At 32.7% G+C, this 72,089-nt stretch overlaps 6 protein-coding genes across 6 annotated transcripts; 4 read left to right on the plus strand and 2 right to left on the minus strand.

The window, feature by feature from the left end:
- The first annotated feature begins 865 nt into the window (after nucleotides 1–865).
- On the plus strand, nucleotides 866–2,599 carry LOC100788505 (protein NDR1). The gene has a single exon (XM_003526141.5). It carries the CDS (start codon nucleotides 1,720–1,722, stop codon nucleotides 2,401–2,403), a length of 684 nt encoding a protein of 227 aa, XP_003526189.2. The 5' UTR covers nucleotides 866–1,719; the 3' UTR covers nucleotides 2,404–2,599.
- Nucleotides 2,600–11,545: 8,946 nt separating this feature from the next.
- On the minus strand, nucleotides 11,546–18,710 carry LOC100789562 (putative multidrug resistance protein). Its single transcript, XM_003526142.4, has 7 exons — nucleotides 17,967–18,710; nucleotides 17,224–17,278; nucleotides 16,897–17,084; nucleotides 16,032–16,489; nucleotides 15,388–15,928; nucleotides 12,803–14,754; nucleotides 11,546–12,029 (listed from the first exon to the last, which is right to left on the minus strand). The coding sequence occupies exons 1-7, from the start codon at nucleotides 18,144–18,146 to the stop codon at nucleotides 11,657–11,659; spliced, it is 3,747 nt and encodes a 1,248-aa protein (XP_003526190.2). The 5' UTR covers nucleotides 18,147–18,710; the 3' UTR covers nucleotides 11,546–11,656.
- A 2,284-nt stretch (nucleotides 18,711–20,994) lies between these two features.
- Nucleotides 20,995–25,035, minus strand: LOC100499843 (uncharacterized). Its single transcript, NM_001249856.2, is given in 5 exon segments — nucleotides 20,995–21,266; nucleotides 21,830–22,012; nucleotides 24,017–24,116; nucleotides 24,605–24,702; nucleotides 24,944–25,035. Coding segments are annotated over 5 exon segments (561 nt in total). The 5' UTR covers nucleotides 25,001–25,035; the 3' UTR covers nucleotides 20,995–21,143.
- Nucleotides 25,036–28,596: 3,561 nt separating this feature from the next.
- On the plus strand, nucleotides 28,597–31,224 carry LOC100791863 (protein translation factor SUI1 homolog 1). Its single transcript, XM_003527271.5, has 5 exons — nucleotides 28,597–28,805; nucleotides 29,506–29,592; nucleotides 29,882–30,087; nucleotides 30,166–30,219; nucleotides 30,985–31,224. Exons 2-5 carry the CDS (start codon nucleotides 29,556–29,558, stop codon nucleotides 31,027–31,029), a joined length of 342 nt encoding a protein of 113 aa, XP_003527319.1. The 5' UTR covers nucleotides 28,597–28,805; nucleotides 29,506–29,555; the 3' UTR covers nucleotides 31,030–31,224.
- A 4,939-nt stretch (nucleotides 31,225–36,163) lies between these two features.
- LOC100499833 (protein translation factor SUI1 homolog 1) lies at nucleotides 36,164–38,624 on the plus strand. The gene is made up of 5 exons (NM_001249704.2): nucleotides 36,164–36,323; nucleotides 37,004–37,090; nucleotides 37,368–37,573; nucleotides 37,652–37,705; nucleotides 38,306–38,624. The coding sequence occupies exons 2-5, from the start codon at nucleotides 37,054–37,056 to the stop codon at nucleotides 38,348–38,350; spliced, it is 342 nt and encodes a 113-aa protein (NP_001236633.1). The 5' UTR covers nucleotides 36,164–36,323; nucleotides 37,004–37,053; the 3' UTR covers nucleotides 38,351–38,624.
- Nucleotides 38,625–47,656: 9,032 nt separating this feature from the next.
- Nucleotides 47,657–52,059, plus strand: SC-04 (thiamin biosynthetic enzyme). Its single transcript, NM_001249883.2, has 3 exons — nucleotides 47,657–48,103; nucleotides 50,067–50,555; nucleotides 51,629–52,059. The coding sequence occupies exons 1-3, from the start codon at nucleotides 47,711–47,713 to the stop codon at nucleotides 51,782–51,784; spliced, it is 1,038 nt and encodes a 345-aa protein (NP_001236812.1). The 5' UTR covers nucleotides 47,657–47,710; the 3' UTR covers nucleotides 51,785–52,059.
- Nucleotides 52,060–72,089: the final 20,030 nt, after the last annotated feature.

Here is a 72,089-nt window from a genome sequence, read left to right on the forward strand (position 1 = left end):
TCAAGTTTTGATTTTAAAAAATCACACATTTTAAATTTAATGATAATAAATAGATAAAAAATTTGCAAGAACTAAAAAAAAACTTTAAATATTATAGGAGAACGTAAATTATATTTTAACAAAAAAAAATGATTAACAACCCATTGTGATTATACATAGCATATATTATTTATAACATCAATAAAAAAAAACAATTGTGGTCATAACCATCTGTTTATATGTTATTGAGAAAAATGTCATAGTTCAAGTATAGAAAAAAATTATTTATTTTTTATTTTATTTAGTCACATCAATACCAAAATTAAAGGTCATCAATTGTTTAAAACATATAAAAATTTAATAGTAGGGAATAAAATCAAAAGAAAACAAATTTAAGTGACCATAATCATTATACCTCTATTTTCCAAGAACCAAATTTGCTTTTTTTTTTACGAAAATGGTGTACATTTTTCCAATAAATTATTAAAATAGATAAAAAATTTTAAAAAAATCACAAAAAATGAATAAATCGTCTTTTAAGTGACCACAATTTCATTATTTCTGAAATCCTGACGGCTAAGAATTCACACAAATTCATTATTTGTAAATTGCTACAACTTGCTTCTTAACTAAAAAAAAACAAATCGCTCATTTTGTGGTGATTAAAGAAGCAATTTGAGGCACTTCTAACCACCACAATTTCTTTAAAAAATATATAAAAAAGCTGCCAAATGAAAGTCGTCTTTTGAAACAAATTTTTTATATCTAAAATCATCTTTCAAAAAATGACTTACCTATTTTGATAATTTATATAAAAAATACACCATTTTGATTATTAAAAAAAAAGCCATCCAAATCATATTTAAGTTTTTTTTAATTAGAAGGATCAAGTAGTTTAGACTTTAGACGATAATTGAGTGAGATAGAGTCTATGTGGTGTGCTCACCTCCATCTTCTCCCTCTCCCCCAACAACACCAAACGATTCATTATGCTACACAGCCTATGATGTCTTATCGTTGCCTTTGTGGATTTAGATCTCAAGCATTGTATACCTGTTAAGAATTGAATTTCAGTGGATCAACTACTGTCGCTGGATAGTGTTTAATGTCTCTCAACAAAACCCACTTAAAATTTTCAGAAAACGAACCGTCACAAAAATATAACATGCACTCACAACCATCATCACTTATCAATTAACACATCATTTAACAGCAAGGACCAAATCATTAACAGGCAAAAAAAATAGGGACTAAGATTGACAATTTTTTTTAAGAATTAAAAGTAAAAACTCAAAAAAATTAGGGATAAAGACATAATTATATAGCCTAAATAAATTTACTATACCAATAAATTTTTGCAGGAGAGAATCCAATCTCACAAAAGATTAACCAAATGATTATTTAAAATGTTATATTACCCAGTAACACGAAAAAAGAAAAAGAAAGTAACTAATTAAGCAGTAAGTAGGAAGAAAGAACATGGAAGCTCCAAAACCCCTTTCACGTTGTCTCCCACATTCACATTCAAAGAGAAAAAGACAGCAAAAGAAAGAGAGAGAAAAAAAAAAACGAAGAAACAAAGAGAAAGCAACGAATTTCAAATAACACACAGAAACACTCCAACACAGATTCCATATACCATGCCATCTATCTCAATATCTCACACCCATTCCCAAAAAAACCAACCCTCTCTTTCTAGTTTCTGCTGCTTCTTCTTCTTCTTCTTCACCAGTCACGTGCATGCATGCATGCATGGCACAAGAACGCAACACCAACTGCTGCAGGTGCTGTTTCGGCACCCTCCTCTCCCTTGGCCTCACCGCGGCCTTCCTCTGGCTCACCCTCCGCACCTCTCCCCCCAAATGCACCCTCCAATCCCTCTACCTCCCTTCCTTCACCTCCCCCCACCACAAAAACGACACCCTCTTCTTCAACCTCTCCCTCCAAAACGACAACAAGGACAAATCCATCAAATATGGTGCTGTCCTTTTCACCTTCGCGATCTTCCTCGATAATACCACCACGCGGCCTCTCGCGAACGCGACCCTGGAGCCCTTCTACCAGGGCCGCAGCAAGACCACGCGCAAGTGGGGCTCCGCAAGAGTCCCACGCGACGGCAGAGCGATAGCGAATCGCTCTGCCGACGCCACGGTGAGGAATAACGGGAAGGTGTTCGTGCGCGTGGAGTTTAGGACTAGGGTGAGGTATAAGATATGGACGCTGTTTTATGTTAAACGGCAGCGTTTGGTTGGTGGGGCGAATGTGGAGGTGAATGCTAGCTCCGGGGAGAAGGTCGAGCCTAAGGGGATTAGGCTTGGGGAAATGCCGCCTAGGCTCGGGTCCCAAGCTGCCAAGGCTCGGAGTTGCTATGTGGCGTTTCTCGGAGTTTTGGTTACTGGATTGTTTCTCACTGCGTTTACTTGAATTGATGACTATTCATTATTGAGTATTTTTTTACTATTATTGTTGTTGTTGGTTTTTTTTTGGGTTAAATTGGTTTTTGGTAGTATTTGGATGGATGTGTTCATTGTTTTGTTCTGTATTTGTTGAGTTCCCAAATAGGAGATGTATAACACGCGTAACAGGTCAATTTTCGATCGATCAGTGAGATGATGAAAATTTCAGCTTATGTTGTTTTGAAGAAAAGTTTTATTTTTTACTAGGGTTAAAAAAATTAAGAAATCATTAATTATCAATCTTTCAATTAATAAAAAAAGTAATAGTGCATAAAACATCGAAATAATAAAAAGAGAGAGGTAGGAGGCACAAGAAGAAATTATAAATAATTTTAATAAAAAAAATATTTTTCTTAATCTATATACAGCAACTTTAAATGAAAAAGAGACATATGAAGTTATAATAAAAACTAAATCATCAACTTTAACAAACTGGGCAATGAATGATAACAGAAAAGAAGAAAAAAAACCCATCAACTTTTGATTCTTTTGGAAAGGATAATATACATCTCATGGGCGACAAATTTTCAAAAACGATGCAAATTATTATCCAAAAGTAAGGAAAATGTTATTATCACGGTTTGATATAGCTAGGATACAGAAGATCTCTGATCACAATCCTTTGCGATGATCTTGCTCGTGGGCTCGTGGTTGACTAAGTTGGAATGTACTTACAAAAGATAGCGAGATGATTAAGTGAATTAAAGAATGCAAGTGTGAGAGAAAATTAAGAAGTGTCCCAAACCTAGCTAGGGACCTAATGACCCTTAGAAGTTAATGCATATGTTTCATGCATATTTAGGAAAGAAAACTCTAAGACAAGATAAGAAGAATGGGAGTGTAAGATTTTATGTTTTTATTGACCTTTTCAAATTATGCTCCAAAATTACATGCATAACTAAGAGAAGAATAATAATAGTATAGTTTTCACAATGGTAGCGTATCAAAAGTAGGGATGACAATCGTATTCATACACTACGAATATCTCTACAAAAATACCTGTAAATAGGTAAAATAATTAGTTACTCAGTGGGGATGAGTTTGGAGCCGAGTATTAGCTCGTAATTTTTAATGGGAATAAGTGTAAGTATACCATACCCCAAATATAATTATTTAATTAAAATGTTATATATATTTTGTTAATTATTAATTTTATTACTAAAAATAAAACATAGTATTGATTATTGAAGTTTAAGAATTAATTCTATTAGTTTATAGTTAGATTTAATCAAGTTTAAAAATTAAAACATTGATACTTAAGAATGATTATATTTCTAATATCAGTACATGGATACTAGTATTTTCCTTGGTAGTTTTGAGTACCCCTTGCATACTATCTTTTGAGAAATCATTACTTGTAGTGGTTTGTTTAAGAACTTAGTTGGTCCATATGATAACTTTAACTGATAAGAACTCACATTAATAACTTCAATGCTGTGACCAATTAATTTCTTATAACTTTAAAAGATTTTGTCGTAAACCATGTGAAGAAAATGTCTGGGATGATATGAACCTTAACTCAGTTCCATTTGTAGAATGGAACTGTTATATGCCGAGGTTCATACTGCGCTGACCCCAAATCCTTTCAAAACCTGCTGTGGCAGTGCATTATAAGTTTCCGGAGTTGAGAAATTTTGCTTTCACTGTAACCTCAATTTTAAACTTTGTTTGATTTTTGGCTCTGCGCGCTATTTAGGAAGCCAGAACATCTTCAGTCGGACATTACACACACAGTATCTTATTCAATTTCACTACCCCAGTATTCTATGTACATGCTGACACTGTCCTTTTCACCTTCACCCTCACCATCACTTGTAGTCATGTTAACTTCAAGTCTGCAAATATATTCTCTGTTGTGGTACTTACCAAGGACAATGCAGAAAATGAAGGCCAAGAGGGGTGGAAAATGGAGCAGCAGAAGAGAGATCAATAATTATACAATCTTTTGTTGTCTTATACTGCAACCACTCTGGAACACTGCTTCCTCGATACCAGTAAACAACTTGATAAGAACGATACTTATAATAATAATCATCATTATTATGAAGATAGATCAACAATAGTTAGTTAGCTAAGCTCTAGCCTTATAACAGAAATCTGTTGTAAACCTATTAGTTGTGTGATACCCATATTTGTAACTAGAATTGGTGTATATAAGACTCAGCTGATGTAATTTTTATAGGACATATTCTTTAGATTCATTGTGATCAAATAAGAAACTCTGAGTGCAAGTGAGGAGAGGCTATTGTAAACTTCCCTAAAAGTCTTGCTGTCGTATGCTATGCAGTTGTGATCAAGTAATGAAGAAAGAATCGGCTACAGTGTGGATGCAGGGGTCTCAAATTTCCCTGAACCACGATAATTTTCTTGTTGTTTTGCTCTTTCTTTAGCACCTTTGTTCTTAGCATTCTTGCTGTGTGTGCCTGCATATCACTATATCTGCAGTTATATCATCGCAGCATTCTAACAATTGGTATCAAGAGTCAGGTTCTTGGAGGGATCTTGCGATGGGGACAAGGTTTGATGTGGAGAAGTTCACAGGGGATAATGATTTCAGCCTGTGGAGGATCAAGATGCAAGCTCTTCTTGTTCATCAAGGGCTTGATGATACACTACAAGGAGCCTCTAAGCTTCCATCTACACTGTCAGACAAAGAGAAGAAAGATTTGTTCAGTAAAGCTCATAGCACAATCATTCTTTCTCTTGGTGATGAGGTTCTTCGAGAGGTAGCTGAGGAGAAATCTGCAACAGAGATTTGGCTGAAACTTGAGAGCCTGTATATGACCAAATCCTTAACTAACAAGTTGTACCTGAAGAAAAGACTACATCAGCTGAAGATGGAAGAAGGTTCTTCTATCAAAGAACATGTTTCTTTGTCCACAAAGGCAGTTCTTGATTTGAAAAGTGTAGATGTGAGGATAGACGAGGAAGATCAAGCAGTAATGCTACTATGTTCTCTTCCATCATCCTTTGAAAATTTGGTGGACACTATGCTTTTTGGGAGAGATACACTCACCTTGGAGGAGGTTAAAGCTACTCTGAATTCTCGAGAACTAAAGAAAAAGATAACTGAAAATAAAGGTGAAGGTGGAGATCCCAAGGCATTGATGGCTAGAGGAAGATCAGAAAAGAGGGATTCAAAGAGCAAGAACAAGAGGAGGTCCAAATCCAGGAACAAGAAGGCATGCTACTATTGCAAGAAAGAGGGTCATTTCAAAAAAGAATGCCCTTAATGGAAGAAGAAGAAAAATGGTAAATACAATGATGAATCTGATATAGCAGTGGTGGCTGATGGATATGAAAGTACTGAAGTGCTCTCCATCTCAACTGAAAAGCATAGTGAGGAATGGATTCTAGACTCGGGTTGCTCATTCCATATGACACCCAATCTGGAATGGTTCAGCTCCTATAAGGAGATAGATGGAGGGAAGGTTCTCATGGGAAACAATATGGCATGTAATGTCATTGGCATTGGAACTGTTAAATTGAAGATGCAAGATGGATCTGTAAAGCTGCTCCCTGATGTGAGGCATGTTCCTGAACTTAAAAGGAACCTGCTCTCTTTGGGAATGCTAGATCAATTTGGATGTTCATTCAAAGGAGAAGGTGGAACTTTAAAGGTATTCAAAGGTTCATTACAAGTAATGAAGGATACAAGGCAAAATGGCCTTTACAAACTGCAAGGCAACACTATCTTGAACTCAGCTGGCCTAGTTTCTATCTCTGAACCAAATGCTTCCAAGCTTTGGCAGTATAGATTAGGTCATGTGAGTGAGAAAGGGCTAGAAGAACTACATAAACAAGGATTGATCGGTAATGGGAATTATCAAAAGTTAAGTTTTTGTGAACATTGTGTATATGGAAAACAAAAGAGAGTTAGTTTCCATGATGCAACTCACACAACTCAGGGTATCCTAGATTATGTACACTCTGATGTTTAGGGGCCAGCCAGGGTACCTTCATTAGGAGGAGCAAAATATTTCATAACTTTCATTGATGATTGGTCTAGGAAAGTCTGGACTTATCTGTTGAAACATAAAAATCAGGCTTTCAAGTGTTTCAAACAATGGAAATTGCTTGTTGAGAATCAAACTGGTAGACATGTGAAACTGCTCAGAACTGATAATGGCCTTGAATACTTAAGTGAGGAATTCAATGAATTTTGCAAAGACAATGGAATAAGAAGGCACAAAATTGTCAGATTGACCCCTCAACAAAATGGCCTTTGCTGAAAGGATGAACAGGACCATTTTGGAGAGGGTGAGATTTATGTTGTCCAAAAAATTGGCAAAGAGTTTTTGGGGGGAGGCTGTGAATACAACATGTTATCTAATAAACAGATGTGCTTCAAGTGCAATTGAATTCAAAACACCAGAGGAAAGATGGACAGGAAAAGCTCCGAGCTATGAAAACTTAAGAATTCTTGGATGCACTGTATATGTTCATTCTAATGAAGGCAAACTTGAACTTAGAGCTAAGAAGGGAATCTTCTTAGGTTATCCGGAAGGAGTGAAGGGATATAAAGTGTGGTTATTAGATCCTGCAGGTCCCAAATCAATTATCAAAAGGGATGTCTTTTTAGAGAAGAAGACATGATAGCAGATTATCAACAGAAGTCTGATTCAGTTCAAAAGGGTGTTCAAGCTGAGCAAAACAGACACTCTGATCAAGGAATTAGGTTGGAGGTGGAGAAGCTTGCACAAACATCAGGTCCAGTAGAGGACAGAAATGAAGCATCTCATGATGAACCTATGATTTCATCAATTCCTGAACCTGCTGATACTTCATATAACCTGGTCAGAGATAGACAAAGAAGGCAAATTAAAGCTCCTGTAAGATTGGGTTATGTTGATCTTGTAGCTTATGCTTTGAGTATAGAAATTGATTATCAAGGCTCAGAACCAATTTCTTACAAAGATGCAATTTCCAGAACCGATAGTGATCAGTGGAGATCAGTAATGCAAGATGAGTTTGACTCTTTAATGAAGAATGATACTTGGAAACTTGTTGAAAAGCCAACAAAGCAGAAAGTTGTAGGGTGTAAATGGATTTTGAAAAGGAAACCAAAAGAAACAGGAATGGATAGCTACAGATACAAAGCAAGGCTTGTGGCTAGGGGTTTCACACAAAGAGAAGGAATTGACTATAATGAGATTTTTTCTCCAGTTATGAAGCATACAAGCATCAGAATCATCTTGGCACTAGTTGCAGTTCACAACCTTGAATTGGAGCAAATGGATGTAAAAACAACATTTTTACATAGGAATCTAGAAGAAACAATCTATATGAGTCAACCTAAAGGATATGAGGTAAAAGGGAAAGAGGAGATGGTATGTTTGCTGAAGAAATCTCTGTATGGACTGAAACAGTCCCCAAGGCAGTGGTACAAAAGATTTGACTCTTTTGTAGTGTCAAATGGTTTCAGCAAAAGTTCCTATGATAGTTAAGATTAAGAGCAAGAGTTAGATATACCTGACTTGGTCACAAATCCAGCAGCAATAGAAATATGGCTCTTGGAAGTAGTGTCTACCTTGGTATTTGGAGTAGTTTTGCCTTTTGGATGCCAATCCGGATAGTCATGGAGTTTAAAACATGTCTCCACAACGTGATTATCCCCATTGCAGTGGGTACACTTGCGGATTCCTTTATTAGAATACTTTTTAATAGCAAAGGCAGTCCCCATAGTAGACTCACTATCAAGCATAGCCTCTTGGCGGTTTGGCTCGGCACAAACAATTACATAAACTAATTGATTTTTATCAAAAGGAACCATCAGAAATATTCAAAGAAATAAAGAAGCACCGATTCCTATATTGGAGAGGATGTCGGTGTTCGACTCTGATACCATATAGAAAGGTTTAAAGAATAAGTCTGATGTATTTTATTCATAGAATAATGTTGTATATATATATATATATATATATATATATATATATATATATATATATATATATATATATATATATATATATACAAGGATCCTATAATTCTTCATCTATTAAAGGAATGACAGCTGTACAAATTATCTCGATTGTAATAATGCCTAAATTACAGCTAACATAATATTTAATTGCTTAATATTAGCTAATAGAATATTTGGCATATCTTAACCGTGATAATATGCATATAAGTTATATAACTGAACGTTTATAGGGAAAAAAGAGCTTACATAAATTTTGATGACTCAATTCCGGATAAATCAGCAGATTTATTCAAAGCATGTCTCCAGGTTTGCACCCTGGTCTTATATTTTCTTTCATGCTAAGCAAATGCATTTTTGTAACTCCCTGATTGATGTCTTACATCTGTGGGTTCTACATGGTAAAAAACTGGGATTACAATCTGCCCATGTTTCTCTTTGCATTCAAGTAAAGTCACAAGCTCTTCTAAACACCAACGCGAAAAAGCATAGCCTTCTGAGAATATGATCAAGGAAATGAATGATCCTTCAATTGCTCCAACAAGTGATGGCCATATTTCATCTCCCCTCTAGAGTTTATCATCCATAAAGGCAATTATTTTCTTCCTTTAAAAAGTGTCAACCAAATGTCTAACAAATCCGTCACGGATATCCTCGCCCCTGAAGCTAACAAAAGCATCATACTTTACTTGAGGAGTGTTGTTGTCTAACTTGGGTTTTAGCCCAACACCCTTTAGTTTTTGAAATAACCGAGAGACAAATTCAAGTGAGGAAGGAGGAGGAAGTCATATGACAAATACAATACCAGCTTCTTCAAGATTAGCAAGCTTCCAAATTAAGCCTTCATCTTCATCAAATTAAGCCTTAGTTCTTCTTTTCTTTGCCCAAAAATGAATAATTGACAGAGATCAGAGTAAAGCTGTCATTGACTTCGAACAGTATGTAGCGAAGTCAGGGTTTGAGTCAACTCTTGCTCATGCAAGTTGGAATGTCATCCTGCCTGTCACATGCTATTTAAGAAGCAATTTCATTGAAAGTATCCCAAATATTATATAGCTAAGTGATGCTTTTGGGTGTTAGTTTTCAAAGTCAACTCTTGCTTTTGTATGTTGGAGAGTAATCCTGCTAGACCTGCAGATTAAGAATCAATTTTATTGAAAATTTCAATTTGAAAGTACCCCCAAAGTCAACTCTTCTAGGTTCACATAAGAGTTGCAGGATCAAAATTCTTATAATAACCTGCAGGTTCACATGAAGGTTTACTCATTAATTTTTTCTATTGAAGATTTTAGTGTAAACACATTTACAAAGAATTCAACATATTTTTTTTATCAAGTAATAGTATTAATTTCTATAACATCACTTTTCAACACTAGCTAGAAACTATTTTCAACAAAGTCAATAAACCTGCAATCACTAGTTTTAGAGCCAGTTTTCTTTTCTTAGGTTTAGGTAATAAAACTTTAGCAAAATTAAAGAGCTACCCACACTTCAATATTTTTTCAAATTAGGAAATCATTTTCCCCAAAGTTCTAAAGGATTTTTATTAATTTTCCTATGCATAATTATATTTTATATATGACAAGAAGAAATTAAAGTACTGTTTTCCTCCATAAATTAGAAGGAGATCCAGCAGTTTGCATAGCATTCATTATTCACCTTAATGATATAATTTTTCCTTTTAACTAATAATGAAGAGGTGTTAACCCATGACTTATTTCATATTATTCACAAAAGAAACTAAGATCACTAAGGTTTGATTTGTTCCAAGTCTTTAATTATCTTGTTTGATTTGTTCTCTACTTTAGTTTGTAATTTTTAAATTTGTCTTTTGCTTGATCTTTTGTTCTTAGTAAATATATATGAGAATCTTGAATAATAATAATCTATAGAAGTCATATAAAATTCTTTACCTCCTCTAGTCATTGTAGATTTTGAGACTGAGTTACCTAAAGTATATTATGTCTAAGATATCAGTTTTGCGAAATTCTGGAGGTTTACATCACGTTTATGCGTGCTTTTACATATCGGGCATTTTTTATTATTGGTTAATTTGTAAATTATGCAGAATTCCTAACTCTCATTTGTTTATTTAGGAAAAGTTAACATGTCCTAGTGGCACTGAGATTTGAACCTAGGTCCTCATGTATACTAACCCAAACCCCAACACTAGGCCAATCCTAGTGGTTCTAACATGTCCTAATCTACCATGCAATAGATCAACAAAATCAAACAAGTAGAAGATGATACAATTTCGTTCATGATTTCAGAAGTGACACGTCCTATTTTATTTTTCAACACCTTTTCTTCAATCAACAATTAATTCAACTTGACCATGTAAGAACATTTGTAATTTTTTTGGTGTTTGAACTTGAAATTTTTCAACAAAACAATAACATGAAGAGCAACTTAGTAACAACAATATCATAAAGTGAGTGCTTTTGGTTTGCTCAACGAGGGACTTTGTAGTTTTTCAATTTAAACACTTGTTGTAACGCTTCATTTGTGTGCAAAACTGAGCATCTAATATAACTGACATATATCAGATGAGTTTTTACTCCCTTTCGTATTTGTGAGGTTGTTTTTTCTAATTACACCCTTTACGCATCATCTTACGGTCTTATTGCTTCACCTGATCAGTCTTATTGATTGGTCTGTTCAGTCTTATAGCTATTTTGTGTTCACACCTGTTTCATATACAATTTCTTAACATGGTATCCAGAGCTTCATTGATCTCTAAGGGTCCATGAAGGAGAGAAAATCAGAGGTTGTGAGGGAGAGAAAACCCATAAAACAGAGTGAGAATGCTAATTTATGTTTTTCTTGTAGTGCATTGTCACAGTCTGCCTCTTAGTTATAACATATTATATGATAGATTGTAATACATGGTCTGTTTGAGTTTAAATGGCTTCCCTAACATTTTTTTTCCTGAATTTATTTATATATATATATAAATTGTCTTTACTGTAGTTAAATAAATTTATATGATATATAATACAGATAAAATGTTATAATATAATATGAAATACCTAGCGCTACTTAGGAAACAATGCAAACTTGGGGGAAAAGGAAAGCAAAAGTTTACTAGTTTGTAATAAGATCATTGATTTTTTTCTCCAAAAAAAGAAAAACAGTTCTAACTTTTCTTTTCACATCACGTTCAAGCATGCAAACATGGAATACACTTAAATCTCATAAGGGGCAACCCCGATTCTAGGTAACATGTACGTTATTGTCTCAAAAAGGCAAAAGAGAAAAAGAAAAAAAAAATTCTACCATATATTACAACTACTAATCAAGTTTACCTAGGGGAGCTACCACCTTGAAGTTTAACAAGAGAATAGTATGCACCCTCATGTCCAAGCGAAATCAATTCGTTATGTGAACCTTGTTCTACAACCTTCCCATTCTTAATAACAGCAATGTAGTTGGATTTCTGTATTGTAGAGAGCCTGTGTGCCACTACAATGCATGTTCTTCCAACCATTATCTTCTCTAGTGCTTCTTGGACCAAGATCTCTGACACACTATCAAGTGCACTAGTAGCCTCATCCAGAAGCAGTATTGCAGGATTCTTCAGTATGGCCCTTGCTAAGGCTATTCTTTGTTTCTGACCTCCAGATAGCTGAACTCCTCTTTCTCCACAGTATGTCTCATACCCATCATTCATTCCACTGCCATGACAAACATCGCCAAGACAGAAAAAGATGTCAGTGCAAAGAGGAAGAAGGTTTCAAGGTTCAGCTAGATTCGGTTTAACTTGGGAAAAATAATTTGCTAACACAAAAAGAGAGTTTAGTTAATGTCAATGATTTGACTTTGTTTTGATTTTCTCTTCTCCTTAAAGAGATAAGTGTCAGGCCAAAACACAATGTCAGATAATCTCAAAAAAATAAAAGTAACCTTTATAAATCAATTCGAAGAGCTTATTTATAGCTATTGGGACTTATTTTATGACATAAGCACTTGAGTAAGTATTTGAGAAAGTTTATGATATGTTCATAAGCTGTTTTTAGTTTATTTTCATGAGCTCTAGGATAGCTTATGAAAATAATTACAACTTATATGAAGACAATTTTACCCTATTTCTTCTTGGAGTATAGAAACAAATTATACATGAGTGCTTACATGATAAACACTTGTTGCTTAATTAAGTTATTTACTCAAATGCACCCTAAATAGAGCTTCCTCAAAAGCTAATTGGAGAAGTTTTTACTTTCAAGGAGAAGAGAAATAAAAAATAAAAAGACTCTAGCTGCCTGTTCATGTCAATTATGCTAGGCTTATGCTCAGTGTTGATTGTAATTCTTGTTTGTTTCCTTAGTGTTGAGTTTAGGCAAATGAAAGATATTTTAGCATCAGAACAAAGAATTATTTTTAAAAAAAAAAGTGATTGTGAGAGTTTTTGGTTTAAAAAAAAATATTTTGCATTGCAGTTCTCTCGTACCTTATGAATTCGTGAGCATTAGCCAGAGATGCAGCCCTTCTTATCTCAGATTCAGTAGTGTTTTCTTTCCCATAGGCAATGTTTTCTCGAATGGTGCCAGCAAAAAGTGTTGGCTCCTGACTCACTAATGCAATTTGTGACCTCAGCATTCTCAAGTTATAGAACTTGATGTCTTGTTCATCTATGCACACCGTTCCCTTTGCAGGATCATAAAACCTTTCAATAAGACCAATGACAGTTGATTTACCACAACCACTGTGCCCGACTAGAGCCACTGTTCTCCCAGGTTCAACTTTAAGATTCAGCCCCTTGAAAATCATTTGATCAGGTCTAGATGGATATGCAAAGAATACATTCTTAAGCTCAACTCTGCCCCTTATTTTCCTCTTCTTCTCGCCTCCCCAGGAGGTCTCGGGATCAATCTCAGTTTTCCTGTCAAGGATTGTGAAAACTGATCCAACTGCACTGCTTCCTTTGGACAAGTCAGAAGTCATGCTTCCAGCATCTGCAATAATGTATGCAGTGAAGAGTAATATTAAAAATGCTTGGAAGAGGTGCTTTGGTTCTATTTGATCATCTATCAAGAGCCTCCCACCATACCAGTAAGCCAATGCTGTCGATGAAGTGTTAAAAAACTGGGAGCTGAAAAGACCAAAGCCTGAAATCCATGACTGCCTAATACTCTCCTTTTTAGGCCCCACCATTGTGGATTTGAAAAGTGCCAACATTCTTTTCTGAGAGCTGAAGGCAGTTATGGTTCTGTGGTTTATAACAGCTTCACTTGCAAGTTGACTTCCCTCCCTTTGCGCTTTACGAGCTTTCTCGGCCATACTCTTCATTAAGACACTTCTTGAGTAAAAGCTTCCAATGACTAATGGTTGCACTGCAATCATCACAAGGGAAAGCTTCCATGTGAGCACAAGTCCTAGAGTGTAGGCAAAGATAGACCCAAAAATTGCTTGGGCCAACAAAGACATCCGATCGCCAACAAGGGAACGAACCAAGTTGGCTTCTGAGGACAATCTTGCACAAATGGATGCACTTGTGTTATCTTCGTGATCAAACCACCCTATCTCAAAAGTCATCAACTTCTCTAGTATCTTCTCTCTTATTCTTTTGGTCAATCTTTCTCCCATGACTGCAAAGTTATAGTGTTGGAGAATACTAGTGAAGAAGTTGAAAACACCAATTCCTAAGAAAACGAGGGCCAGGGTTTTAGCTTTAGACTTCATCTCAGAGCTATCAGTTTCAAAATAAACCGAAATAAGTGTTCCTACACAGTATGCATTCACAGGTTGTACTGCTCCTGATCCTATTGCTCCTAAGATTCCTAGCATTGCTCTTCCCCACTCAGGTGCATTCATTTTCAGCAAACGCCACTGCGAAGGAGCTGGATGATTTGGTCTTTTCAAGTTATCTTCAAAACTATCATCATCAGGGTCATATTGGATAGAGTAGGAGTAAGGTGTTCCCATGGAAAATCCCTGACTAAAGGGATACAACATGGGAGTTCCTACAGTGCTTGATCTGAAACTTACAGTTGGACTTTGAGGAATGCTCGTTCTGTGGGAGCTCTTTCCCTCTGTTAGAAGATTGGAAGGTTTGGATTCATCATTCTGAGTTGTTATTTGCTGCAACTCTACCATGTGAGCATACTCACCATCAGTCAATTCCATGAGTTCATTATGTGTACCTAATTCAACGACTCTCCCTGCTTGAAGGACTGCAATCAAGTTAGCCGTTCGAATTGTAGACAAACGGTGAGCAATGATGATTGTTGTCCTTCCTTTTGAAGCTTGATCAATTGCTGCCTGTACCACTCTTTCAGACTGAGCATCCAGTGCACTGGTAGCTTCATCAAGCAAGAGAACCTTTGGATCCCTTAGTAAGGCTCTTGCTATGGCAATGCGTTGCTTCTGCCCACCAGACAGTTGGAATCCAAACTGTCCAACCTAGGAAAACCATAATGGTTTGCAATAACAAGGCTTTAATCAATCAAACATCTTAAATAACAAAAATTTGATTAAAAGTTTGTTTTCTACATCTCAAATGGTTTCTTGTTTTAGTCCTTACATGAAAAAATTATATTTTGGTCCTTACATGAAAAAAAATGCATGTAAAATGGTACTCGCTGTTTATTGAAGGTATGATTGTGTAAGATTTTTCTGAGTTGTCCAATAAGATAGCATGGGGATACATAGGATTAGATGTCATTCAACTTTGCAAAATCTAACACTAATAACTTTGTTAAACAGTTAGAATCAATTCATAAACATTTTTCATGTAAGGACCAAATTGTAAAATTTTCTGATGTAGTGGTCAAAATAAAAAAATGGTATAAAGTTTTGTTTAATACAATATTCAAGATCAAACTATTTTGGCGTGCTCAAGTGAAAAAGTATTAGTTGGAAACCTTTAGATATGATTATGAAATTTCAAAAGAAGCACACCCAAAGTAACTGAAAATTTTAACTCAAACACAAACAAATTTAGAGATTTTTTTCTGTTTCCTTCTTTTCTCTTTCACGTATAGGGTTAGATTGTTTTCATACTATGTCTGAGCAAACAAGTTGAGATCAACTTACTTGAGTTTCATATCCATCTGGCAACTTGACTATGAAATCATGTGCATTAGCTGCTTTAGCCGCACTAATCACACTTTCCATTGAGGCTCCTTCTTTTCCAAACAATATATTCTCTTTTATGGAAGTGGCAAAGAGAACAGGCTCTTGATTTACTAGGCCAATTTGAGATCTCAACCACTTGAGCTGAAGCCTATTAGTCTTGTGACCATCCAAGAGTATTACTCCCTCAACAGGGTCATAAAACCTTTCAAACAGTTGTATGACAGTGGATTTACCTGAACCACTCCCTCCCACAAGGCCTACACTCTTGCCTGCTGGGACAGTGAGATTGAATCCCTGCAAGACTGGTGTGTCTGGCCTAGATGGGTAACAGAAGTAGACGTCTTGAAATTCAATTTCTCCCCTCACATATGATAAGGCCTTTCCTTTCTTATCTTCAGAATCTATAGTCGGCACTCGATCAATCATTTCGAAAAGGCGAGTGACAGCAGCAGTTGCCTCTGTGATGGCAGTTAAATTTGGAAGGGCACTTAAAATGCTCCTGAAATTCATGAATTTAATCATATTAGTATTAGTATGTCATATTAAAAATGTCAACTATATGACATAAAAAATAGAATATAAATTATGAGAAAATCACTTACAAGCCTCCCATGAGGACATTGAAGCCGGCTACAAATACATGGCCTCCTTTTTCTCCTTTATTAGTGATCAGAAAAGTTCCAACCCAAGCCTGAAATCCCCAACTTATATAAATAACTCCCATACTTCCCAACATTAACCCTTTTGCAAAACCTTGCTTTATTCCAAATTCCATAGTTTTCTGAAGTGCACTGCTAAATCTGGTTAGTGTTTGATTCTCCCCAACATATGAATAAACAGTTCTTATTGAAGATATTGCCTGTTCTGCTATCCCACCAGCAATCCCATAAGACTCGATCATTTTCATTACAAGATCCAACATGATCTTCCCAAATACAAGTGCCGGAACAATGAACATGACAGACAGTGGTATGGCAGCCAGTGTAAGTCTCCATGAAAGTACAAATGCCAAGATGTGGCAGAATAGGAATGTTGACATGTAAGCTACGCAGTCAGGTATCTACATTCAGAAAAAAAAAAGTATAAATTAATAAAGCATAGATATAAAAGAGTTCTATTTTTATCAGATTTTCAAACCCATCTATTATTAAAAATGCTACCAAATTAATTAGATTAGAAATTCATGTGAATGTCAAACTCTTTGGTTTCCTTGTGAAAATTGGCACTAAGTGAAGTTACCCGACAAATACATAAGTTGCACCCTAAGAATTGAGGCAGACGAAATGGGACCTTCCAACATCCCCCGCCCCCCTCTCCCTCCACAAAGGCCTGCTAGAGCAAGCGAGCCTACTAGAATAGGCTCTGATACCATGTTAAATTTCATCTTAGAGTCTACTTAATGAAAATATATATGTCTATATTTGCATTCCAAGAAAGTTTAAAGGGGAGATATAACTTCAGAAAAACCTTCTCACACAAGACAACTTGGATTGTATTTGCATCTGAGGAAATGAGGGAGACAACTTGGTAGGTTGTTGAAGAACCAGCAGTCTGAGTGTCAAAGAAGCCAACTTCTTGTCTTAGGACTGATTTTAGGTATTCCATTCTCATTCTGGAAGCCTGTCTCTCTGCAGTTCTTGTCCAACACATTCCTTCTGTAATAGTCAGAATCAATAAGTATAAAGCATGAAAAGTAGTTAGATTTACTTTTTCAATTGCTAGTCATGCTATTTACATAACTTCAAAGTTGATGTGAATTCTGTAAGTAACTAAGCTACCAAGTGTGCAGCTTACCAATAAAAGCTGAAAGTCCAACTCCAAGTGCAGCACAAAAAAGCCTCAAAGCATACTGAAAAAAGGCAAGAGAAATGGTAATTTCAAAAACTGTTGAGCAATCATGTCCCAAAAATCAAATTGTGTAAAGACCTTGCTTAATTAAGTGGTCTCCTTCCATAGATGCATAAATCATTTTGTACGAGCATACTCCACTTGCACTATCAGTGTCTTTAAATAAAGTTTCATAACTACTTAGTATATGTTCGTTTCGTGGTGGAAAGTATTAGAATTGACTTTGCCTCTTGTCAAATGTGGTTTTAATAAGAATACAAATATTTGGTCATTGTTAGGTAAAATTGATTCTGTCTTCAAACCTTGCTTTGCTAGAAGTTATAAAAAGTTGCATTTACTTTAGGTTTAAAAGTTTACACCAAGTTTTACAGCAAACCTAAAATTGAATGACAAATAGTTGTTTCATTGTTAACATGGAAAACTGAATCAATTTTACTAAATGCATCACCAAACCAAACATACTGATAAATCACTTCACTTCAAAATCAATTTTAACTAAGAAAAATCAATTTCATTCAAAATCAAATTTGCAAATGTTAACTCAAGCTCACACCTAAATCAAATAACTGTCAAAAGTTGGCAAAAGCAGTTTCAAGCAAATTTGTGTACTAAACAGGATGATGTATTTATGCCTCACGAATTGCATGTGTAGTCTATAGCAGAAGACTTTAATTATTGAGTAAGCTCACCTTGTTCACATCATGCCTTGTCAAATGACTATTCTTGTCACCATAGGCATTGATCACATCACTAAGAATGTACATCATGAGAGGGGTTTGTAGTCCATCTCCAAGGCTTCCCAAGGTCCCAAAGAACATCAACAACTTGTCCATTCCATCTGCATAACGAAACATACTATTGTTTCCCATTTCCCCTTGCACCCTCCCTATGGAGAGCTTAATTTATTTTTTCTCAAGATTCAATAAGCTTTATCAGCAATCTCATTGAAAACATATAGAAAGACTAATATATACACATTATATAATCTCTTAGCTATGCAAAATCAGCAGCCAACAAAATGGCTCTTACTATTGTCTTTTTTACAACCAAAGCCGGAATTGACACAACATGTAAGTGTGGAATTGGCCGGGCTAATACATTATTCAAACTTTTTTTTTGACAGCAATACATTATTCAATCTTAAAAAACATTATGCAACTTGATATGCGATGTTTGTTAGTTGTTGTGGCTCCACCTAGTTAATTACCCCGGCACATAGTTCCATAAGGGTCACTGTTAACGTGTCTTCTTGCAGTTTTAGATACTTGCAAAGAATCATTCCCATTACAATCGTGGATATATGATGTGTTACCAGTTGGACCTAGTCAAGTATATTGTTGCCAACTTAATAAGGCAATGATTCGATATTTCTAAGGCAGGTTTATTGGAATTGTGTTCCTGCCTTTCCATTGTTATGTAGGGCCAGTCTCACATGAGGGGTCCAAAATTTCCATTTTATTGTCTTTGATATCAATCAGGATGTACTTGCCTTCAATGGTGTCATTCCATCCAAAACACTACAAAGAAATTATCAAATATATATATATATATATATATATATATATATATATATATATAAAATGCATTGTGTAAAGATATTTTATAGTATTATTTAATCATGTATTAAGATAAGATTATTAAATTTTATAATAACTATTTTAAAAATCATATTAGCCATTAGGTTGGCTTAACTGACACGTTTGGGTAGCATGCTCAAAAATCCTAGGTTCTAATCTTCTTGTCTCTAATGTCATATATAAAATGATTTTTAGTTTGATGATAATATAATTTTTTTTTTACACTGATCAGTATATGAAAATGAAACTAATATACATATAAACGCTTAGTTTAAACAATGATGAAACTGCACACTTCATTCTAAGCAGCTACCACAATCTCTACTTTTTTGCCATTTGTAATTAGGGAATGTACTTAGTAATAAAATATGCTGCCGGCCTTACTCAGCTAGAGGTGCTTGAGTCAATTTTTGTTGCATATCATATTCTCTGTTTTTCTCACTCGCATTTTTATATTAGACAGTTTCGGATTCAGTACACAAGGAGAATTTGCAATAGGAGATTCCCATAGCATCATTTTTAACCATTTAATATTTGTAAACTTTCTAAATTTGCTTAGAGACGAAGTCCTTTGAGCTACTTAGAAGGATTTAATTTGGTGCCTTGTATTTTTTATTGTGGTGTGGAAAGTGTTCTTTTGTTTTGAGGGTACAACGTCAACGGTTGAGTAGTAGTAGTAGGTATGCTTGAGGGAATCGATTCTGATTCCTCTTTATACTGTCAAATGGTAGTAGTTATTCACCTGGTAAAAAAAGATAGTAGCTAATAAAAATATTCAAACAGTAGCTAATTTCATTCGTTTGCAGAGAAATAAAGCAAAAAAAAAAAAAAAGATGGGATTCACACTTTTACATTATATTTTAATTCAAAATTTTCATGTCAATGCACTTCCATTCCATTTGTTTCTACTTTACAGAACAGATATGTTCATTGCAGAGTTTGAACTTTGAAGAGTTCCTTTTTCTTTCTAAAATATTTTACCTGTTCATTTGCTTTCAGCAGTGATATCCTTGAAGATTTTCGTTAGCCAAACAAGTACTATCAGATACAGTTTTTTCTTTTTTTCCATTCTTCATAAAACTTTTACGAGTATTCTTTCAACCTTAAAAATGTCGCCGGAAGTTTGAAAAGATTTCTTTATGACATTCCTAAAAATTTCAACAAATATGCTTAGCAAAAAATATAAATAGTTTAATTAAGCTTACAGAATAATACAAAATGCAGTTTTGTGTTTCCTTAATCTAGATTGTTTATCTAACGTAATCTTAATGCTTGTTAAAAACATCTAATTTATTTATTTCAATAATTCTTATGCTTCTTTCTCTTCATGGGGATGATAAATAATGGCCTTGTTTGCCACAAAAATCCCACATTCCCTTATGATGGCTAGTTAAAATAGAAGCTGTTACGTTCATTTCTCTTTACACCCTTGTTGGGAAATGGGATAATAGGAAAATGAAAATTAAAAAAAAATCTTTAATGCATAAATTTATTTCCTCCCCTCACATTGTTTTCCACAGGAACCATTAAAAAAGAGTAACGACACACCCGTACTTATATATAATTTTTGTTTTCTAAATGACTCCAAAAATCTCCAATTATTAAAAAAAACTCCAATTATTTACATACCTCTCACATTTTGAGATAGGAAACAACAAACTAGGTAAGAGATGAGACTGCGAGAAGAACAAATTTCAATCATGTAAAAAAAATAACTCTCACTTCTCACCCTCACTAGATATGTCCCTTGTATGACCAAAATTAACTCCTCTCACTAGATATGTCACTTGCAAGACATCATTATCATTTAGAAAAGCAAAATCAGTACATGACAAATGGCATCTCTGAGACACCAAAAGAAGAAAAAAAATAGAAGCCGGAAGCTTAAATAAGTGATTTTAAATCCTAGGAACATTACATTTCAAATGGAGCAGGGCATTCAAATATCCAGTGACTAATGATAATACACGGATTCCAAACTTAAATCCGTTTGAATTATGAAATTTGTTTGCTAATTAGTACTATCTAATAGCTAAAACATCCGTATCAAGCCCATGATAACATATAATGAGGAAGATAATAAGAGAAACTGAAAATCTATAGGGCAATCTGAAATCATAATAGATCGTAGCTCGCGTCAAAGCCAATATGATAATGATTTAACTAAAGATTTTCTGTTGTATTTAGTGCTTTATCAAAATACACACAGGACAAGTCAGAAGATGATAATCTAATTCTGCAGAAATGAAGTAATAAAAACCTCGAGCATATATCACTACAAAAACAAATTCACTCATCATCCTTGTATGGATACTCTTCAGGAACATGCTTGAGAAGTTTTACCTGCAACTCAAACACATCATCACCACGAAGTACATCACGAAGCCAAGTTACCTCAGTTTTCATTGACACCTGTACATGGATGAATGCAAATCATGTTAAAAGAAAAAGAACAAAGCTTATGGTGTAGGAAAAAAAAACATTAACGCTTCACCATGTTACCCAGTTCCCGAGAACATTACATGTCATGCCTCATTTTCCTCCAGGACAATTTACTATCACTAAGTTCTTTAGCAATTTAATTAGGTTGAGTTCAGTGACATGGTTTTGATCAAGCTAAACTTGCCCATAATGTGGAAATTTTCAAGCTAAACAATGACTTTCTTTTTCTCTACAAAAGGGAAGGTGTAAAAATTGCATTCATAAAGTACTAAATAATTTATATAGAACAGAAATAACAACTCAAAGCAAAAATTGATATAAAAAAATGCCCTTCCATGTACAGCTAATGCTATACACAAAAAAACATAAGAGCAATCTATTTCACGTTAGAGAAAATACTGCTATTATATTTTCCCAGTTTCCCAAGTGTTAAAAGCGAAAAAAAAAATTAAAAAAAAATATTACTGATATTTGATAACTGAAATTGAAGAAAATTGAAGCAATTGATGTAACAAATAGGAACAGAAACTTACCATATCTAAGGCTCCTCTGATGACTCCACTTAAGATGTTGCAATAGTACAAACCTTGGCAGTTGTCAGGAAGCTCAACAAAATCTACCAATGGATTATCCTCCAAAACAATACTACAACATGTTCCATCAGCATCCCAATTGGTCACAGATGCAGTAACACCAAGGAACATTTTAAAACCAACCTGTAAAAAGAAAAATTAGAGTTGACTAAATAAAAACTTACCTTCTCCCTTAAATACACTTGACTAGTAATATAATTTAAACAAACAAAAAATGATGATCACACAACCAAGAATCAATGCTTAATGTTGTAAACATCATACCAATCAAAATGTCACCCAACTGTTTCATACTGAAATTAAACATCAATAGCCCAAACAAATCATAACATGTGACAAAAGCCAGGGAAGTACAATAGAACAGATTGCAAAGGAACTCCATGTATGGTATCCTTCTATAACACTCAGCCAATATGAGTTAATATTGACTAGATAGTTGGAGATGACTAGCCTAGGTTGATAAGAGATTTGATTAGAAAAATAGACAATCAATATTCTTAAAGCAAGTTTGGGCACCAATTGTTTTTTTTAAGTGATTGATTGTTTTCTTCCAAAAGCTTTTTGTTGGAAGTTGCAGAGAGTGAAAGTGATTGTTTTCCCAAAATAAGCTAATCTGGAAACCCAACCCACTTAATGAAACTATGAAAGCACAGGAGTGGTCAGTTTGACACACTATATTAGTATATACACAAAGAAAGGAACATGTCATTATATCAAATGTTCCAAGTCATAACTCTTCAATGGTAGCACTTATAATAATTCTAGGTCCTTACTCTATCTTCATATTCAGGTTAAAACACACTTCAAAAACGACACTACTACTCCACACACACACCCTCCTCCCAAAAAGAAGGTAACAAATGTGTTGTGCAGACTCGAGTGCAAATCTGTTAGGAAACCACAAAGGAAATAGAGAAAAGAAATGAATGATTTTATTTCTTCACCAAATATGAACAGAACAAGGAGGAAATCCCTCTTCCAAGCATTTCCCCTTCATACAGGGCTTCCCTGAACATTTGTTCAATTCCCAAATGCTAACAATTCAGAATATGCCCCTTGACCCCCCTCTTCTACCTTTTTCCTCCTATTTAAGCTAATTTCTAACCCGTAACACTTTAACTGCTCAAACATCAATGTTCCAACCAACTACTCAGGCTGTATGAATACCATCACATTGAAGTTCAAGTCAAGGTTGAAGCCCTTTCATCTTATTTAAGGTCATTCCTATGCCCTAATATTTCAATCTCATAAACGTACTATTTTAACTAATTACTCAGGCCAAACCAAAATCCTATAAACTGTAACCAAGACATCCAACTACAAACTCGTGTATATAACAGTTAAATAATAATATGGAGCAGGTGTGGCTCACCTGCATGCATTCTAGAATATTTAAATCACATTTAAAATGAAAATGAATATTCATTTCAATAAAATAATAAATCCATTAACATACTTCATAGGAGGGCAAACCCTGGCACAGCGGTAAAGTTGTGCCTTGGTGACTAGTTGATCATGGGTTCAATTCTGGAAACAGCCTCTTTGCATATGCAAGGGTAAGGCTATGTTCAATTACCCTCCCCCATACCTCCTCTTAGAGAGGAGACTCCAGGCAATGGGTTAAGCTAGTTTTTTTAAAACATACTTCATAGAAATACAGTTCATAAAGATGTAATATATGAAAAATTTTAATTAAAAAATTAAAAGCATGGGAGATAATGAAATAATAAAAAGAATTACCTTTTTAATGAGGAAAAATAAAACAAATTTGTGGAACTTGTCCACTTAAGCTTTAGCTTCATTTAAAGAGCATCAGTTAAGGAATCAAAAGTGGAAAAAAAACTCAGAAAAGTGTAATATTTAATATTAGGAATGCACTCTCACCATGATTTCTGATAACATTTTATTTATTGATTTTTTAATCAGCATTCTTAGAGCACTCATCAACAAGATCCTTTTTTTAAATACTATCCACAAAATTAAATTTCAAGTTACTTTCAGTAAGTTGCACATTAAATAACAAAGATCAAATGAACAAGCAGAGATGCATAATTTCTGCAGTAAAAAAAGGATTAATTTTGACATTTTATCTATAGCAAGTAAAGACACCAATAGACAATACAATACCTTTGCAATTACATCAGTAGTCTCTCTGAAATCGTTGCATCTTGAGACATTAGACTTAGCTAAAAACTCATCAATCAATCGGATTCCAATATTGTAACCCCTGAAAAAACCGATCAAACACCAAAAATTCACATCTGTAAATATAAGTAATCTAAATATGAATAGGGTAATTATATTCCTAAACCCAATTCCTCTTTCATCTCCTTTTTGACCCCATTTTTCTTCTGGTTTGATCACATCTTTTACATTCAATCTTCTTCATTTTTCCATTTCTATTCTCTCTTCCCTACGAGAAACTACGACATGGTCCAAGACCACCACGGCCACGTGTCCATGGTTCCGGCTAGTTTCTCAATTTACAAGAAAGGATTAATAAAACTCAAGTGTCACATGAAGATTGTTTGGGACTATGGTAGACCGTATAATAATTTCTCCTTCCCTAAACCTATCCACCCCAAACATTCACCTTAATTCATAATAATACACACTGAACCACGGAATCACAAAAATCAATTTTCTTTTTACATAAAAAGATTAAACTAACAACATTTATCAAATTCGAAAGAATAGAGATATTCAAAATTGTACATTTGATCAAGCTGCTCGTTAACCTCCTCAACCTCTTCCAGATCCGTGAGCAATTGACGCACAATTGCGCCATACGTCAAAGTAAACAGCTCCGCATTCTGCACAATCCAAAACCAGTTATCATATGAATTCACTCACGATTCCATTAACTTCAGAAAGAAAAAACAAAATTGACGCATTTTTCGTGTAAAGAGTAAAATAAAATCGAGGAATCGACGGTTTGGAGTGGAAATCATTGTGGGTGTAAAATCAGGGGGAGATGGGAATTTAAAATGTTTTATTTCTCGAAAACCAAACAAGGCATAACGAGGGTTTAGCTTTTGGGTATGGGTTGCTTACGACGCGTTCGACGTTGGCGAATATGGCATCGCCGGATCGAGGAGCGACGGGAGGCATCGTCGGAGTTCAATCTCTGGTTTGCTGCGATCTGCGTAGAGTGAAGCAAAAGATGCGACTTTGGATCAATGCCCACTGGCCCAGTGGGCTGACACTTTAACCATCATTTCCATTTGTTTTCTTATTGTAGGATTTAATTTAAGAATAAAATATGTTTTTTCTTTATAAAAATAAGGATATTTATTTTCACTATTAGAATTGTTAATGGCACTACTAACTTACTAAGCCTTACTAAATTATCATTTTACTCTTTTAGAATTTTCCAGCATCCTCAATCTTTCTCCCTTTCTCTCTCATATTTCCATCACTTCTCTCTTCCTCTTTTACGACACCCCACACCAATTCCTTTTCATTCCTAATTCCTCTTCTTTTTTTTGAGAAAAATGTGAATTATATTAAACTCAAAATGATACAACAATAAACGGGACATACCCCGCAACTAGAGAAAATAAAAAATCTCTCTAATACAAGAAGACCTATATCAAGATACTAAAACAAATACAACAGGTGCGCTTGTCTATACAAAAGAAACTTAATCTTGCTAATAACCTCTACTACATAAAATTGATAATCTTCAAAAATCAGTTTGTTCCTAGATAGTCAAATGCAGTAGATTGTAATTGCTATAGTCAGGCAACGAAATTTTCCTTAAACACCTGATGTGGATCTGCCCCTAATTAAAGAGTCAGTAATGCGCAGCAAAGAAGTGAAATGCCTGCGAAAAGGAGCCAAATCACGAATGTGAGCCCAAACTTGGAGAGATTTCCTACAAGAAAAGAACAAACGAGTATTTGACTCAGCCTCATTTGAACATAAAGGGCAGAGGGAACCCTTGTTCAAAAAAGCAGTTTTGTCAAGAGTAAGTAGACGGTTCCTTTTAGCAAGTCATAGAATGAAAGACATCTTAGGGGGGATTGCTGGGTTCCATATAACAAAACACCAACTAAGAGTAGGATTGACACCTCTAATGTATTCATAGACTTTGCCAACAAGCAATTGTTCATTGGTGCTCCAAGATTGAATCCTCTTTTTGGCCTCTTCCGTACTTAGTTCTTTGGAGATAATAAAGTCCTTTATTTGAATGATTTTTTTTATCAAAACTGAATCTGATGAAGAAGTATTGTAATTTCACACATCGCTCCCTCTGAAATAGTAATGATGAACCCACCGAACCCATAGAGAATTTTTCTTACAATGAAAGTCCCACAGGATACGGGAAAGAAGCGCAAGGTTCTAGTCCTTGAGATTAAAAAGGCCTAAACCCCCTTCTTTTTTCGGAGAACAAACGACTGACCAAGCAACCAAGGGCTTGTTTTTGCCAATATCCGCTTTGCCCCACAAAAAATTATGGCACGAAGCATTGATCCGGTCCAGAACAGATTAAGGCAAAGGAAAAATCCCCATCCAAAAATTCAAAATTCCTTGAATAACTGCTCTGATCAACTCTAGCTTACCTGTATAAGATAAAGACTTCCTGCTCCATCCCTGAATCAGGCCAGTAATCTTGGAAAGCAAGGGAGCATAGTGACATACATTTAATCTAGATGATAAAAGGGGAACACCCAAGTATCTAAAAGGGAAGCCGCCCAAGCTAAATCCAGTAAGCTGCTGAATATGAGAAAGCTCATGAGGCCTAATACTGATTGAGTATATGGCAGATTTATCAGAGCTGATGGAAAGCCCTGAAACCCTATAGAAGTGTTGAAGCTTGGCAAACATAGTTGACACGGAAGGGATATCTCCTCTAGATAGAAGCATAATATCATCTGCAAAAGTCAAATGAGATAGCTGAATACATGCACAATTGGGATGAAATTTAAAATTGGCATCATCCTTAAGACTGCTCATATCTCTGGAAAAGTACTCCAAACAAAGCACAAACAGATAAGGGAAGAGAGGATCCCCTTGTCTAAGACCCCGCTACCCCTTGAAGTGGCCATAAATGGATCCATTGACTGTGACACTAAAGGAAAAAGGGTCAACAAAAATACACCAATGAAAACATATTTTTGTGGTGTAAGTATATAATAGAATCATGTTTTTTGTTTTGTTAAATGATAGCGAAAAAGTTATCGACGGAAACAAAATTTTATTTCATAAATATACAAACATGTACAAGGAGTGAAATGAAAATGAGTAACAAAAACATGATTTCTTTTCATAAAAATAAAAAATATAATGGAATTCTGTTTTTGTTGACTATATGAGGGGATGAAAAAAAATAACGAAAACACAATTTCATTGAATACTAATACAACAAAATCACGTTTTCATTGTTATCTATCTTTTTCACTCCCAAAATAGGTAACAGAAACACAAATCCATTGTGTTTCGATCCAAGGGATAGTTTTAGACTACAACGTAAAAACACCCACATAAATAGTGTTAATAGCGATTCTGATAATGATAATAAAAATTGTGATAGTACCAATAACAACACCCTCCTAATTTCACTTGGACCAATGACATGCTAGTAAACAATATGAAGGATTTGTTATTTGAACATTAGAAATTTGTTACTTTAGCATATAATATATTATTATGAAGGATTTAAGAAGTCAACAATTACAAGAATAATAACGAAAAAGATGAAACTTCATAATAAAAATTATAAAAAAATTGTTACCTCATATTTAGGTATTGCCATTTTCTCTCTCTATATATATTTACATATATTTTCTTAGACTACATAGTCTAGCCAACATTTAATTGAATATTTGAATATTATCTTATATATTTCTTGTGAATAATTAAACTAAAATCATTTGAAATCTTTTAGTTATATCAAGAGTTAAGAAAAAATCATTCAAATATTTATTTTTATAAATAAAGTAAGTGATAAGTTATCTTTTTTATTATGATAATTATTATTATTATTATATTTGAATTTATTTAATTTTTTTAACAAATCTATTAAATTTCATTGAATTTATTTTAATATATATATATATGTATATTATATGATAATAATATTTTTTATTTTTTATAAAAATTGTAATAGTAATAAAATTTACATTTGAGTCATTTAACAAAGAGTCTTGAAAGATCTTTTCGGTATAAAATATATTTTTAATTTATTTATTTTTTTAATTCCATTTTTATCCAATTTTTCATTATCATATTTTTTCTAATTTGAAAATACTACACTTATAATTTTCAAGTGTATTCCTAGATTAGAAGAACTAAAATAGGATAGAAAAAAATTGGAGGTAGAAAAAAAAAACATGTTACTTTGTTGTTGTGATAGGAGATATTGAAGTCTTCTATTTTGTACCAACTAATTATTTGTTGTTGTTATCTTATCTCTTTCTCTAGAAAGGAAAATTCTTCTATTGCTTGTATTTGGATTCATGTTTTAGAATTAATTTTAAATTTATGATTGATTTTAGATAAATTTTTAGATGTTTTATTGTTTCACACAGAAGAAAATTTGAAAATTAATTATGGATACTAAATTGATTCTAAAGAAATAATTTTAGATAAATTTTATATTGAATCAACAATTTTATATTAAATTTTAATTTTATAATAAAAATAATCAAATATTAATTATTATATTACGCATTATAAACGGCGGTCTAAATACACCTTATAGTCGTGTCATCCACTCACTGATTCCCAGATCATAACACGTGACACACGTGCAGGTGCACCTTGCCATTTCTTTATTAAATATCTGTTCTTCCAACCATAACCACACCTCACCGAGTCGCAGCGATCGAAGTTTCACATCAGCCTTATCCAGTTTAGGGTTTCGGTTCCTTACCCTACCTTTGACGTATCGAAACCTTAAATTTGGGATTAGGTAATTTCCGAATCATCTATTTTCAGATTTGATTTCCCTTCCGCGCTAATTTTAGGGTTCGACTTTCGCTTTATCACCCACGATCTAAGCTTGACTCTATTTTCTTTTCTATTTTTCTTTTTTATTTTCGTTACCATACAATATTTTTGGGGTTCGATCTATTCTTGATCAGATCTTTCAGCTATAAATCATGTATTTGTTATTAGTGAAAAGTATTTTTTTTTCTTTTTCTAATTCAACGTTTCCTTTTAATTTTAGTGTACGGTGATTCTTGAGGTATGGGATTGTTTTTTCTGTGATAACCTTTTGACGGTGTGGTTGCTAGATTGTCACTATGAACTATATCAATTTTAAGTTAAAACCTATAATCTAGGAAAGCATTCTGTTTTGTTGTGCTGCTGAGATCTTTTGAATTTTTCTAACATTAGTATTTTAAATTGTGAAAAATTTTAAACTAATTGTGGGTTTATTTAATTGTGTTCATTTTAAATCATTTAATTGGATTATTTTTTGTGTTTTTGATTCGAAACGAAGGTAATAAGTAAGCATTTTTTTATTCATGGGATGGTCATTGCTGATATATTTTTCTAATAAGATTATTTTGATGCGATGATTAATGACACTGTTTTTGCTTTTGTTATTTCATAAAGCGTGCTATCATAGTAATTCAATTTAGCTAACATGTTGAGTGTAATTTCAGGTCTGAGCAATCTGGTTGGTAGAACCTTTGGTCTTAGAGAGTCAAGTTTTATGTCTGGATTAGACGATCAAATTCCTACTGCCTTCGGTATGTTGTGATCTTTCTCTAGCGAATAAATATCAGTTGATTATGTGTAAGATTCACATAGTGTGTTTTTTCTTTATATGTTTTCCTCTCTTAGTTATATTGTGGTATCTGTACTTGCAGAATAGGGTACCTATTGATGAATTTCACAATTTCTATGTCAAGTTGCTCTAACTTTTATGTCTTACTCTAGTAATTTGTAGTATATCTTATAGGTACTTAGTTACTGTGATTATACCAGTTAGGTTTAGTGATTTATGTAATGTGTTTGCTGTATGTCCTCAATTTGTAGATCCTTTTGCTGATGCAAATGCTGATGACTCGGGTGCTGGGTCAAAGGAGTATGTGCATATTCGCGTTCAGCAGCGAAATGGTAGGAAAAGCCTGACAACCGTTCAGGGATTGAAAAAAGAATTCAGCTATAACAAGATACTTAAAGACGTTAAGAAAGAGTTCTGTTGCAATGGAACAGTTGTTCAGGACCCAGAACTAGGACAGGTCTGTGTTGTTGACATCCTCCTGTCAAACAATGATCTATCCCTTGCTGCTTAAAGTAACACTTGTTTGTGGTTGTAGGTTATTCAACTTCAAGGTGATCAGAGGAAGAATGTTTCTACTTTCCTAGTACAGGTAACTATAACCTCATCTTTGTGTTATATAGTGTGTTGTCCCGATTAATTTCTCCATTTTAATTTTCATATTTTTTTTGTTGTCTCTTCTGTCTTTGCTGTTTTTCATAATTGTGTTTCTAGGCTTATTTTTGGAATGGCTCATTTTAGAGAATAAGCTTCTTGATTGTGCCTTTTGCTTTATTATATTGTTTTGGCAATGATATTGATATAGTAATAGCATAGGCAATTGGATATCCTTTTGAAGAATACTTCACACGTAAATTGGATGTTGCAATGTTAGTTGTAGAGTTTTTTGACAAATATTTTGCCAGTTAAAATCCAAAGACCATATCCAATGTTTTGGAAATATATATGGTGAATGTGCACCTATCCCCTATTTACTATGCTAATTTAACTTAAAGTTTTTTGGTCTTGTAAGAAAACAAATGCAAAGAGAAAAATGAAAAGGAAGCATAACTAGATTTTAATGGTGTAAATCATGGTTGTATTGTAGCTGAGTGGACTTTATTTAGCACAAATCATAGTTGGGTCTTATGACAATGTTTTACAATCTTACAATTGAATTGATATTGTATCTGTTACCTGTATAATGCTGATCATACTTGTTCAATCACATTCTGACAAGTACACCTTGATTCATACCTCCAGCTATATGAAAAAAATTCTGGAATTGTTTTTGAACAATTTTCTTTTAAATATTTGGATACCAGGAATACTCTATCTAATTATATTGTTGGATGTTTTCACTTGTGAATGTGAACAGGCTGGTATCGTGAAGAAGGATCATATCAAGATTCATGGTTTCTGAGCGATTGGAGTCTCAAGTGGCAAGCCTTATCTGCCTGACTATGTGTTAGGCATAATAGATAGATAATCGGAGTTGTGTATGTGATTGTGGTATTTCTGATCTGTTCTTATGTTTTACTATGTGATGTGGGATTATGGATTTCAGAACATTGCGTGTTATTTGCTTTGAAGACAAATATGAAAACAGTTCAATGGACCTCCTATTCGATCTTATTTCATTTAGAATTTAATAATAATTAAAAAAAAACTGTAACTTTTAAGGCTCGAGCTCTTGTAAGTTGTCGCTTCAAAATACCCCTTTTGAAAGAGATTCAAACGAACTATAAGATTATTGCTAATTTCAGGGCACAAATTCGATTTTCATTTTACACTCACGTCATTATTAGGTATTTGAGCATTTGAAAATTTCTTTAGAAGGTGGCTTTAGAGATCTTTTGCATCAAGTTTATTGTTATTTCCCAGCATTAAAATAAGGAACTTGGAAATATTACGTGGAAAGTGTTTATCGATATAATTTGTACCTTAACACTGTAAATTAAGTCTAGAAGTGTAATCAGAATCCTAGCTGACTAATCAAATGCCCATCTAGATTGGTGTTCTATTTAGTATGGTAATTCATTGATAGTGGACTACCTGGTCGTCAAGAAGTTCTTTTATAGATAATGCGGGTAAAAAGTTGGTTTTATTGAGTTATTCCTCTTGAAAGTTACCAGTAACTCATTGATATGGACTAACTGATTGCCAAGAACTTCTTTGCAAGATAAATCGGGTAAATAAATTAAAATGGTTTTATTGAGACAATTGCTCTTGAAGAAAATAGAGATATGCTCAAAATTTTAAGACGTTTTTGTATTTAATGTAACACTTTGTTATATAAGTGAGAAATGTAAAATTATTCATCAATTTGATCGGCTAATTTAATTTCTTCTAAGAAAATTGAAGAATTTAAAGTTGTACATCCTTCGGGTTGGATCTCCATCTGAACCGATCCACATCGATACTAATTTGTCTATAATCATATTGTGATATAGTTGGGATTGAATACTCTAATATATTTGGAGAACAGGATTTTAACACGTCTTGATATATGTAACAACCCTCAACCTTTGAATATTGAGAGGATGAAGGAATCTAGACAAACGAACTAACATATAAGATCTAATTGTAACCAAAGAAGACATGTTAAGCAATACATTTCACTTGAATGTTCTCGACTAGGTCATCTCCATATATGAGGAAGTTTATCCTAAAACATTTTGATACCCACCATGGGCCTCAACGAAGTGTTTCCTGATGCCCTTTGTTTGCTTTGTATCTAGATGAGATTGGTGATGGTGAGGCCAACGATGGAGGAGCCAAGGAGGTGATGGAGGAGTTGAGGAGGTGATGTAGGAGTTGCAAACAATGAAGGAACATCATGAGGATTCAAGGAGAATTTCTCTTGAGGCATTGCAAGCAAACTAAGTGTTGCAGGTTCCAAAGGAGGAGATCAAGAGGAGGACATATGAGGCCTAAAGGATGTTGAGAAGCCCTGAGGGTGAGACTATGGTCAAGCCCCCAAGTGAATTTTTAGTCCTTCGTGGAGGCAATCGTAGCTAAATAGATCCCCTAACACTACCTGCTTCCCACAGTCACTTGTTATTATTGTTCAAAACATAATTAAACTAAGCATAAAATCTAAAATTGACCCAAAAAATTGAAAATCGCATAAAAACCAATGACCATTGGTTTGGTTTAGTTTTATAATTTTCCAAATTGCGCGGTTTGACATGCGTAAACAGAAAAAAACCAAATTGCATTGTAAACACGCCTAGAAACTATTGTTGCAATTAGTGTTTTATTGTTTAATATCTACTTTCTAAGTTTTCATGGTTGAAAGCAAGTATTATGAATGTTGTTTTTATTGTTTTTTCTATCTTCAATTGTTGAAACTTAGAAGCAAGTATTATGTGTTGTTTTTACTTTTATGTTGAATGATTATTTTTAAGTATTATTCAACTTGAAAACGATAACTATTTTACTTTAAGTTCACTTGTTAGAAACTTTTGTTATTGATTTATATTGTTGATTGTTAAACTAGTTATTAATCAAGTTTTGTTTAATTAATAACAAAAATTTTAAACATTTTTAATACCTACAAGAAGTATTTTCAAATTGAAAAAATTGAGTCAAACCAAATCACAAAAAAATGGTTTGGTTTGGATTTCATAAATAATTTAAACCAAACCAAATCATACCACACTTAATTTTCTTATTTGGTTCATACTAATTTGAAGTCAAAATTGCATCAAGTCGCATTGCAAACATCCCTAAAGGTTATGATGGTACCTAGGATCCTGTTAAACATGTGAAGAATTTTCAAGCTCATAAGTGGAAAAAGAGATGCAATGGGATGCAAGATGTTCGTCGAGGAAGAGTTGTGGATCGTGGATGATGTCAGTTTCAATGGAGACACGACAAATTCACCGTCGTAGATGTCGTGGTGGCCTTCGTCGCTAATGACAGTGACGACGACATTACCTTTTCACCCATTCATCACACTCTACTTCTTGAACTCAATGAACAAATATAATAGCCGACTCACCTTCAACATCTTTGTTCCTAAGAAACGCTCCACAAACTTCATAACTGAATCAAACACGGTTTTGGTTTTGCAAAAAAACAAAAAACTAAAATTGTGTGATTAAACTCTGATCTAGAAATTATGTGTTAAGAGTTAGTGAGGACCAAAGCTATAAATTAGATTTGTAAAAGTGAGTGTTGCAAGAACGCATTAAGAGTCTCTACAGGGTGAGTCATAGCTTGAAATTGGGTACTACAAGAAAGTTTGGGTATCGCAAAGAGGAAATGGTTTGCGGCAGGGGGCAAAAAGATGGAGTTTTGAGAAGAAAATGTGCAATTAGTGTGGATAAGATCAAGATCTGGACTCAATACTATCTTCCTCCATTGAGGTTTAGACTTAGATTTGGAACCAAAACCACCTTCATTCGTTGATTCGATCCAAACACCATCTTTATCTTTTTCGAGCGAAACAATGGCAACGAACCCATTTGTGCCTTCAAAATCTGACCTGAACCAAAACTTAAGTTTGGTGCCCTTTTCGTACTTCGAAGTCATAAATGAGTTAGAGATATTCTTCAACACCAACCACAATGACAAGATCTTTGCCGACAAGCTTGACAACATGCTTCGATTTCTCGAAACTGACATCTTGTTGGAGGACCTCCACTACATCATGGACGACATCAAAATCAACTGCAACAACTTCTTCAGCCTCTTGCCACTGTGCGTGTTTGCAAAGTTCTAGATGTCAAGGGTTGCGGTATTATGTTTCACATAGAGAGTTAGGGTGCGTTTGATTAGCTAAAAAATAAGGGACTATGATGGAAGCTTGCTTGTGGGGCTTCTATGGAGGCTGAATCTTTGAGCTTCATTGGGGTCCTTTAATGGTGATTTTCCACCATGGAGATGCAGCGGAAGACAAAGGAAAAGAGGTGAGAGGAGGCGCCATCCATTAAGGAATAAGCCATGGAAGAAGGAGCTTCACCACCAAGATGAGCCTTGGATAAGAAGCTTGGAGAGGATGCTTCAATGGAGGAAAAGAAAGAGGGAGAGAAAGAGAGAGGGGGAAGCACGAAATTGAAGGAAGAAAAAGGGAGAGAAGTTGAACTCTGAGTTGTGTCTCACAAGACTCTCATTCATCAAAGTTACAACAAGTGTTACACATGCTTCTATTTATAGACTAGGTAGCTTCCTTGAGAAGCTTTCTTGAGAAAACTTTCTTGAGAAGCTTCTTTGAGAAAACTTCCTTGAGAAGCTAGAGCTTAGCTACACACACCCCTCTAATAACTAAGCTCACCTCCTTGAGAAGCTTCCTTGAGAAGATTCCTAAAAAAGCTAGAGCTTAGTTACACACACCCCCTATAATAGCTAAGCTCACCCCCATGCCAAAATACATGAAAATATAAAAAAAAATCTCTATTACAAAGATTACTCAAAATGCCCTGAAATACAAGGCTAAAACCCTATACTACTAGAATGGCCAAAATACAAGGCTCAAAAGAAGGAAAACCCAATTCTAACATTTACAAAGAAGAATGGATCCAACCTTGACCCATGGGCTCAAAAATCTACCCTAAGGTTCATGAGAACCTTAGGGCCTTCTTTAGTAGCTCTAGCCCAAGCCTCTTGGAGTCTTCTATCCAATACCCTTGGGGGGTAGGATTACATCAGACTAGACAATTCAAAAAATATTTGTCCAACATTTGATTTAAAAAATGACTGAGGGATAGGACAAAATAAAGAAGGATGGACTGGATGAATACCCAAAAACTTGTAACTCACTAAACTTCCATACAACTTTTTGTCTAGTGTCTAACAAAAGTAAAAATACAATACTATTCCTATTTTTGACTTTTCATTATTTCACACCTTCTTTCTTATTCCATATGCGCCTCATTCTCCAAATATTAACAAGCTCATCGCCCTCCTATCCATCATCGTGCTGGAGCTCTCCCAATTCGCCTCCACCATACCCCTTATCGTGGATCTCTCAGACCACTCCTCCCTCTCCATTCTCTTCGTCCCCAACACCTACCTCGCTGCCGACGACCACCACTTCTCCCCGACCACCTTCATCGACGCCAATCGCTACCACTTCCTCCTCCAATTCCTTTCTTGGTCCGACCTTTGCGTCTTCCCCCTTGGCAAGCTCATCACCACACTTCTTCAAATCACCGCCCGTGCTACCAACAATTTCAGTTTCGTGAACCTCATCTGCGACTCTCATTCTAATGTCATCTCAATCCGGTTTCCCGCGACTCTTAATCTAATGTTTTCCATTAATGGACATTAGCTAATATTTTTAATGGAAAACATAAAAAATGACTAAAAGAAAACTCTTAATATAACTTATTAAAATATATATTTTTTAAATTTATAAAATGACAGTGAAATATAATAAATCAATAGTAATATTTAATTTAATAAAAATATTTAAACATAAATCTTATTATTTTAAAATTAATTTTACAAAATTAATTTATTTAAAATCAATTTTATGAATGCTGATATAAGTATCGACTTTATTCCCTGTTTTTCGGATCATAACACGTGACACGCGTGCTTCTTGCGATATCTTCACTATTAAATATCTGTTCTTCCAACCATAACCACACCACACCGAGTCGCAGAAAAAGAAAAAAGCGATCATAGTTTCACTTCGGCCTTATCCAGTTTAGGGTTTCGGTTCTCTACCCTATCTTTCACGTATCGAAACCTTAAATTTACGATCAGGTAATCTCCGATCATTTTTTCTCAGATTTGATTTATCTTCCGCGCTAATTTTAGGGTTCGACTTTCGCTTTGTCTCCCATGATCTAAGTTTGACTCAATTTTCTTTTCTGCTTTTTTTCCCCGTTACCGTACATTTTTTTTGGGGTTCGATATATTTTTTATCAGATCTTTCAGCTATAAATCGTGTATTTGTTGTTAGTGAAAAGTGTTTTTTTTTTCCTTTTCCTAATTCAGTATTTCATTTTGATTTAAGTGTACGATGATTTTTGAGTTATGGGCTTTTTTTTTCTGTGATAACTTTTTGACGGTGTGGTTGCTAGATTGTCACCATGAACTATATCAATTTTAAGTCAAAACCTGTAATCTAGGAAAGCATTCTGTTTTATGCTGCTGAGATCTTTTGAATGTATCTAAAGTTGAAACTAATTGTGGGATTTTTTTAATCGCTTTCATTTTAAATCATTCAGTTGCATTATTTTTGGTGTTTTTAATTTGAAGCAAAGGTAATTAGGTAGGCAATTTTTAATACATGGGATGGTCATTGCTGATATCTTCTTTCGTTTGGTGTGTTGAAGATTGTTTTGATGCGATGATTAATGACACTGGTTTTGCTTTTGAATTTTTGTAAAGTTTGCTATTATAGTAATTCAATTTAACTAACATGTTGATTTTATTTTCAGGTCTGAGCAATCTGGTTGGTAGAACCTTTGGTCTTAGTGAGTCAAGTTTTATGTCTGAATTAGACGATCAAATTCCTACTGCCTTCGGTATGTTCTGATCTTTCTCCATGGAATAAATATCAGTTGATTATATATGTAATTAGCGTAGTGTGTTTTTTCTAAATATGTTTTCCTCTCTTAGTTCTTTGGGTTATCTGTACTTGTAGAATACGGTACCTATTGTTTAACTTCACTATGTCAAACTGCTCTAACTTTTATGTTTTACTCTAGTAATTTGTACCTTATAGGTACTTAGTTAGTGTGATTGAATGTAATATATATTATATATTATATAATGTTTTTGCTGTCTGTCCTCAATTTTTAGATCCTTTTGCTGATGCAAATGCTGATGACTCGGGTGCTGGGTCAAAGGAGTATGTGCATATTCGTGTACAGCAGCGAAATGGTAGGAAAAGCCTGACAACCGTTCAGGGATTGAAAAAGGAATTCAGCTATAACAAGATACTTAAAGACGTCAAGAAAGAGTTCTGTTGCAATGGAACAGTTGTTCAGGACCCAGAACTAGGACAGGTCTGTGTTGTTGACATCCTCCTATTAAACAATTATCTATCCCTTGTTGCTTAATGTAGCACTTGTTTGTGGTTGTAGGTTATTCAACTTCAAGGTGATCAGAGGAAGAATGTTTCTACCTTCCTAGTCCAGGTAACTATAGTCTCATGTTTGTGTTATATAGCGTCTTGTCCTGATTAATTTCTCCATTTTAATTTTCATATTTTTTTCTTGTCTTTTCTTGCTTTGCTATTTTTCACAATGGTGTTTCATGGCTTATTTTTGGAATTACTCATTTTGAGAATAAGCTTCTCAATTTGCCTTTTGCTCTGATAAAGAGTGTAAATTTTATTTAACCTAAAAGTTTTTTGGTCATGTAAGAAGAAAAATGTAAACAGAAAAACGAAAAGGAAGAATGTAAAAAGAAAAACGAAAAGCAAGCAACAGTAGATTTTAATGGTATAAATCATGGTTGGATTGTCGCTGAATGAGTTTTGTTTAGCACAAATCATAGTTGGGTCTTATCACAATGTTTTGCAATCTTATAATTTAAATTGATTGTATCTGTTACCCTCTAGAATGCTTGATCATACTTGTTCGATGACATTTTGATAAGTACACCTTGATGCATACCTCCAGCGATGTGAAATCTAATCTGGAATTGTTTTTGAACAATTTTCTTTGAAATATTTGGATACCAGGATCCTGTATCTAATTATCTTGTTGGATGTTTTCACTTGTGAATGTGAACAGGCTGGTATCGTGAAGAAGGATCATATCAAGATTCATGGTTTCTGAGCGGTTGGAGTCTTAAGTGTCAAATTTTACCTGCCTGACTATGTGTTAGGCATAATATATAATCTGAGTCGTGTGGATGTGATTGTGGTATTTCTAATGTGTTCTTATGTTTTACCATGTGATGTGGGATTATGGATTTCAGAACATTGTGTGTTATTTGCTTTGAAGACTTATATGAAAACGGTTTAATGGACCCCCGTATTTAATCTTATTTCATTTAGAACATATAAAAAATGTAGCTTTGAAGGCTCGAGCTCTTGTAAGCTGTCGCTTCAAAATACCCATTTTGAAAGAGATTCAAACGAATTTTAAGATTATAGCTAATTTCAGGGCACGAATTCGATTTTCATTTTACACTCACGCTGTTGTTAATGTATTGATTTGAGCATTTGAAAATTTCTTTAGAAGGTGGGTTTAGGGACTTGATAGTTTTCTCACAAGAAAGTCCTTAAAGTTGGCTGTTGCATCCTTGCACTTTCGTGTTGCTTCCTGCGTATGGAATGTAATTCTGCATACTGAAATGGACATTCTGGAAGGAAAAAGGATTTGCAGGAAGTACCATGGAAAGTGCAGGAAGCAATAGCCATTAGAGTTTAGGGGATTCCTTAGGAAATTTATGCACTTTTATAACAAAAAACATTGACAACTTGTACTCGCAAAAAAAAATAAAAAATGATACAACGATGTTCAAATAGCTTACCTTACGAGTCACTACCAAGAGATCTTTTTATCTAATGTTTATAGTTATTTCCCAACATTAGAATATATGCAAGTTGGAAATGTTAGTATTTATTGATATAATTTACACTAAACACTGTAAATTAGTGTAATCAGAAGCCTAGCTAACTAATCAAATACCCATGTTGATTGGTGTTCTATTTATAGATAGTATAGTAATTCATTGATAGTGGACGACTACCTGGTTGTCGAGAAATTCTTTGATAGAGAAAGCGGGTAAAAAAATAAGATGGTTTTATTGAGACAATTCCTCTTGAAAGTTAACACTTAACAGTAATTCATTGATAGTGGACTAACTGGTTGCTAAGAACTTCTTTGCAAGATAATTCGGGTAAACAATTAAGGTGGTTTTATTGAGACAATTACTCTAGAAGAAAGTGTAGATATGTTCGAAATTTTAAGAGGTTTGGTTATTGAAAACGATTTTGTATGCAATGTAGCACTCTTTTACACACAAGTGTGGAGATATTTTCTATTTAAACTTTGAGCTTGACACATCGGACGTGAGAATTACAGAAGCTGAGTAACTGCGTTGCGGTTGTTTTTGATACAGCATTGGCAAGTGAAGTATTGATGACAAGGAGGCAGGATATCCTTCATATGATATAGTTTTTTTCGTGCATCAATGGCAAATTGACTTGATTTTATTTTTCAAATGGGGAAGATTGAAGTAAAGATTTATATTTATTTTTGGAAATTGATCTTTTATGATTTACGAAATCCCATTTGACACATTTGCAGAATTGCAATTAAGTTAATTAATGGAAGCTTTAAATTTTAAATAAATTGGTTTTCACATGATTTCCTGTGTAAATTGATTATGATAACACTGCCAAGTGTTCGTTTGGTAGGAGAGAAGAGAAAAGAATGTAAGAGAAGAAAAAAATATTTAAATTAAAGCAAGAGATAAAGGTGTGTGAGATCACACAAAAAATTGAAAATTTTCTTCTCCTTTCTTTCCTATTTGATCTCAAGTCTCAACCAATCCAAGACTAAGTGACTCACCTCTTTGTGTTCATGTATCACTTGTTTATTGACTAGAAATACAACTCACATGGTCGATCATACAATAATTTCTCCGTGGTGGGATTATGAACCTAAATTATGGATAATAGTAATATTGTCCATGATGAGAATAAGCATTTCAGGCTGAGCTAAACTCGCTAATGAAGTCGGTACACAGAAGTTGTAAAGCCATTAAGGAATAAATAGGTCTTTATGCTAAAGCATAGTGAACAAAAAAAGTTGATAGAAATAAGATATATCTAGCTCCAGAGATTTGTTTGTTTTTCCTCGTAACGATACAATATTGATTGTGAAGAACATTCTCATGAGGTGAGTAATTACATTCGCGTGTCAAGTTTGACATATGTCAAATGGGGTGTTGTTATCGAATACTTATGACTCACTTTATAAAGAAAATCGGATCAGAAACTTTTTTGCTTAGAGGTTTTAAAATTCAGAAAATTTAAATTTTTTTTTATTTTATTAGCGGAAGATTCAAATTTATGATGTATCTTTTTCTCCATTCTTCTTTCACCACCGAACTAATCTTATATCTCTAATTCTTCAGCAGTTTGATTGGTTAATTTTTTCAAGGAAATTGAAGAATTTAAAATAACAACCGAAAAGGAAAAAATTAAAAATTTTGTCATGTCATGTATTAGAATAAAAATGTGAGATGAAATTTCACATCAGATAAAAATGAAAAGCTTGAACATCTTATAAGTGAATAAAAAACATATAAAGACGAATCTTAATGTTTAAAAATAAAGTGTGATGTCAAATTCATTTATATAATTATTTATTGTCTCATTTGCATAAATTTCCTTCATATTTTTTCCTCGTTTGCACAACACCATGACCTGTTTAAGTCTTATTAGTGCCTCTCTCACTATGGGTTAACCAGTATGAACATGTCTGGGCTTCATGTGGTAATGTGAAGCGGCTTTGGTGCCTTTTGTGATGGGTTTGTCTAGTTCAGGTTGAGTGATTACTAATTGAAACATATTATTATCGTTGCCACAATTGCTATTTAAATTACCCACCTGGGTAATTACTTTTTATTTTTAAAATAATTGTCCTTTTCACGGAAACATACTTTTGTTGAGTATCAAATGCAACGTCATGATTTAGTTGTTAAATAATATAATAGAATTATAATTTTATTGTGTATTTTTTACATCCATTTTTAATTATTTTTAATTGTAAATTACCTTTTTTAAAGAAATAAAATTAATTGTGGTATAATTTATTATTTTTAATAGTATCAATATCTTTTTTAATTAAAATTGAATTAATTAGATAAAATTTAACATTTGCAAACATAATTGAATTAATTATTATATGAATTATTTTTATTAATCAAATCAATTTAAAGAATGGAGGGAAAGAAAATAGTGTGAGAGAAGAAGAGAAATGGTGGGGTGTGATGATGTAGAGTGAAAGAGAAAGTAATAAAGATGGGGGTATAAGAAAACTCAAAAGGGTAAAATGGTCATATATGGACGTAGTAGTGCGAAATTGCAAATAGCAATTCTGGTAGTATAATAACATTGTTCTTAATTGTTTTAGCTTTTCATTGGTGAAAGAATGTATTTTGAATTTTTGGATCACTTTGGGTCTTATAATATCATATAAGATGTAAGAATTTTATCATTTTTTACTCTAGTGGGAGAATTTAATTTAGATTCTTAAATTTTACTTAGAGAGAAAAAGAAAATAGAATCTTTTTTTTCTCTCAAATGACATTAAAACACTATATATTTTTTTGAAAAATAAAGTTGTTTTGGAACTCAACCTCCAACCCAAAGAACTGTTAATTAAAAAAGTAATAGATATAATAAACAAGAGTTCTTGAACTAGGAATTTTTTAGCTCTAGATCTACTATTAAAATGCTGGTAGTATCTTAAAGTATATATAATTTTAGCTCTTACTTATTATTGGTTTAAGTATGTCCCGTTTCATTTGATTTCACAGTTTGAAATTAATTAGAAATTTTGAAATATGCTATGATTCCCTTTCACGGGATAGATTATTTATCTTACCAACCAAAAAAAGTATGAATATGTTTAGAAAAATTTTTCATGTAAAAAAAGGATTTTTAAGAGAAAAAATCAGAAAAATAAATAAATATTTTTTTAAATTAAAATTAATTCATGCATAAGTTAAAAATAGACAAAAATCTTTCAAAACAATTATACGAACAGTTTTTATAAATTAAATTATGCATAAACTCATTATATTTTATTTTCTTATTTTTTTTACTTGTTATAGTGAATGCATAAATTTTTACACTGAGAAAAATAAGCTCTAAGAAAAAAGAGAAAAAAGTATAAAGAAAACAATAAATGATATAGAAAAATCACAAAAATGAACTAAAAATAACAGTAATTATTATTTTCTAAATGCTACTAGACGAACGATTTGGTAAAAGAAGACAAGCTAAAGATATTCCAAACGAATCTGAACCTTGAATGGCCATAATGACTCATCTTGCAAGAACAATACAGATGAAGACATCAAAGAGGTCGAAATGAAAAGCTACATAATCCAAAAACATTTTTACTTTTTTAATTAAAGCCACCTTCATGATTTTCCAAATAATCCGTGATATCTGTCCTTTTACAAAGAAGAAAGTGATCACCAGATAATCTTCATTGGTGGGCATATCGTGACAAATAAAAATAAAAATGGACCTTTTTGGTGGCAAAATATCACAAAAAGTGCGTGTGAGAAAATCATGGAACCCCATTAAAAAGTAGAATGCATATACTACCCAGACTCACATGAACTTGGGTTAGAACAACTTTAATTGATGTTCTTGAGTTGAGTTATTATACAAGAACATATATATGTCTATTAGAGTTATTATTATTTTTTCATATAAGAGTTTTTTATGTTGAAGATTGAATTTTAGGAAAATAACTCAAAAAATTTATTTTTGTCTAAAATGTTATTTGAGAAAAAAAAAGATTTAATTTTTTTTCTATCCAAGTAAATAACCTAAATTAGATTTTATCAGTAAAATAAAAATGACAAAAATTTACATTCTATATAATATTATAGGACAAAAAAATAATCCAAAAACTCAATATAAATTCTTTCACTACGGATTCTCTTAACATGGAACATGTTATACTTCTGACTTGGGACCGTAGAAGCCACTTGCTCTACTTTACTTTTTTCCATGAATGACACTTGTTGCACTTGCCAGATGATAATCTAGAATGTTCGATCATTTCATGACAAAAACTAACATATATAAAAGTAACAAAATTAAGATTTGATTTTTAGATATTTTTAATACTATTCTGCTATTATAATTAGAGTTTTATGAAAATAAGAAAATGACACATTTCAATTTTATAAAAAAATATATTTTTTTAAAAAAAACAACATATTTTTAGTTTAATGAAAATAAAAAATATGTTTCAACCTAAAAAATAAATCTCTCTCTCTATAATATATGCATGTGTAAAGAGACAAATTAATTAACCTTTCTGTGCAAGAGAGATTAACCTTGCTTAAAATTAAAACAATAAAAATTATTTGCTTATTTTAGTTTCAAATGTTTAATTATCTCACAATATTCTACTTGTATATATAATTTAGGTTTAATTATATTTTTAATCCTTGTAATTTAGTATTTTTTTTCTTTTTGTTCTTTCAATGTTTTTTAATCTTATTCTTTATAAATTATATTTATTTTATTTTCATCCTTTAAGTAATTAAGTAATTTAGATGACGTTCTTTTTTACTGTTTAATGCATTATCTAAATCGTTTTAAGGATAAAAAATAAAAAAAATTCAAAAATACAAACAAAATAACTTTTTTATAAGGATAAAAAATAAAAAAAATGTTAAATTGTAAGGACACAAAATGTGTTTAGTCTGTAATTTATTTATTGAGGATTAGAAGGGAGAAGGAATATACAAATTTTTTTTAACTATTTTAATTATTTTTTTATAAAAACTACTTTTTTTCTTTATTTTTACATAAAATTAAATTATTTTTTTAAGAAACACTGTTGTCTGTACGTCTTTACAAAGGCTAGTAAAACTTGATGCAAGGCTAGTAATGCCTATTTCTTTCTATCTCTTTTATTCTACTTGTTGTACACATAATTGGTTTTACTTGAATATTTTTCTGCAATAATTATATCTCTTAGTAAACAATCTTTATATAAATGTTCATTTCATTTATATTTCATCTCATTTCTGTTTTGTATTTGATTTTTCTATTTCTCTTTAAAAAAAATTCAATCGCATCACTTACCAGCCTATACTACTTTTTTCTTACTTTTTTTTTTATAATAATTCTAAATCTTCTTTCTATCGTTTTCAAACTAATCAATTACGGTGAACTATCTAAAAAGTAAAACTTTTGTAAATCAATTAATTTTTACCTAAAGTAGTAGGTTATGACTGAATTAAGCAAAATAAAATAAATTATTCTGACACTTCCTTAGGTTTAGTCTAGTTAATACATGCACCCCTTCCAAATGAAGATATTACTTTTGGTACCTCTATCTTGACGGTGTTAAGTTAACGTTACGGTTCAAAACTCAATTACAAAAATGTCCTCATCACATCCCAGGGAAATCCAAAATTGCCCACAACCAGATGTTGTTCATTGTTTGCTTGCTCTTCCTAAAATATATTTCATAGGAGTGTGAGTAGAATATTAATAAATGATCTACAGGAAATCATAATTTCATGACCAGATACGTTATTTAAGAAATTCAGTTAATAATATTTAATTAAAAAATCTTCTTAGATTATATTTCATAATAGTGACGGTAGAATAAAGATAAATGATTCATTAAAGATAAGATTTTATTAAATGAAAGATTTGATAAGAATATTATCATTAAATGAGATAAAAGTTACTTAATATTTACTTAAATTTAAATTCAATTTTTTTGTTGTTGTTTAGATTTAGATCCCCAAGGAGTATTATTTAAAATCATGGATGAGGAGGGTGTGGTTGTAGCAGTATTTTTATTGTTTTAGGATATGACTGTGATTTGAATTCTGGGTACATCTTGTACTAGTTATGTTGTTGCTTTTGGTTTCAATAAAAATTTTTCCCTTCTGCTTTGTTCAAACAAAAGTTTGATCTTTTTACAGTGTTTTTATTGTTTGCTTACTTTGCACTAAATCTGAACTAATTTTAACTTGTTTTTTCTCCCAATCACAAATTTTCCACTTCAATTCATGAATCTAGGATTAAAACAACTCAAATGTAGAATTTTTCAGAATTTTCAAGGATAAAGGACAAAAATCTGCTTGAACTCATTGGGACTGAGAGAGTGGGAGGAAGAAGAAAAAGGGTTGGATCTGAAACCCTTTGAAGGAAAGGGCAGAAGGCTGAGAAAATGATCCTGAAAAAAAAAAGTGATTACTTGTTACTATAATTTAAAAAAAGAAGTTAGTAACAAACTATTATAATTTAAAAAAAAAAAAGTGATTCACCGGTGCCTCAGTTTTTGGTAGTTCAAATTGGTCATACTCACTTTCTTTATATGTAAATATTAAGTTTATTATATATTTTCAAAATACCTTTTTTATGAGGAAGTGAAATAGTGTGTGGAAAATTTAATAAAAAGAGACTCCTCTAGTCCTTTGTATAAAAAATAATTGATATTTTTATCCTAATTATAAGAGATATGAACTCACTTTCAGATATACTACCTCCAAACTAAACTACAAGTAAAAAAAAGTTCTTTGTAGATGGACAAAAATATATGTAAATGTTAACCAACTTTTCCTTATTTAATGATATCATCTTTAAAATAACTTTCATCTAATTATAATTTTATTTCTAATAATTTTTTCTCTCTTTTGTTCTAAGCAATTAAATATAAAATGATACTTTAGAAAATTAATTATTTTTTATTGAGACTACTAAAATTAAATTATGTTAATTAATTTTCTTATTTGCGTAGATTAGTTATTTTTTGTTTATATTTCATTCCAAAGTTGGTATTAGTTATTAATTCTCTTTTGAATCCTTAATTATTTAGATTTTATAATATTGTTAACTTACTAAAGTATTTTGCTCAACTAACTCAACTAAATCCCTTGCTGCTAAATGGTAATTTTTGTGCAAATGAATGGGATAATTGACCTATTAAATTAACACCCATTGGTGAAACAAAACTATCACTTAAATTAAGTGTATTATCATTAAATATTTTCATTGATTACTTATATCGTTTGCCCCGTCTCTTTCACTTTGTACTCATTCTATTCCGTTATAGCTATTGTCTAATAAAAAATCATTCTAAAATAATTGTTATATGAGTTGTTTAATGTTAAATAACATTGTTTAAGTTTTTTCACACCGGAGTATATGACCTTAAATTATTTATATAAGCATAATTGATTATATTAGCAATCACTCCTTAATATCATATCATAAATAATATACTTTTTAGTATTATAGAACTTACAAAATTAATTTAAGTACTCACTTTAGCAATCTTAATATTTGAGTGAATTTTTGTTTAAAATACTTAAATCTATATAAAATTATAAGACCCACAAATTTATAATAAAATATTCATATAAATCATTATGCATCGTAGATGCTCTTAGTAAAAGTAGTTGTTGTATAGTAAATGAGAAAAAATCTAATTAAATAAAGAGATAAATGATATATTAAGAAGTTATATAATGTATTTTATAAAATTTAAGATATTAATTGTATTTCTTAATATATGCGTTAAAATCTTAAGATTAAATTAAAATGAAACGAAGAGAATAATCTTATGAACATTATTGAGATCAAATTGAATTTTATTGCATTAATGATTAGACTAACCTACTTTTTTCTTTTTATTTTGGGTTAGAAACCGCAAATATATCTTGATTCATTGAATTGGATTAAAGACTAATCATATTTACAGTAAGTGATGACCGTTGGTCTAGAAAAATTTAGCGCATGAAAAGAATTAAACATAATGATTCTACTAAATAAATATTATTCTTATTAACCTAAAACTTTAATTTTTGATTCTTTTGTTTTATACGAAAGAACTAAAAACATGTACCAGTATGCGATATTTACATCAACTTCAGTTTTAATTCTATATTGGCATCTAAATTTTACCTTTATTGATCTACTTCTTGGAAAATATTTTTTTTTTAATTTTTTTATTTTGTTGTGATTTAGTGTTTTTGTAATTTTTTTGTTTTAATCCATATAAATTATATTTATTTAATTTTTTTTCTTGAAACACTTTAGACAATATTTTTTTACCATTCATAACATTTTTTCCATGAACTAAAGTAAAAAATTAATTTTATAAAAAAATATTAAACTACATAAAGGAAAAATATATTTAAATTTTCTTTTAGGCTTGGGATATGGTAAATAAGCACTCCACCGTTGCACTACCAATGGTACAGAAGAAGTCTACACCGTTGATTTTGCATGATAAACTGCCACGCGTCATCCATGCATTCTCTAGAAACCCGCTCTTGTATGATAGTACTTTCAAACTTTCCAATTTTGACCCTGTCCCATCCCATAAATATCTCAGTCCATTGATTCTTCACTCACTCCACTCACAACTGAAACCAAAACTGAAAAAAAAAACAAACAATACCATAACATGGCTTCTTCCACCATCACCTCCTCCTTCCTAACATCACCCCCTTCATCTCTCTTCAACAAATCATCATCCCCTTCCTTCCATGCCACCCCTACTCTCCGCCCCCTCGCGCCACGCGCCTCCATGTCCGCCTCAGCGCCGCCCTACGACTTCGGATCGTTCCGGTTCGATCCGATTAGAGAGTCGATTGTGTCGCGCGAGATGACCCGCAGGTACATGATCGACATGGTCACCCACGCCGACACCGACGTCGTCATCGTTGGCGCGGGCTCCGCGGGTCTCTCGTGCGCCTACGAGCTCTCCAAAAACCCCTCCATCAACATCGCCATTGTTGAGCAGTCCGTCAGCCCCGGCGGCGGCGCCTGGCTCGGCGGCCAACTCTTCTCCGCCATGGTCGGTAACTCACCCTAGCAATTCTCCTTCCTCTTTTTCTGTTTTTTGTTTTCTATTTGTCGAAAAATATAGATATAATATTGGTTGACTTCTTATAAAAAAACGGCCGTGGTAAATTCCATAGTAATAAATTAATAATAATTTAACTTTAAACCAGATGAAAAATCTTATCAAATACCACTTTATTTTGGTTTTTTTTGTTGAAATTAATTAATTAGCTGGCAGTATTTGTTTTATTTGATTAGTTTTAAATATTAATTAAGTTTAGCAAATCTTTAAGAGGTTGTTGCAGCACTCTTACGTTGCACTTATTTTTCTTAATTTTTTTATAGCTTTGCAATTTCTTTGCACTTTAATGTATCTTACCTATTTAATTTATTGATTGATTATTGAATAAAATTTAATTTATCAATTGATTATTGAATAAAATGAGTTAATTTTCTCCTCATCTCATAGTAACATTTTTTACTGAGGATAAAATTTTGAAGTTAAGACGCAGGTGGTGTTTTTCGCCTAATCTTTGATCGAAAGCGAAATTTACTGGAATATGAAACATAATCCTGTAAAGGAAAAAATAATCCTGTATTTATTACTTATAAATAATTAATTTTAATTAATTTTGAGCATATTTATAAATTCCACTGAACTTTGGAATAATATTTAGTATTTAGTCATGACGGAGGGAGAGAAAATATTTATTTTCATTAGACAATTTTTTTTAAGAAGAAATATACATATATCTTTTTCATACCCATTATGATACTAAAATTTTCGGTCATAAGTCAATTTTTATTTACCGTCTTTTTTTTAAGTATAATTTGTTTGTCTTATATAATAAAATTGTTTGTATTATGAAAAAAATAATATCTTTGAAATAATAAAGATATTTTAATAATACATATGTATAAAGATTTTTAATAATTATAATATATTTGAAAGATCAAATAATTTAATCAAACATTTTACTTAATTATTCATAAGAATATAAAAAATATTTTCAACTAAATTTTTAATTAACTAAACACAATTTTTTTGTTAAATGTCTGAAAATAAGATTTCCATATTTTAATCTCAGGAATAATATTTCCAGATTAAAAAAGTTATAGTGGAACAAACTCCCCCTACTATTCAATCATCGGTTTTCAAATTTCACCCAAAAATGTGAAGATGTTTGGTAGACGCATATGCGAATCTTATACTAGGAGAGAAAATGAATAAGAAGGGATAAAAAAACAATAAATATAATAAGTTTTAGAATATATAAAAACGAGTTTAATGGTTATCTGTTGTTAATGTCAAAATCATTTTAATGCGGTCTCTTTTCTTTAAAAAAAAAATACTATCTACGGTGTAAAATTAAATGAAAATAAATGATCGTGTAAATTCTTTTACATTATTAACATATATTCATTTTTCTCTTTATTTTATAATAAATTATTATTGTAATTACCATTAAATATATTCAGCAAAAAAATTAAATATTGTTATAGGTGTAGAAAAATAATCATAATATAACACTTTAAATGTTTAACTAAATATAGGAATACACTTAATTCAGACATATTTTTTTTATATTATTATTGTATGTTAGCTTCAAAAATATAAAACGACTTTATATTGATTTTTTTGTTTAATCATCCGTTTTGATTACACTATTTATAATTGTGATTTCTGAATTGTTAACTATCCTTCTGATTATTAAAAAAAATATCTTTGTGATTTTTAAGAGTATATCAAAGGGTATGAAACAAATAATGAACAAAATGTAAAGATGCATGAATAATTAATTTGAATATATAAGATGTGTTGGATCTTTAAGAGAAAAGGAAACAGCAAAAAGTTTCATCTCCTATTGAAATAAAACTAATATTTTAACCAACTAACATTTATTGATAAAAAATAAAGAATAATTAATTTGATGACCCAAGACCTCTAATGGTGTATCGTGAATGTGCAAGTGCAGGTAGTGCGTAAGCCCGCACACCTCTTCCTAGACGAGCTCAATGTGGAGTATGACGAACAAGACAACTATGTGGTGATCAAGCACGCAGCATTGTTCACATCCACCATCATGAGCAAGCTCTTGGCCAGGCCAAACGTGAAGCTCTTCAATGCCGTGGCGGCGGAGGACTTGATTGTGAAGAACGGGAGAGTTGGTGGGGTGGTGACCAACTGGGCCTTGGTTTCATTGAACCATGACACTCAATCCTGCATGGACCCCAATGTGATGGAGGCTAAGGTGGTGGTGAGTTCTTGTGGCCATGATGGACCCTTTGGAGCCACTGGGGTGAAGAGGCTCAAGAGCATTGGGTTAATTGATAGTGTGCCTGGGATGAAGGCACTTGACATGAACAAGGCTGAGGATGCCATTGTGAGGCTCACTAGGGAGGTTGTGCCTGGCATGATTGTTACTGGGATGGAAGTTGCTGAGATTGATGGTGCTCCAAGGATGGTAAAATTCTATTATCTCTTGATACTCTTGTGCCACTTATTCAATTTGAGATTTTTAAAACAAGTTTTAAAATTCTCTCAGTGTTTTGATTATTAATGAAATAGTATAATCATCTTACAGTGAAAAAAAAAAGTTTTAAGAATTGTAAAATTTGAGATTGATGGTGCTCCAAGAATGGTTAAATTTTACCTTTTGATATTCATAGACGACACTTGTCTTTTTTGAGGATTGAGATTGTTTTCTTTAGCATAGAGATTGAGATATTGCCTTTTAAAAAAAATAGAGATAGAGATATTTTATGTGATGGGTCTAACAGCACACTGGGACTGAAAGGGAATTTAAATAATGCATGAAACAACTCTCTTTATAAAAAGGGTTGTGGGACCAGTTCGCTAACATTTGGCATCTGCAATATTTTTTTTTTGTTGCTTACATTTGTTTATACTTTTTTTGGGGAAGGGGAAGGAGGTGTTGTTAAATTGTTTGCATATATAATTTGACCCATTTGATAATTAGAGGAGGAGAAGAAAGTAAATTTTACCAGAAATGTAAAAAAGGAAGGAAATTTGGTTAATTGTTTTCATATATAATAAAGTGTGCCTTTTATAATCCTCTAGTTTGTTGGTTGATTTATATGGTAACTTAACTGTTTTGAAAACATTTGTCTTTTTCAAAAACAGTTTTATGTTTTTCAAAATTTTACATCTTTTGAGTACATTCAAAAGTGTTTGTCTTTTGAGTACCTTTCTGTTTTTTTTTTTTTAAAAAAATTGTTGCCTGTCCAGATTTGGGAAATTTCAAACAATAGATTTCAAACAATTATTTTGAAAATAAATTTCGAACAATAGATTTGGGATGGAAAATTACTTACTTAGCAGTGTGGAATTGTTTTGAAAAATGGTCTTTAAAAAAAGTGAAAGGGGAGTTAAACAAACCCTTTTGTAGTGAAGTAATGCTCTAGTTTTTATATTTGTTGTTCATGTCTTTTAGAAGATTTGCTCAATAAAAGATCCTTGTGTTAACATAAAAATGGAGAAACTAATTGTTTGGGCTTTGTTAAATTTTGAATGCAGGGTCCAACATTTGGAGCAATGATGATTTCAGGGCAAAAAGCAGCCCATCTGGCTTTGAGATCATTGGGACTTCCCAATGCTTTGGATTCAGTGGGAAACGTTCATCCTGAGCTTGTCCTAGCTGCTGCTGAATCCGCTGAAATTGCTGAGGCTTAATTAATGTTGCAACAAATTAGGTTAAAATAGTATCAATGCTTGCAACTAGAAATAATAATTGTAGACTTGTACTTAGGGAATTAAGCTTTGAAGGTGTTAGTAGTGATCTATTGGGGTGGTTGATGCGACTCTATGAAGTTTGTTAATACTATATGAAGCTTTGAGGGTGTTGCTAGTGATCTATTGTGTCTTACTTTCCTCGAAGCCTAATTTAATTGGGTCTTTTTTCTATTATAAATGGAGAGGGTGGTGTACCATCCATACCTTCGTCTCAAGTTTCATGTTTTGTTCAATTTATTTATTATTGTAGTCATTTTATTTGAAAAATTCCTAATAAGGACCTTAAAAAGGTATTGATTGAAAAATGTCCTTTTTAACTAAAAAAGTATTCCTCTATTTTAAGTGCATTTTTTCTCCCACTCAGAAACTTATGACATTGACGATTGAAGACGGTGGGGTCTTCCTATTCTTGTTAAACCCCTGTTTGTTCTCTTTGGATCGATTGAGATCAATGCTTTAATTCATTGTCATTGTTGATCTTCAGAAATACAATATGATTGTAATCTAGCAGTGTAGAAAACACAAGAATAGCTGATAGACAGTGAAATAATATGAGAATTTAATCATAATTAAAATTAATTATAATTAGATAAAATGATATTCTATGAATTCTGTATGCTTTGTGGTTGTCAGTGAAGTTTTATTAGATTTTCGACTGAGGCTGAGACTACAACTTACAATATAAGACGTTGAGAAGCTCAATTTTTTTTATTTGATACCACTAGTGTGATCATAGATGTCGTTTAAAAAATTCAAATTTTAATTCTATATCTCCCTTTAAAAATTTAAAATTTTATTTAATAACGATTTCATAAAATTTGCGAATTTGGTTAACTTTTGACAAAAATTTCTATACAAAATGTTTGTGTTATTGACAGCGCATCATTCATAATTATATTAGGATAGAGACCAAAATATATGTGATATTTATTTTAAGACCTTCATATATTGTTTTTTTATCACCAGGTTTAAATGTGACTACAAACTTGATCAATATTTTTTTAAAAAAAAAATAAGAACTTAAAAAAATATTTAAAGAGAAATTAGAAGCATAATCCTTAAAATAAGGACATTCTTCTACTATTACATCAAAGTGTTCATTTAAATATTTGGTGTAAAATATAATATTAATATAAGTTTTATAGGAAAATAGTTTAAAATTTAAATTTTATTCTTTTTTAATTTATTGTATTTTTATAATTTTATATATTATCTTTTAAAATATAATATATAAGATTAAATTCTATTTTCACATAAATTAGAATATGTATAGTTATATACACGTCATTTTTATTTTATATATTATATTTTTATAATCTTATGTATTTTTATTATTTAAAACTTATTTTATAAAGTAAATATATAATATAAATTTTAACTTTAATGTATATTTTTTTACATAAATTATAATTTCATAAAATGACAGTATTTTATTATCTTTTTAATATTTATATATATGATTTAATGACAGTATTGTTTAACCTATATTAAAATATTATTTTTATTTATTATAATATAATTTTTTATTTATATTTAATTTTATTTAATCAGGTATGAATTTTTTTAAAATAATTAAATTATATAGTAAAGATACATAATTAAATAAAAGGATTATTTTCTATTTTTTAAAATATTTATGTATGTAATTTATTGATATTATATTTTCTTATCTATATTATAATAAATAATGAATATCTTAATGTAAAAAAATATTGTCACTAAAACACAAGTAGTATTTTAAAAGATAAACATAATATATAAAATAAAAATTATATAAATATACATATTCTAATTTATGTAAAAACATAATTTAATCTTAGATATTATATTTTAAAAGATAATATATATAATATTATAAAAATATAATAAATTAAAAAAGAATAAAATTTGAATTTTGAACTATTTTTTCATAAAACTTATATTAATATTATATTTTGCACCAAATATTCAAATGATTACTTGGGTATAGTGATAAAAAGGTATATTTTCTACTTCAAGAATCATGGTTCTAGTTCCTCTTTAAGTATTTTTTTAAGTTCTTATTTTTTAAGAAAATATAAATCAACTTTTTAGTCTAGTCAACGTTTAAAATTTAACGGTCAACGGTTAAAATCAAGGGACTAAGATAGTGTATTTTAAAAAATATGGTGAGACTCAAATAATGAATCAAAGAATAAAGAGACCGATTTAGTGTAATAGACAAAATAGGGGAACATATTTTACAATTAAGCCTAATATTTTTCCATCTTCCTATCTTGTCGGTCATGTGCTTCTAGCTTTTTGGAGAAGCTTCAACCGATTTTATTTAATTTAAATTTATTAGATTTAATCTTTTTTACAATTTACCCTTAAAACCCCACTCCTACCCACACCATTTTTGTGATTTCTCCTCCACCTCTTCATCCCATAAACTCATGTAACTCATTTCCCCTCACTATCATTGTCTTTGTTTCATTTGTGTGCTAAGAGTGGTGGATTCTCTGATTGGCTGAGGTAGGTTTCTATTTTTTTTTCTTCCATTTCTCTTCTTATTTCAATCATATTTCTTCTACTTATTCTCTGTATCCCTCTCATTCTTCTATTCTAAAAGTGAATGTGGTGTTGTTTCCTTGATTTAATCTCTCTTCGGTGGTGGGAAATGAGAAAGATTCAAGCTTTGTGGAAGAAGAGTGATGTGAAGTTAAAGTTTTATTTGTTTTATGATTGCTACATTTATGGTGGTAATTAAGGAAAGCTAACTGTATTGGTTTGTTTGTTGTAGGTTCAAATCTGGTGGTGGCTGATCTTGATGATATATTGATGGTTTTGAATAATAAAAAATTATATATCATGATGTGATTTAGTTGATATATGAGTTTGTGTATAGATGTTAATTGTTATGTAAAAAATTATAAAATTTCATTAACATTATAAAAGTCGATTGAAGCTTCTCCAAAAAGCTAGAAGCACATGACCAAACAAGATAGAAAGATGGGAAAATATTAGGCCTAATTCTAAAATATGTCCCTCTATTTTGTCTATTACACTAAATTGGTCCCCTTATTTTTTGTGAATTTGTGTACATCATGGAAGGACCTAGACTTATTCCTGGATCGCTTTGTGAGGATCATGTGGTAGAGTTAATGCGGGTTAAAACTATGAAATCGACACGTGATGATATTAAGTGGATTTTGGGGATAAGTGTTGATAATGTGACAGAAAGATGATACTAATGAAATTAAATGAACTAAATTTTAATAATTAAAATTTGTTATAAAAATATTGAAACATAATTTTTAATTGTACAATAAATCTGTTAGTTATAAAAATTATGAAACTAAAATTTAAAATTTAAAATATGATAAGATTTTTAATTTAGGATAATTATTGAAATCTAATTTAAAAATATATTTCATTTAATAGTTATAAAAAATATTGAAACCAAAATTTAAAATATGATAAGATTGTTAGTTTAAGACAATGATTGAAATCAAATTTAAAAATATATTTGATTTAGTAGTTATAAAAAATATTGAAACCAAAATTTAAAATTTAAAATATGATAAGATTGTTAGTTTAAGATAATTATTGAAATCAAATTTAAAAATATATTAATTTTGTTAGTTATAAGAAATATAAAAACCAAAAGTTAAGATATGATAAGATGATTAGTTTAAGGTAATGATTGAAATTAAATTTTAAAATATATTTGATCTAGTAGTTATAAAAAATATTGAAACCAAAATTTAAAATTTAGAATAGGATAAGATTGTTAGTTTAAGATAATGATTGAAATCAAATTTAAAAATATATTAAATTTGTTGGTTAGAAATATGGAAATCAAAATTTAAAATATGATAAAATTGTTGATTTAAGGTAATGATTGAAATTAAATTTTAAAATATATTTGATTTTGTAGTTATAAAAAATATTGAAACCAAAATTTAAAATTTAAAATAATAAGATTTTTAGTTTAAGACAATGATTGAAATTAAATTTAAAAATATATTAACTTTCTTAGTTATAAGAAATATGGAAATCAAAATTTAAAATATAAGAAGATTGTTAGTTTAAGGTAATGATTAAATTAAATTTAAAAATCTATTTGATTTTGTAGTTATAAAAGATATTGAAACAAAAATTTAAAATATGATAAGATTGTTATTTTAAGATAATGATTGAAATCAAATTTAAAAATATATTAAATTTGGTAGTTATAAAAAATATTAAAACCAAAATTTAAGGTTTAAAATTTATTTATTAATCCATATGTTTTAATTTTTTAAAAATTATTTTTTTAGAAATTTTTTATTCATTTAATTTATTTACAAAATTTGATAATCAAACTAATTTGATATTTAATTAAATGATATATTTAGATGTTAATTATAATGATTAAAAATTAAATAAATATAATATTTAATTGAATGATGTATTTAGATGTTTTTTTTATAGAAATTGATAATTAAATAAATTTGATATTTTTTTACATCTGTAAATACTTATTAAACCTATCATTTTTATTTATAATTTATATATGTAAAACAATTAATTATTATATAAAAAATAATCATCACAAAATTTATTATGTAAATTTAAATATACATTAAATATAAATTAAAAATTTTAATATTATATATGGTGACACTATTTGTTTATAACTTAATGTGTCTATTAGCTTAGTTGGTTTGAATATTTTATTAATAGTGTAGGTGACACAAGTTTGATCCCATCTTTAACCATTAATTTTTAAACTAAATCATAAATTATATTTTTGAAAAATAATTAAAAATAATCCTATGGACCACGTAATGATTGACTATCCTTAGGCCCAATATGGATTGACAATTCATATGACCAGGTAAGGATTGACAATCTTGAGGCCCAATATGGATTGACGTCAATCCATATGGGTCATACGGATTATTAGTCCGTATGTGCATATTATTTTTTTTTTGCTTATCTTTCATTCTCCAACGACGAAAATTGACCAAAAATCATCGTATACTCCTAACAAATACACGTACACCACCGGAGATCAAATACGCTTTCAAACCGTCTTTAAGGGAAGCAAGTTACACTAAGTGACAAAAATTTTGTGAAAAAAATGGCACTATAGAAATGAAAAAATCGTGCTGCTATTTATAACCGAAAATACCATAAAGATATTTTCAGCATTTTGGAAAATTACTGGGTGCCCCAGCAAAAATACTGGGTGCCCCAAGCAATTTCCACTTTTAACACATCAAATCAAAGTCAAAGTGTAAAGTGATTATAATCAAAAAGTGTTTTCTTTTTGTTACGCAGTTAGTTTGCAGGATTCATAAATTAAGCCTATAAAGTTGATAAGTTTCATGGACCAGCCCAAAAATCATTTACAATTAGACGAGTCAAATTTTTTTAGACCCATAATCCGCTTGGATCATAGGCTTTGTGGGTCAGTTGCCGTGATCGAATTCATATATCCACTCCTAAAAATATATATTCGATGAATATTATAAGGTTGAGACACTCGATTTAACCGAAGGAAAAAAAAGGTAAAAACGAACGAGTTCAGACACTTAATCGAATTTGAACTGGTGTTAAAAATAACAATTTGAACCCGACCAAACGATAATACTTGAAAGACTGAAATAAGTTTCTGAGTATAAACTTTTTAAGAAGTGTTGCATACTGCCATCACTGCACGTGTACCATAGAAGACATATGTGCACTCCTTCACTCTAATTACTCTCCTGCCACAGGTTTTGAATTAACAAAAAGAATTTTTTTTACTAACCTTATTCTATATTATTTTTGAAAAAGCATTCTAAACTCTAAAATTATGTTGAGAATGGGCAGGTTAAGACACTCGATCAATAAGTAATGATCGAATCGAGATATATATTAAAAATTAATATATATATATATATATATATATATATATATATATATATATATATATATATATATATATATATATATATATATATATAATTTGGTAGCTCAATCTATACTCCCAAATATAAAATTATATTCCAAGAGGTCAAATTTAAAATTCAATCACAAGATCATGATTCCATAAAATTTAAGTTTGTTGTACTAACTTTAGTTGAGATTCTGGCTAAGTGGCAAAAGTAGTTTTTACGTGGTTGAGAACATGGTTCGAACATTCTCTCTGCCAAAGTTGATTTTTAAAAAAATTTAAACACAACGTAAATTTACAGTGCATTGAGCCAGCTGCCAACACGTGACATTTATCATTGGAAATGGCAAAAAGAACGTTGACTTAAAAAAAGCTTGAGAAACAAAAGTGTCTCAGAAAAAAAGTACTCAACTCGATTCGGGTCACCGGTTTTAACGAAAACCAGCCGAGTCAGCTCGGTCAGGTGTACTCTTTAATTTCCGGTTGGACCAGTCTAATTTTAATAACACTGCCCTAAAGTCTAATGTAATGTTACTAGGGCCCATCTTGACATTTTATGGACCAAGTGCAAAATAATATATAGGGCCACTTTATATATAAGTATTGTAAATATTTAAATATATTTTAAAAATTGAATTTGAAAATAAAAAACCCAACACTTACCACCACTCTAAACGGAACCTAAGTTTATTTTTTTTTTCTAGTCCCTTAATTTAAAAAAAAACTTTTTTCTTACTTACGATAAAAATTCACTACAAATTATGCATCAAAACCGAAAACAATAAACAAGGAGGAATTAAATAGATTTTTTTTTTCTTTTCAAAGTTGAGTGACTAAAAAAAATAAATTTAAATTTAGGAGACCAAAACTGATCCCAATTTAAAGGAGAAAAAATATATTTAAGCCTATTATAAAATATAAATATATGTTCAATAAAAAACAAGGCACGTAATTTTATTAAAATGATATATTTTAATATATATAAAATATTTTCTCCACTAAAAAAAATACAAGTACATAATATTATATTATATGTGAATAAACTTCTTTTAAAAAGAGATTAAAATTTTGTGAACTTTAAATTAAAATTAAGAATTGAGAGATTTGAAAAAAATTGACAAAATTATATTATTACCAAAGGAGTTAATCTTTTTTCCTTCTCACATAAAAGTTTTTTTTGGCTCCTTTAGTCATGGGCCAAGTGCGGTGGCACCTCCAAATTGGCTTCAGGGCCCCTGTTACAAGAGTTTTTACATGTTTTTGTTTTTGTCATTTTTATGTTTATTACTTTTGCAAACCCAAAACAAAGAAACTTATATATGATGCATGAGAGATAGATAATAGTGATGGTGGGTCATCATACAACATTCTCCAATTTCTAAGACAACACTTTTCTTCAAATTGTTGAGACTATGCTGGCTTTTATGGCAAGAGAGTGTGCCAAACACATAGGTCCTTTGAGAGATAGTGATGGTGTTTACAATAACTTACGTCAGTCTTATAATTGTGGGGGTGAGTGACGATCAAATCTACTTTGTCATGATGGAGCAAGAAATCATGTAGGAATGCAAATCCAAAATTACCCACCCACACTTACTCGAATTTGATTCAACCCAACTCATTATAATCCAAAGTCTCAAATAGGCGAGTGTGGGTCGTATTTTTCATTGGCCATATTTTTTTGGATTGAGATTTTTCGACCCAAAATTGTTGACGCCCATCCTTATACCCTCATGCATGAGTTTTCTATTTTGACAATGTTTGTTGAGCCATAAGACAAATAAGGATCCTCAATAATTTTGATTTAATACAAATAAATACTAAGTTTAAAAAGTTGCATCTGATATGCTAATATACTGAAGCCACTACTAAAAAAAAGCCTTTCTACATTGGTCAATTAACATCGATTATTGCAAAAACCGATGTTAACGAAAGCGCGGTGGCATTTTTGTAAATAAATGGAGTTACTTCACATCGGTTTTATAAAAATCGATGTTAACTACTTAATGTTAACATCGATTATTTAAATAACTGATGTTAACATGAGGTTAAGATGAATATGTTAACATCGGTTTTGTAAAAACCGATGTTAATTTCATAGTGTTAACATCGGTTTTAACAAAACCGATGTTAAGGAGTTGAACTGAACATCGGTTTTTTGAGAAACCGTTATCCTTAAAAAACCGATGTTGATGTTGTTATGTTAATAAGTTAAAACGTGTTGATGCCCACATGAAATCTACCAGAAACCGCTCGGTCGACGCCCACATTGCCCCACATTCATTTCGATATTGTCGGAAACCGCTGGCTGGAACCCACAGAACCTCCTATCGAAGAAAAGTCAAAGAAAACCCTGCACTGCTGTTGGAACTGTGTGGGTCGAAAAAACCCTACACTGCTCTTGGAACAGTCGTGGGTGCTCAAAGCTCAAAGCTTTCTACGTTGCCAGTTAACAAGGTATGAGCTCTACCTTAGTTTGTTGCTCTTCTTAGCAAGTTCTTAATCAGTGCGGTGGCATTATCCGAAGGTTCTTATCAAATTATTGGGTCATTTTCTCCACTTGGCTAACCATATAAAAGTATCAATAAGAATGGTAATGTGGGGTTTCATTTTGTTGTGGCAGTTGATTGTGCTTTTTCTGGTTTTCAAGCTTGACGAGAGTTACATGCCGAGCAAAGTTTCCATCCGTGCCGGTGATGGTTTTCACAACTTGAAGGTAAATTTTTATTTTATTGGTTTGGGTTTGATTGGGATGATTATGCTTAATTATTTGGTGTTGACTTTGGGAACATTTTTAGGAGATTAAGACCGTGGAACTCGTGAAGGCAACTAGGTGAGTTTATCTATCCTTGTCTGGAGCTGATCCTAGGTAAGTACAGTGTTCTTTCTGTATCCAGTTTTTGTTGGTTTAAGTTTGTATCCAGTTTTTGTTGTTTGGAGGCCTGGATTTTTGTTGTTTGTTGGTAAGTACAGTGTTCTTTTTGTATCCAGTTTTTTCAGTAGTGTTGTTCTTTTTTGGTTATGTGCTTTGGAAAGTGTGAACTAATGTTAGGAGCTTCAGAAACAACACAATAAACACAGTCGTTATAATCTGTTTGAGTTTTTTTTTTTGCTTAGCAAAAATAGATATTATATATATTGAAAAGTACCAGTGGTACTAAGGTTACATTTATAGATATATTTGTGCATTTGGTTGCTGTTTTATAACAGAACCACTTACAACAAGCAAATTGATACATAGATTCTGAATCCTCTCCAGCCTATTTACTAAACACTTCCTTTAGATTGGAGGACCATTGATTAAAATGTGTTACAAAGTCCCTCTCCATATTTCTAATCCACGTCCAGAGTACTAGAAGTGCATCATCAAGCAGTTTACTTCCATCAAACGTGTCATTTTGGAATATTATTCTGTTTATGTGCTTCCAGGTTGTCCAAGTCATAGCAATCCACCAGGATCTCCATCTTGTGAGTTGCTTTCCCCCTGTAAAATCAGCCATGTGCTGCAGGTAGTGGTCCCTAGGATTTTGAGGTAGTACTGTTGCTACTCCAACCCAAGATAAAGACTCCCACCATATGGGTAGGATCTTTTTACAACTAAAAAATAAATGGGCAGCCTCCTCCTCTACATCTCCACAAAATGGGCACTGTACCTCATTTATCACAACCTGCCGCCTTCTAAGATTCATCCTAGTTGGAAGTCTGTCCCTAATTAGCCTCCAAGCAAAAACCAGTGATTTACTTGGTATTTTGAGCTTCCAAATGTCCGGCATGACTCTCTTCAGTCTATTAGATAAAAGTTTGGCCATGATCTTATAGACACAACCTATTAATGAAATAGGTATGAAATCATTGAGATTTTGAGGGTCTGGTACTTTAGGCACTAAGGTAATAAAAGAGGCATTGCTTCCTTTAGGGAAGATCCCATTTGCATGGAATTCGAAGATGAAGCGGGTGATTTCTGGTTTCAAGACCTGCCAAAATTGCTTGATGAACTTGAAATTAAGTCCATCCGGGCCTGGACTTTTCTCATTGCCGCACTCCCATACTGCCCTCTTAATTTCTTCATCAGAAAAACACCCTACTAGCAACTGATTTTGTTGCTGATTAATGCTCTTAAAACTGACACCATTCAACTGTAGTCTGATAGACTCTGGTTCTTGAAAGCGCTGTTGAAAAAACCTATAAATTTCCTCTTTCACTCTGGCTAGTTCATCAACCCATGCACCATCAATAAGCACTCAATTTACTTCATTGAATCTCCGGTTTGAATTAAGCAGCAAGTGGAAATAATGAGAGTTGTTGTCTCCTTCCTTTATCCACCTTGACCTTGCTTTCTGTCTCATTAGTGACTCATGGGATTGAGCTGCTGTCCATAGGTCCTACTAGAGCATTTTCTTTTTCATACATTCTTCAGGGGTTAAAATCCTATCAGCTGACTCAGTTTCCAGCTTATTAATTTCTGCCTCTATGTTCTGAACCCTCTTAAATGTGACTCCAAATTGTTCCTTGTTCCATAGCTTCAGCTTCTCTTTGAGACATTTGATTTTTTCTTTAAGAACAAATCTTCCCCACCCTCTTGGTTCTGACTGTGACCAACAATTGATAACCACATCCTTGAAAGACTTATCTTGAAGCCAGCAGTCCAGCATCCGAAAAGGCTTAGGCCCCCAATCCACATTCTTAGATATGAGTAAAATTGGGCAATGATCAGATTAATTTATAAAAAAATGGTTAAGATTAATAGATCAAAAGTAAGAGAAGGGTACCATATTGTTTCCTCCAGTGTTCAAAATAGGGGAAGAGGGTTGTAGTGTAGTCATGTGCTAGAAACTGATTAGAATGGTTGGAGTTGCAAGTGGAAGCAACTTTGGCCTGAGATTGAATTCTTTGCATATCAGGCAAATTCCCATGTAGAAAAGAAGGTGGAGGCCCTTTTATACCTTGCATTTGTAGCCTCTTCTTCACCCTTTGAGACTCATGCCACAAATTACCATACACAGAAAGAATCCAGCTTAGAATCCCCACAAAAGCAACTGAAAAAACCAGTTTCATTGCCAGAAAAAACTCCTCCATATCTCTCCCTTCCTTTCTTTTGCCTCTTGCTTACACTCTTGTAATCTGAATCCAATCCCAAGTGAGAAGGCCATAAAACTCTTCCATTCCTATAACCCCTTCTCTAAAGTAGTAACTATCAACAAGAGTCCAATAGGCCCAATCCAAGTCAAGCTCAGCTACCAGTGCCAGAAAACAGTTAAGGTATCGATTGTCATTCACATTGGTACCTCTCAAGTCTCCACCAAATTCACTCACAAACAATGGCCATCCTTGGTCCACTAAGAAGGTAGATCTTTGCTTTATATCTGCTGTCACTTTTCCACATACTTGGTTTGTGATGCAAGCTCCATTGGAGCTTGTAGGCCTAGGATCTTCTTCATCAATGGATTCCTTTGCTTCTTGGAAGATGAATGGCAGCGGAATGGAGAAAGGAAGAGAGAGAGGAGATGCCACTTCAAGGAGAAGATGAGTCTAGAAGAAGCTCACCACCATAGGAGGTCACAGATAAGAGCTTGGAGGAAGAAGGAGATGAATGAAGGGAGAGGGAGAGAAGAACACGAAATTTTGTGCTCTAAATGAGCTTTGAAATCTGAAGTTTAATATTCAAATTATCAAAGTTGAAAAAAATGCACACACATGACCTCTATTTATAGCCTAAGTGTCACACAAAATTGGAGGGAAATTCAAATTTCACTTGAATTTGAAATTGAATTTGTGGAGCCAAAATTTCACTAATTATGATTAGTGAATTTTAGTTATGGTTCAGCCCACTAATCCAAGATCAATTCCAAGATTCTCCACTAAGTGTGCTTAGGTGTCATGAGGCATGAAAAACGTGAAGGACATGCACAAAGTGTGACTATATGATGTGGCAATGGGGTGTAGTAAGCAAATTCTCACCTCCCCCTCTAAAATTTAATTGGATTGGGCTTCTACCAATTCAATTAAATTTATCTCCAACCACACACATCAAATATCCACTTAGTGCATGTGAAATTACAAAACTACCCCTAATACAAAAACTAGTCTAGGTGCCCTAAAATACAAGGGCTGAAAAATCCTATATTTCTAGGGTACCCTACCTACATTATGGAGCTCTAAATACAAGGCCCAAAAATAATGAAACCTTAATCTAATATTTACAAAGATAAGTGGGCTCATACTTAGCCCATGGGCCCAAAATCTATCCTAAGGCTCATAAGAACCCTAGGGCCTTCTCTTGCATCTCTGGCCCAATCTACTTGGAGTTTTCTATCCAATGCCCTTGCGGGGTAGGATTGCATCATTCCCTCCCCCTTGAAAAGGATTTGACCTCAAATCCCGAGGTTCTTGAAACTCTGGGCTTTTTTCCTCAACACCTGTAAAAAGAACAAAAACATATGTATTAGTGGTGTTTAGTATGTTGAAGTAAGGTAAGGTCTGAAAACTCATTTCCTGGGCATCTTCCCATGAAGGAACATGGTTCCTCACCAACTCAATGAGTGGTGCTACAAGTATAAAAAAATATGGGGCAAACCTTTTGTAAAATTTTGTTAAGTCTTGGAAGCCCCAAATTTTTCTTACACTTGGTGGAGCGGGCCACTCAGGAATGACCTTTACTCTCTTAGGGTTCATGGGAACCCCTTGATCACAATTTAAAAAATTAAGAAAAGTAAAGCAATAGAACATACCTTTTTCTGTATTTTCATGTTGATTATTCCTACCAAAAAGTATGACAAACCTAAGGTGTGCCATATGAGTGCCTAAGTTTGTATTAAAACTAAAAATAAGAACAAACCTACCTAATGAGTCCCTATGTACACCAATCATGAAGATGTTGGGTGCACGAGTGATTTTACAAAAGAGTGTTGCACCACCCAAAGCATTCATCACACCACCTATTTTAGGGATTTGGTGCCTAATAATACCTATTTTGGGCACCAACAAAGCACAAGGATTTAATCTCTTGCGAACCAAACCCTCATCCAACAACTCCTTTACTTGAGGAATAAACTCAAGCCTAAGAGGTGTGGCAATGCTAACAAGTGTCTTTTTACAAAGGAGAAAATGTGGAGGTTGTTTAAGAGGGGAAATTTCTTTAATATTTGTCTTTATTTCAAAATGTATTTCCTTCTTAGCTAACCTCTTGGAGGAGACACTTACCTCCTTACACTCCTCCTTAACCATGAAAGGTTTTCCTTCTTTTTGGGGGTAGATTTCTTCACTAGATTCTTCCCCTTTTGCTTCTTCACTTTCACTAGAGGAAGGTGAAGTAGTAGCCTCATCTTGGCTACTATAAATGTCTTGGCTCCTCATAATCATGGTTTTCTTGGTGGAGCATTGAGAAGTAATGTGTCCCTTTCCAAGACATTTAAAGCACTTTATGGAGCTAGTCTTTTCTTGCATACTAGCCTTAGGGGGTTGCTTTTCTATTGTCTTCCCCTTATCATCATTGGGCTTAGAAGGTGCTGTCCCTAAGATGCCTAGACCTTGGTCTTTCTTTGGATAAGAATGATAGCCATAAGATTTTAAAGTAGGCTTTCTTTTAAGTTTTTGCTCTACCCTTATTTCCCAATCTAAGTAAGCCTCTTCATTGTCCTTCCCATGGAAGTATGGGAGTTTAATGTTAACCTCTTGAGGTTTTCTTTCATTTTCTCTCCTATGGGAGTGAGGTCTAAGATGTGACCTATGCCTTCCTTCATAATAGTCACGAAGTTCTTCACTTAGGCTCTTGCAAGAGTTATGACTACTATATGAGGCATGCTTTTCTCTTTTCATTTCTTTCATTATTTTTCTTCTTTCTTCCTCTCTTATTTTCTCTCTTTCATCTTGACTTATTTCTTCCACTCTTTTTTTACCTTTTTCTTTTCTCTCTTGTTTTTCTTTCCACAACTTAAGGGATCTCAAATCATCTAATATCTTATACAAGGGGTCCTTAGGAGTAGAACCCTCACCATTAACACTAGATGAAGAATGAAGACTCATGTTGGTTCCTAAGTTATGGTTCTTTCTTGTCGGGGATTTGAAAACAAAAGGTAAAATAAACTATGGTTGAAACTAGCCAAAATAAACACTAAAAGAGGTGTGAAAGATAAGGTAAAAACTAATTGGTAAAAGGCAAGCTATCTAGGCGGTTTGACAATGGAGGGTAAAGGAAATAAGCTATGAAAATAAGCAAGAAATTAAAGTGCAAGAAATGCAAACTAGGCGGATCCTAGGAGTGTTTGGATGACCTCATTTAAGGTTTCCAACAAAACACTCACTATCCTAAGGGGAAATTGCCTAAAATTATTACACACAAATGGAAGTAGGGTGACCTAGCGGAGGCTCCCAACTTACTTCCAATGAAAGGCCTTTTTGTTACAAAATTTGAAAGCAAAGCAAATTGCCAATTACAAAATTACAAAGAAAAAAGTCCTCAATTGTGGTGGCTATTCTCTCTTTAGTGTTTCACTCAATTTGGAGTGCTTCTTAGTCCAATAGCTCTTAAGGTGGTTGACCCCTTGCTTCTTGACTCAAATTCTTCAAGATATGGCACCAATCCTCCTTTCCAATTCCCTATATGGCAACTCACAAGCAAGGAAACAAAGAGACAAGCAATAACCAAAGACAAAAAAAAAATTGAAATGAAAGCTAAACCAATAGAGTTTTAACAAGACAAATTTCCAAGGATTATTCAACAATTAAAGCAATGAAAAGCACAAAAAAGCAAGCTAGGACTCAAAGAGAAACCTAGAATGGCTCTAGAGTAGAGTAGAAAAACTCTAAAAAAAAAAACTCAAGAAACCTCTAGTTTTGGCACTTGTTTTCACAATAATTTTCAATTGAAATTTCAGAACTAGGATTGGTATAAAATAGGCACCAATTATAGAACAAATTTTGAGCCAAAACAACAAACACACTTTCCTTTCACTTTTTTTTTCCTGGACACTGATTTTTCTGCCAACTTGTGAGATTTTTCTTATTTTTTCCTTTAATCCAAATCGCTTGGTTCTTTTTTTATAATTTTGGTCCAGATGTCTAGAAAATTTTGTAAAAGTTTCAGCTCAAAAAACGTAGTGACAAATTCCCAGTAATTTATACAAGTTCGTATGTTCAAGCTGCCAGCACCAGCGATTTCAACCTAGAAATCAAGAGTAGTGTTTATGTTGCTTAAGGCTTGGATAGTTACAATTTATCTTTGCTTATGCTCAATTATCTTGAATAACACAATTCAAGAGAGCTTAAGACTTATTTGATTCACAAATCCAGCCACAACTCAACACCACAACTCAACTTCATCATAGGCATCAGTAGGAATCTTAGAAAACAAAAAAAAGTTCAACAACAAGACTACTTCTAGGAATTGATTTAGAACATGTTATGAACTAAATAACATGCATGAATTAGACTCAAAATTCAAAAGATAGGCTAAGAATGACAAGAATACATGAACAAATGTATCTAGAATTCAATCAACAAAATAAAATTCAACACAAACTTAGAACATAATGTGACAATTACTATGACTAAACATGACTCTAAGACAACATGGATTAAGTGATTTACACTTAGATTTTTGTGTTTTTTTTTCTAATCAATATTTTGGAAGAAAATTTAGATCTAAAGGTTCAGCACAAGAATATTATGAATGAAAAATGATAGAACCTAAAATCAACACAAAAACATGATTCAAGAGTAGATCTACAAAATTTGAACCATAGAAATGCAAGAACAAGTGTAGATCTAAGATTTAATCGGTTTATTTTTTTGAATCTACTCTAAACAGCACCAAACCACAAGACAATGGAGGATATACATGGAGAATAAGATGAAGAACAAGGAATTAAAGAGAATTCACGAACAAAAAGATAGAGGAAGCAAAAGAACATCACCTAGATGAAGATGCTCTTGATACCACATGATGTAAGCTCCATTGGAGCTTGTAGGCCTAGGATCTTCTTCATCAATGGATTCCTTTGCTTCTTGAAGATGAATGGCAGCGGAATGGAGAAGGAAGAGAGAGAGGAGACGCCACTTCAAGGAGAAGATGAGTCTAGAAGAAGCTCACCACCATAGGAGGCCATGGATAAGAGCTTGGAGGAAGAAGAGATGAATGAAGGGAGAGGAGAGAAGAGCACGAAATTTTGTGCTCTAAAGAGCTCTGAAATCTGAAGTTTAATTTCAAATGATCAAAGTTGAAAAAATGCACACACATGACCTCTATTTATAGCCTAAGTGTCACACAAAATTGGAGGGAAATTTGAATTTCACTTCAGAATTTGAAATTGAATTTGTGGAGCCAAACTTTGGAGCCAAAATTTCACTAATTATGATTAGTGAATTTTAGTTATGGTTCAGCCCACTAATCCAAGATCAATTCCAAGATTCTCCACTAAGTGTGCTTAGGTGTCATGAGGCATGTAAAGCATGAAGGACATGCACAAAGTGTGACTATATGATGTGGCAATGGGGTGTAGTAAGCAAATGCTCACCTCCCCCTCTAAAATTTAATTGGATTGGGCTTCTACCAATTCAATTAAATTTATTTCCAACACACACATCAAATATTCACTTAGTGCATGTGAAATTACAAAACTACCCCTAATACAAAAACTAGTCTAGGTGCCCTAAAATACAAGGGCTGAAAAATCCTATATTTCTAGGGTACCCTACCTACATTATGGAGCCCTAAATACAAGGCCCAAAAATAATGAAACCTTAATCTAATATGTACAAAGATAAGTGGGCTCATACTTAGCCCATGGGCCCGAAATCTACCCTAAGGCTCATAGAACCCTAGGGCCTTCTCTTGCATCTCTGGCTTAATCTACTTGGAGTTTTCTATCCAATGCCCTTGCGGGGTAGGATTGCATTAGTTTAGGTTCCCATCAACCCAAGCTCCACCATCAGTGAAGCCATACCTGTTCACCTCAAATACTAGCTTCCCTTTGAACGTGAGGCTCACTGGTCTATCCTGAATGAATGACAAGCTTGTGTCAAAATTTAGCCCAGATAGAATGACTAGAACATCTGGATTTGCTGCATGAACAGCTTCTGCTCCCTTCACCATGTACCTTCAATTTAGAATAACAACTTAATTATCATCTACATAGAATTTTTCTCTCTTTCTTGTATTTTTTTTTACTAGATAGTCCATTACATAATACATAAAAGGAACTTAAATTGTATTTACTCAAACACATCTGTAAACCATCAAATAAAAAAAGTGAAATGTATATATTAGATATGAAATCAATATTTTTTTTCTTCTGATTTTGCTATGCATATATAGTTCAACCTACAATTATATCAATGATTTTGGATATTTAGATATTTTTTAAGCTAATATTTGGATATTTAGATATTTTGAATATAGAAGAAATTAACATGATAAGCATAATCACAAGCTCCCACAAATGCAAGAGTGAATATAGAAGAAAGTCACAAGTAATTTGAGTATAAGACTCCAAACTAGATAGAGGGAAGGAAATGGATGCAGGACAGAATCAAATATATTATTTATAATTTCATTTGCCTTATTTTATTTAATTTGCTAAACACTAAATTCTGCTGCCATACTATTTTCAGATTCCATTAGGAGTGATTTTAGCCATTGTTGATCCTGTGGTGATTGCTGTTTGAAAATTCAAACTGGTGCTGCGGTCATTGCTAGAAAGTCAATTGTGCCGAAGCCTCGAAGTCAGGTATTTATATGTTTGATTCGAAAACTAATTTGAAATTGTTATTGTATGCATTACTGGTATATTTGTAACTTATGTTATGCCTGTCTACATGACCTTTCTTTCATTGGACTGATATGTTCATCCCTCTCTACATGACCTTTCTTTCATTGGACTGAGAAAGTGTTGAAGTATTTACTGTGATTTTAACTCTCAGAACTTGTTCATTGTTAGTGTTGAATGTTTTTGTAATTTTATCTACTGCCCTTCTCTATATATATGTTGTGACTGCCATTGCCCTTCTCTCTCTCTCTCTTGTATTATCTATATATTTGTTTTTTTTTTATTAAACTTTTGGTAGAGAAGATCCCATTACATGCAGCTCCCCACACCCAAGTATCCTTAAACCTATAAAACATGGAAATCAGTGTTAGGGACTTATCAGCAGAAACTGAACTCTTGTTCTTCTTTACCGATTCAACAATAGCTCACATGGTAGTACCCATGAGCCTGCAGAATTTGCACATAGCTACTGCAGAATCCTTTCCATTCAAGGAGCAAGCAGAAGTTTCAACGAAAGTCTCCTCTCCCACATAGCTACTACCTTCTCAACACTATTGGAATCAACATCATCTGAATAATTCCCTTTTTTCTTTCTCTTTCTCTCACACACCCCCATGATGTCAAAAGTGGTTATTTTCTCTTTATTCCTATCATCAGTCCCGACCATGTCTTAATATTTCTTTCTATCTTTCATCTTTTTTTAACCTTTTGGAAGATTTCGGTTTAACCTTCCCCTTCACGATTCTCTCTTTTCATTCCCTATTTTGCTTCGTGGCACAGTCATTAGAATAAGGAACACAATGAAAGACAGTCACACACACACACACAGACAGCCATACACATACACACACACACACACACACACGCACACACACACACAGATAGCCACACACACAGAAACAAACAAACAAACACACACACACAGAAACACACATACACACAACCACACACACAGAAACAAACACACACACACAATCACACACACAGAAACAAACACACACACACACACACAGACACACACGCACACACACAAAAACACACACACACACACACAGCCACACACACAGAAACACACACACACACACACACACACACACAGAAACACACACACACACACACACACACACACACACAGAAACACACACACACACACACAACCACACACACATAACCACACACAGAGAGAGAAACACACACTCAACCAGAAATTGCCTCTTATTTGTTCTTCACCTGTGAGAAAGTGTTGCCTCTGTGGTGGGTATTATTTTCCTGCGTCAAGCAAGACACAACTCTTCATTATAGGCCAATGGATAACTTCCTTCAACACTCATCTACAGTTGGAGGAAAGGACATCAATAGAAGATGGAAGATATGGTGGTTGGCTGCTACAAAGTCAATATGGCACTCAAGGAATGACTTGTTGTTTCACAATCATTCTTTTGATACCTCTAAGTTGGTTGATAATTCTATTTTCCTCACTTGGACTTGGCTCAAAGGGTGGGATAAGAACTTCAATGTTCCTTATCACCAATGGTCATCAACAATGCCTTTAGTCTTTGCTTAAGTTTTTGATGTGTATGGTTGGGGTGTTGCTGTTTCTTTTGTGGGGTTCTTGTCTTCTATACTTTATGAGGAGCTATCTCTACTGTGTTATTTGTAGTACCCCTGGTACTCTTTTATATCAATATATTATTAGTTTTGGCGGTTCAAAAAAAAAAACCACACACAGAAAATACTAGTACGACAGAAACGTTAAGGCAGTTTCCATCAAAAAAACCCCTGGTACTCTTTTATGCACATGTGTATTTCTGAAGATATAGTATTTATATTCCATCAAGCATACATTGACTGTTGATTACATGTAATAGACTTTTTATAACATGGTTGTCCCAAATCACAATTAAAAAGCACAACTACCAATCTTTCGGAGTCCTTTGGTTAAGTTGTCTTGTCTCCTTCTTTGGTGGGGTTTTGTTTAATAATATTATACTTTTGCCTTCCAAAAAAAACTTATGACTGATCCTCTTTTCATTAATCCTATTTTGTATGTTATTGTATGAAAGATCATGGGTTCTCCACCTGCCTCCACTCTTCTTCCTCCTCCTCCTTCTCCTCCTCCTCCTCCTCCTTCGGACGCATCGGCTTCACCGTCTTCCGTGAAGCGGACACGCAAAGCCTCACGTCTACGATCATTGTCCACTAGACCACCTGGTGCTGAGAGACCAGTGGTACATGTTGATCCTGCTACCGGAAGGCCGACGGTCCCCACAGGAAGAAATTAAGAACATATTTGGGGATTGTGGCGCGTGATAAGGTGGACATCACCTACGAGAACTGGAAGGAGGTCCCTACTGCTCAGAAGGACCTGATTTAGGAGGATATTCAGGTATTTCTCTTTTCTTATTTGATTTTTTTTAATTAATAGCCAAAAAATACATTATTGTAACAAATAAACTTTATTTGATGTTGTCAGGCGGAATTTGATATCCCAGAGGCTTCTAACAGCAGGACGAAAAGGAAGTTACTATAGACCATGGGGGAGAGATGAAGGCAGTTTAAATAAGATCTCACGAGGAAATGGGCCCTTGCAGCCGATCAG

Source organism: Glycine max, chromosome 6 (genome assembly GCF_000004515.6).
Source record: "Glycine max cultivar Williams 82 chromosome 6, Glycine_max_v4.0, whole genome shotgun sequence".
Taxonomy (NCBI): Eukaryota; Viridiplantae; Streptophyta; class Magnoliopsida; order Fabales; family Fabaceae; genus Glycine; species Glycine max.

Coding starts and splice junctions, on each gene's coding strand:
- LOC100788505 (XM_003526141.5), top strand. CDS start 1,720: ATGCATGCATGCATGGCACAAGAACGCAACACCAACTGCTGCAGGTGC.
- LOC100789562 (XM_003526142.4), bottom strand. CDS start 18,146: ATGGGAAACAATAGTATGTTTCGTTATGCAGATGGAATGGACAAGTTG. Junction 17,085..17,223: donor TGGACTTTCAGCTTTTATTG/GTAAGCTGCACA, acceptor TGACTATTACAG/AAGGAATGTGTTGGACAAGA. Junction 14,755..15,387: donor CAGATGGATATGAAACTCAA/GTAAGTTGATCT, acceptor TGGTTTTCCTAG/GTTGGACAGTTTGGATTCCA.
- LOC100791863 (XM_003527271.5), top strand. CDS start 29,556: ATGTCTGGATTAGACGATCAAATTCCTACTGCCTTCG. Junction 29,593..29,881: donor TCAAATTCCTACTGCCTTCG/GTATGTTGTGAT, acceptor CTCAATTTGTAG/ATCCTTTTGCTGATGCAAAT. Junction 30,088..30,165: donor AGGACCCAGAACTAGGACAG/GTCTGTGTTGTT, acceptor TTGTGGTTGTAG/GTTATTCAACTTCAAGGTGA.
- LOC100499833 (NM_001249704.2), top strand. CDS start 37,054: ATGTCTGAATTAGACGATCAAATTCCTACTGCCTTCG. Junction 37,091..37,367: donor TCAAATTCCTACTGCCTTCG/GTATGTTCTGAT, acceptor CTCAATTTTTAG/ATCCTTTTGCTGATGCAAAT. Junction 37,574..37,651: donor AGGACCCAGAACTAGGACAG/GTCTGTGTTGTT, acceptor TTGTGGTTGTAG/GTTATTCAACTTCAAGGTGA.
- SC-04 (NM_001249883.2), top strand. CDS start 47,711: ATGGCTTCTTCCACCATCACCTCCTCCTTCCTAACATCACCCCCTTCA. Junction 48,104..50,066: donor GCCAACTCTTCTCCGCCATG/GTCGGTAACTCA, acceptor GTGCAAGTGCAG/GTAGTGCGTAAGCCCGCACA. Junction 50,556..51,628: donor TTGATGGTGCTCCAAGGATG/GTAAAATTCTAT, acceptor TTTTGAATGCAG/GGTCCAACATTTGGAGCAAT.